The 71,502-nt window shown below is 48.3% G+C and overlaps 1 protein-coding gene across 1 annotated transcript; it reads left to right on the top strand.

Annotated features, from left to right (window-relative positions):
• The first annotated feature begins 23,091 nt into the window (after positions 1 to 23,091).
• On the top strand, positions 23,092 to 57,653 carry CD9 (CD9 molecule). The gene is made up of 8 exons (XM_043564655.1): positions 23,092 to 23,324; positions 44,666 to 44,768; positions 52,238 to 52,335; positions 53,053 to 53,127; positions 54,678 to 54,776; positions 54,930 to 55,019; positions 55,680 to 55,763; positions 57,105 to 57,653. Exons 1-8 carry the CDS (start codon positions 23,259 to 23,261, stop codon positions 57,168 to 57,170), a joined length of 681 nt encoding a protein of 226 aa, XP_043420590.1. The 5' UTR covers positions 23,092 to 23,258; the 3' UTR covers positions 57,171 to 57,653.
• The last annotated feature ends 13,849 nt before the right edge of the window (positions 57,654 to 71,502 follow it).

Raw genomic sequence — 71,502 nt, forward strand, 5'->3', positions numbered from 1 at the left:
GTGTGGTGGGAAAATGAGGGAAAGGGTCCCATCCTGACCACGGGACCATTACAGAGATGTTCCAGAGAAGTCGGGAAAACTGAAGCAATGGGGGAGTGACTCAGATATCTGAGGTCAAACAGATATAAATAGGATGTCACAGAGACAGCTTTCCACAGACTCATGAGTGTCCTTGGAGCCTCCCTTCACTGCCCCAGTCTGTGTCTCCTCACCCCCTGCCCCTTGCGGCTTTGCCTGTCACCCTTCTCCAGACTTCTGTCTTGGGCCTCCTCTCTCATAGGACTTGGCTGTTTTCAGGAAGCTGGTTAACCTCCTCTGCCATATTTGTTGCCAACAGCCACAGGGATTTCATATCCTAGGAGCATTTTCATTTAACGAGTAACTCCTAGACCCCCAAATATCCACGGATCTTTATCTCTAATTATGTAATGTCCGCACAGCGACAGGCTTTTGGAGCTATTCTGGAAATCATAGATGGCCACTTCCATGCAAAGCATCCTTTTATTTTCCCACATTCCTTCCAACACTGGGACCAAAATCTGGCTTGCCAGGGCCTTGCCTCTCAGATCAACTAAATGTCAAATTCAATGTCACACGTTTAGCTCAGACAGACAAATGTAACTCGTCAGACAGACTAATGTAAGCACATGACTTGGCCACAGAGTTCTGTGTAGCTCTGGTCCAGCTGTCCCTCTGAGTCTGCTAGGCTTGGGGTTCACCTCTCACTAGCCCTTGGTGCTTGAAGGAGGCAGCATCTCTCAGGGGTCCCAGGAGGGGGCCCAGACCACTGCCGTATTTTTAGATTGCCAGTACATATATTTTATAAAATGAGGAAGTACCCAAACAAGGTTATAAAACTTGAGATCTGTTTCAAATATTTACAATGCAAAATTTACACCCTCAGCCTGAAAGTATAATACAATCTTATGGTGTAAATCTACAAAATCATTTCAGGATTTATAACAAATATTGATCCTGAACTCTTACCCAAAATGGCCCAATGGTAAGATAGATGCGAGTTTAGAGTTGAACAGCATGTATCTTTTTTGTGTGCTGTCACTGTGTGTCTTTGTGTCTGATTATCACTTATTGAGAGAGGAGGTCCGTGAAAATGAGACCCAAGCTGAGTGGCGAGGCCTGTCTGTTCTGATTCTCCAGGGAATGGCCAGGTACCTCTCCTAACCCTGGGCTGTGCTAAGTGTCTGCTCTGGCTCTAACCCCAGATCTGACTCTTACATCAAGGCTGCCTCAGAGTTGGCCAGCTTCTCCTCCTGGGCAAGTACAAATTCTTTAATTCTGATGCAGAAGAACAGCCATCACCCTGCTCTGCCCTCCCTCCCCTGTCCCTGCTTCTAAGAAAGTCACCAGCTTCATCTCCTCCTAGAGCTCAAAAAATACCTCTTAAGTACAGTACTGGAAAGGGAGAGTAAGTTTACAATGGACAAATGCTACCCCTGCCACGTGGTCAACGTCAACACCAACAGTCACAGGTCATGTTGATAGTATATACCCTTGATATGTAATAAATCAACAGTCACAGGTCATGTTGATAGTATGTACTCTTGATATATAATGAAAACGGCACGTTACCTCTGTGATCTTCCTCCCCAAAAGCCCTAACCTCAACCTAATCATGAGAAAATATCAGACAAATTCTAACTGAGGAACATTCTAAATTTTTTTAATGTTTATTTATTTTTGAGATAGAGGGACAGGCAGAGAGAGAGAGCGGCACAAAGAATCTGAAGCAGGTTCCAGTCTCTGAGCTGTCAGCACAGAGCCTGACGTGGGGTTCGAACTCACGAACCGTGAGATCATGACCTGAGCCAAAGTTGAACATGTAACCAACTGAGGCACCCAGACGCCCCTATTTGAGGAACACTCTACAAAATTCCTGACCGTACTCCTCAAAATTGTCAAGGTCATCAAAGTCTAAGAAATTGTCTAAGAAAGTCTAAGAAATTGTCATAGCCAAAATGAGCCTAAGGAGACATGACAACTGAATGTAATGTGGCATCCTGGAACAGAAAAGGAACATTAGGTAAAAAAATAAAGAAAGAAAGAAATCTAAATAAACTATGTACTTTACTTAATGATAATGTATCTATATTGGTTCATTAATAGTGATGTATGTGCCATACTAATGCAGGAGGTCTATAATAGGAGAAACTGGACACAGGTTAACAGGAATTCTCTGTACTATATCTGCACAACAGTTCTATAAATCTAAAAATATTCTAATATTTAATTTTTTTAATGTTCATTTATTTTTTTTAATTTTTTTTAACATTTATTTATTTTTGAGACAGAGAGAGACAGAGCATGAATGGGGGAGGGTCAGAGAGAGAGGGAGACACAGACTCCGAAACAGGCTCCAGGCTCTGAACTGTCAGCACAGAGCCTGACGCGGGGCTCGAACTCATGGACCGCGAGATCATGACCTGAGTCGAAGTCAGACGCTCAACCGACTGAGCCACCCAGGGGCCCCAATGTTCATTTATTTTTGAAAGAGAGAGACAGAGTGCGAGCAGAGGAGGGACAGAGAGAGGAGGACACAGAATCTGAAGCAGGTTCTGTAATGCCCGAGGTCGCAAAACCCCCCACAAGAGACCACCAGAGTCAAAGCAGCAAGGGTCGTTTATTGCAGGTTGGAACCTGGACCTCCGCGGACTCCTTGCAGGTGACGCTAAGAGGCCCCGATCAGGATTGGTACAGCGTTTTTATAGACAGAGACAAAGAGCATAGGGGAGGTTTCAGATTATGAGGGGCCTGATTAGTTGATTTTAAAGTAAGGACATTTGTTGTTCTCTGGGCGTCCTTTGTCTGTCCTTTGGCGGGAAGGCTTTGTCTGTTACTTGTGGCGGGAGAAAAAGGGGGAAGGGGGAAGTGGGAAGGGAAGGAATGTGTTAAGCAAGCAAGATTACAGAAGCGAGAAAATGCTGGTTAGTAAGTATTTTTATAATCTTAGGGTATAGCAAACTAAGTCTAGAAAAATTTAACGGTACTCACATCGAACAATAGGCAAGACATACAAAATTTTAAATTCATTCTCTACAGTTCCAGGCTGCGAACTGTCAGCAAAGAGGCCGACACAGGGCTCACACCCACAAACTGTGAGATCATTACCTGAGCTGAAGTTGAACACTTAACCGACTGAGCCACCCAGGTGCCCCAATCTAAAAATATTGTAAAATAAAAACTTATAAAATAAAAAGATTCATGAGTGAATGTCTCTGTTTCATCCTTACCCATTTCCAAAGTACAAACTACCAGGCTAACACAGAGGGTAATGCGGCAAGGTGGTTAAGAACATAGGCTGCGGCCTCAGATGCATGAGGTCTGAGGCCTGGCTCTGCCACTCACTGTTGATGTGTCTTTGGGGGAGTTACTGGAGCCCTCCATGCTTCAGTTGCCTTCATAACAACAGGCAGGGAGCGATAACAATAGCATTTATTTCATGGATTTGTTGACAAAATTAGTATGTAAAGCTCTTAAACAGAGCCTAAATCAGAAAATATTTGCTGTGACGTTAATATTTTGTGTAGCCAAGAGATAACGTCTGGAAGGAGGGCTGCCCAACATGGGGAGAGCCACGTTGTTACAGGCCCTCCCACAGCCCTCAGATCACACCATGAAGAGTTGTCGTTGGGTCCCGAAAAGGATGGCGTCCAGGAGAGGAAGAGGAAGGGGGTGTCTGGAAGACCTCCCATAAGTGACCAAACTCAGGAGCCTCCTTGGAATGCGGGGGGAAGTACAGGGTGTTGCTGTGACTTCTACAAAGGCATCCTGGCCTCTGTGTTCATGACCCGGGGCACTGGTGAGCACAATGGCCGGAAGAGCTATTCACGGCCCGGCGTTTGAGCCAGGCCTCCCTTGGTGCCTGAGAGAGGCTGTTCACCAAGTCCTGCTGAAGCAACCCCACCTCCGTCAGGAACACAGCACCCACCTCCCAAATAAACCACTGGGTAACCTGGGCCTCCAGCGCCCCCACCAGCCAGGCCTCAGCAAGGCCATCTGCAGAGTGGCCAGACCAGCACCGGTCTTGGCCTTGGGACAAGCTGGCTTCCTCTGAGCCTACCCCTCAGCATTTATGGAGCACCATCTGTGAGCAAGTCCCTAGGGGCACTGGCTTTCCCAACAGGTGGCACAGAGGCCTGTGCCAGGCCTGAACTGAAAGTCACAATAGTGGGTGTGAATTCTGCCGTGTCTCTGATTAGCTGAATGGCCTTCAGCAGGACACTCAACTTCTCAGTGCCTCAGCTTTCTCCCTGTGAGAAATCTCTCACAGCCTGGGGAAAAGCACAGGAAATCATGTGGACAAGGGTGCTTGGAGGGCACCCCAGCACACGGCTTTCTTCCTCATACAGCACCTGCTGAAAAAGACCTCTGTGATGAGGTTTTGGGGTGACAGTGGGGTTCGCAGGGTCCGGAGCCGATGGCCAAGAAAGGATTCTTGAAGACATCTTTGGTGCAAAAAGGTGATTTTATTAAAGCACGGGGACAGTACCCGCGGGCAGAAAGAGCTGCCCAGGGGACCATGAGGAGAGACTGGTTTTATACTACGGGGTTAGGGGTTAGGAGGCATAAAGTCCAGGGGTAGTTTCCAGGGAGATTTTCATATGCTAAAGAAGATTCCCAGGATAGTGGAGGCCTAGCTATTGTCAGGCTAACGTTGTTTTTCCCTCTAGCAAAGCATTAGCATTCAGACCGTAGGGAGTTCCTGGAGAAACTTTTTACTCTGCCAGCCTCAAGTATTTGTCAATGGGCTGCAGGTTATAAGGACATTTAGTTCTGCCATTTCCTTCTGCCTTCGTTTTCCACATCACTATGGAGGGGTGATGGTGGGGCTCCAGGAGAAGGAGTCTATAGGTTTCTGGAGATTAAGCTATTGAGATTGCCTTTTTCTTGTGATTTACTAAGATATTTGTCAATAGATGGAGACTCAGGTCCTGTGGGACTATGGTCTTGATCAGTTAACCATTTGTTTTTCCCCTTTCCTTTGTCCTTGGGCAGCCAGGAATATCACACTTATCTCACCTTGGGGAGCCAGGGGGGTGTGGCCTGTCAATTTGCCCACTGAGGCTTACAGGTGAGGACTAACCCCATTCAAATGATGAGGAACCTGGGCCCAGAGGGCTGAAAGGGATTCCTCCAAAGTTACCCCACAGGCTAGTGACAGAGGCCATGGTGTTATGACCAGAATTCGTGATCCCCAAATACCGCCAGGGAGCCGAGTCCGATGTAAAAGCAAAAGAGCCTTTATTCGAGCTAGCTCGAGCTCAATTCCCTACCTGCATCGACGCAGCGGTGAGATACCGGGGAGAGTATCAAAAGGACAAAGGTTGTATTGGGGCCTAGGGGCAGTTGGTGAGGTAATGGCTGTGGCCTCAGCCGATTGGCTGGGTAAGGGTCCGAGTCCTGTTGGGGGGGGGTTACTCAAGGGGAGGAGGCGTGGTGAAGGTGAAGCACACAGAACAAGATGGAGTTGGCCGGCGTAGGCCCGCCCTTTCAATGGGACCGGACGACTCAAGTGTCACCTCATCATCTCAAAGCGATGGAGCTTCACTGAGATTTCTGACCTCAGCTGAGTTCAGCAACAGGATTCCCAAGTTTGCTCCTGGCGTATGGCTTGATCATTCGTCTCTCTGGGACTCCATTTTCCTCCTCTGTAGTTTGGACAGAATAAGCAGGAAGAACATTCAATTTGATTCAAACAGAGCTCTAGTTTTATTGACCACCTGCTTTGTGTGAGGCACTTTAGCGGTCTCTGTGGTATACAAAAACAAAAAACACTCTAGTTCCTACCCGCAAGGAGCGCATAAAAATAACAGTAATGAAAATCTGAAAACACCTTACAGTTTTTCTTTTTCTTACTTTTCCTTCAAAATAGGCAGGCGTTCCTGGCACTGTTTCACAAACACAGACCTGAGATGGAAGGAGCTAGCGTAAGTGGGGAACTGTGATGTTCTCACCAAATCCCATTACACTTTCCACGAAGCACTGTCTCTAAAAAACTAGAATCTAAGACACAATTTGATGACATCTGCTGTTTCGTCTAGGACTCTCTCAGCTGCAAGTGACCAAAGAAAAAAAGAAAAAGGCAGAAACCAAATACAAGCTCACAGAACTGAAAAGTCCAGCAGAAGGGCTGAGCCGCTTCTGGTGTTGCCTGACTGAGGTTTATGCTACCACAAAACCCTGGTTTCTTTCCACGTCTCAGCTCGTCTTTGATCTGCTCCCTGAACTGGTGTCTTCTCAGGCCACCTCAGATGGCAAAAATGGAGACAGTGGTTCCCATGTCCACGCTTCCAGATTCAAGCCTGTGGGGGAGGAGCCCCCACCTCTCTTCCAGAAAGTCTCATTGGCTCTGGTTGGAGCCCAGGCCCCTCCCAAGCCTGGAAGACAAACTGGTTTTGGCCAGTCGGGCTGACTCATAGAGTGGGATCAATCCCACCCAAAGTATAAGTGCCAGAATGGGGAGCAGGGGTGGGGGGAAGGAAGGGGAGGTTCTTAAAGGTCATGTGAGGTGCTTTTTTACCCAAAGGGTGAATGGATGCTCAGTGGCCTGAGATGCGCACGTGTGAAAATGAAAATGAATTAAACTCCATCATCCACCTTGTCTTTGTCTCTGATTCAGTGGCTTTGTCTCTGGTTCTTTGAACAGCCTCCTGTTGGATAACAATTTTGCCCTATTGGTATCTAAACCACAGCCTCCAAGGGTACTTAAGTGTTTTCAAGATAGGAGAGGTTAAGCAAAAACTAAACAGTCCCAAATTTGGATTGGAAATAGATTTAACGGCTTATTGGGCAGCAACTGTGAACCGATATTTTCTGTCTTCCAAGCAGATCCTGGGGGTCCATCTTTCGCTTCCGCTCACCTCCCCCATCTACCCAGTAAGTCACCAAAACGTGACAGTTCTAATTCAGAAATGCCTCCCAGCTCTGGTCCCTCCTGTCCATCCCATTGTCACTGGGTCAATGCCAGCCCATCGTCTCTCACCTGGACTTTATTTAAGTTTTTAAGTTTATTTTTATTCATTTTGAGAGAGAGAGAGAGCACCAACAGGGGAGGGGCAGAGAGCGAGGGAGGCAGAGGATTTGAAGCGGGCTCTGCCAGAGCAAAGAGCCCGCTGTGGGGCTTGAACCCGCGAACCCAAGATCATGACCTGAGCCAGTCAGATGCTTAACTGACTGAGCCACCCAGGTTCCCCCACTTACCTGGACTTTAAAAGTGTCTTAACCAGCATTCCTGGCTCCGTCCCTCCCCACCTGTCTACCTCCTCACCAGGGCTATTTTGCCCACCAAATGCTAACTAAGCCACACCCCTACTGCATCAGACAGGCTGCTGGGGGGAAGCAGAGGAACTCTCAGAGGGGTTTTCTAAAGAGTTTAATGCAGGATTAAGTGAATGGACAGGGGTGGGGATGCCTCTGGGGACTAGCTGTGGGCAGCAGAAAGCCTCCCCCTCCCTAGGCCTGAGAGGCAGAGAGAAACCATGCTACTGAAGCCAAGGAAAGCCAGAGCTATGGCCACAGAGGGACGCAGCCACTGCCTGGCGTGTGACAAGGGAACCGGGGGATAAATACCCCAACCTATCTCTCCTCCTGTCCTCCAACCAGGGGGCCAGGGAGCCTCGGTGAAGCAGTGTTTGGAGAAGGTGAGAAGTGAGTGGGTGGGCTAGCAGGAAGGAGAGCAAAGAGAAAATAACCAGCGCACACACGAGGCCTAGATTCACTCCCTCTCACTCTCAGGAGCACGCCCAAGTTGGTGAGTCCAGGCCAGCAGGCACTCTGGCCACACCATCTCCCTACAACCTCCCACCACCTCCATGCCCACGTCCGTCACCCCAGATCTACATAGCCCTTTTGTGACTTCCCACCTTGCCAGGTGCTATGCTCTCTGCTTATATTACGCTTTCCCCGTTCCCCACCGTCTCCTCTTCTTTATATGCCAAACTCCTATTCATCCATCAAGTCCTTTCTCTGAGGGCACCTCCTTGATGCAGCCTTCACTAAGTCCCACACTCAGAGTATCTCCTCTGCTCCCACAGCCACCTACATAGCCTCCATCAGAGCAGCTGTGACCTTATTCTGGGACAGTTTGCCTGTCTATCACCCTGTTCAGGCTGTGAGCTCCTTGAGGTTGGGGAACGAGTCTATTCACCTCTCCATCCTTGGCGTAAACAGAGTATCAGGCACATGGTCAGTCGATAAATAGTCATCGAATCTATGAATAAAAATAAAAGATGAGGAGAGGACTTTTATTTCTTTCTACTTCTCACCCCCACTCCTATTTTCTTGCTCCCACAACAGAGAAGCAGAGTGGGTCAGGAGTAAGAAAGAGGAAGAGGAATGCGTACTCCAATATCCACCCAGGACTCTTCTCCAATCCGGTTCCAGGCTCTGCCTGACATAATATGGGCCAGCTTCTTCCTTAGCCCTTCTTTTACTGGACAAGTGCTAGGTGTGAATTGGGCAGACCTAAGGAAACAGCTTTGTCCACCAGGCCCTTACCCTGCCCCTGGGACTTTCTGCAGTAGCAACTAACCCACCCAGGAGAGATCCCAATCAGCTGGCATGGTCAGGAGGGGGATTCTACTGCCTCTGCCATTATAAGCACATTTTATCAACACACGTCTGACTGAACCAGGGCGTAGGGGTAGAGGGCGGTCATGACAAGACTCATTCCTTCCCCTTCCTACAGTGCCCATTCATTTACAAAGTGTACCCAGTGCTCCAAAGGGCCAGGCACTGAGGGCACGGCAGTGAATGAGCACAAAAGGTCCCTGGCTTCCTGGACCCACAGTCTAGAGGGGGAGACAGACATTGAACAAGTAATTGTTCCTATGTTGTGATGGGACCGTAGAGAAGGGGGAGGAGGCAGTGGAGGGAAGGAGCAACCAAGAGAACAAATGGAATGAAAGAAAGGCAGAAGCAGAAGAATCCTCACAAACCAGCTCTTCTCTCTGTGAATCTGAATTCCAGAAATCAAGGGACCCTGGCAGGAAGCATTACCACCAGGAGAGGTATTATATCCATTTCCTGGGGCTGCCGGAACCTACTGCAGACTCGGGGGTAAACAATGAGAATGTATGGTCTCATGGCCCCAGGGACCAGAGGTCTGAGACAAGGGGGACAGGGTTGGTTCCTGCTGAGGCTGTGAGGGACAGCATTTCATGCCTCTCCCCTACCTCTGTGGGTTTGCAGTCCCCCTTGTGGGTGTTCCTTGGCTTGTCAATGGTGTTCTCCCTGTCTTCACAATGTCTTCCCTTTGTGTCTCTTTCTCTTCACAGGGCCTTTGTGAGTGTGTGTGTGTGTGTGTGTGTGTGTGTAAAATATACATAACGAAACAATTTACCATTTCAACCATTTTGAAGCCTAAGAGTTCAGTGGCATGAAGCACATTCACAACGTTGGGCAATCATCACCGCCATCCATCTCCAGAACTTCTGCATCTTCCCAAACTGAAACTCTGTCCCCATCCCCCATTACCCTAGCCCCTGGTAGCCACTGCTCTCTCTTCTGTCTTCAGGAGTTTGACTATTCTAGGTACCTCAGAAGGGGAACCGTACAATATTTGTCCTTTTGTGCCTGGCTAATTGCATTTAGCATCACGTCTCCAAAATCCATCCCTGTCTGCGTGGCATTCTTTTTATAAGGACAGAATCATATTGGATTAGGAGCCCACTCTAGCCCAGTGTAATCTTATTTTAACTTGACTGATTATATCTGCAGTGACGTGATTTCCAGTTGCAGTCATATTCTGAGGTACACGGCAGTGGGGACCTCAACATATGAATTCGGGAGTGGGGGGCACGATTCAACCCAGAAAGACACTGACCAAAACAGAGATGGGAGGTACAGAAAAGGCGCCTCTGATGGGCAGAGTGGGAGGGGTGCGAGTTCTTGTTTTGTTGACCCCTAACCCCGCTGTATTCCTGACTGGGGCCACTTTCCTGGCTCATTTCCCCAACCTGGCTTACTCACTGCACAGGAAGGGACGGGCAGGAACGGCTGGCTGCTGAGCCAGGGACACCTCACCTCTGACTAGGCCTAGTCCCACACACCAGCCCTCCCCACTCTGTGTTCTGCGTGGACAGTGGGTGGCCACTTAGCCCTCAGAGGGAGGCCAAGCGGGCCCCTTTCTCTCTTGACGAGGTCCTTATCCAGGGGCCCAGCTGTCCCGGCTGAGAAGCATCCACTGCAAGCCACCTCCATCCACATATATGAAGCACTCCCTTTTCAACAGCTATGTACTAACACCCACTGAAGGCCTGGTCTAGGCCCCAGAGATAGAGCAGCAAATAAAAGGACTGCCATTGTCCCTGTGAAGTTTACATTCAAGTGGAAGGAGACAGAGGCAAAACAAACCAATGTGCTTCAGGTGGTGATTAAGGGTGATGGAGGAACAAAGCAGGGGAGGAGGACAGGGAATGGGTGACTGAGCTGGGCTGGGCTGGGTTGTGTCACTGGTAAAGCTGAAAAGCTATCCAATAGGGGTGCTTCAGAGCAGAGGCCCAGAAGAAGGAGGGATTCTGGTGAAACACCGAGTGCCCAGGCCAGAGGGGAAGGGTGTCTGTTGATTTCAGGAACAGCCGAGAGTCCAGGGTGTATGTGTTGGGAGAGGTGCACCATATACTGCGGGCCCTAAGGAATTGGGCTTCACTCTGAGGACCTGGGGATACAAAAGGAAGGCGAACAAAATGTCCCATGCCCTCAGGGAACTTCCAGTCTCAGTTCGGAAGCAAGGCAAGCCCCAGAGGTGGAATTCATGCTAAATATGTGGAACCCAGCTTGCCTCAAGAGAGAGGAACGTGGACTGCCAGGCCTGGGGAAACACTGCATGTCTCAATTTAGAAGCCTGGTTTTCTGTGTCAATGTTAGTTTAAGACTCTTTGTTCCAACGGTGGTTGTTTGTTTGTTCATCTTAAATTTAAATTGGGAGGGAAAGCACAGTAATCTCTGGGTTAACCACTTTTCCTCAGAAAGCTGACTAATCCAGCCACAGCCATCCCCCCCACCCGCCACAGAAGGCAGGACACAGTGTGTGTGTGTGTGTGTGTGTGTGTGTGTGTGTGTACGCATGCTTGTGCATGCACAGGACGGTATATAACACCCTCCCCAGCTGGCCTCTTGGGGCCAGGAAGGAAATGATGTCTCCCTCTCACCATCTTCCCTTGACCCCTCCAGCTTCTGGTTTTCCTGGGACTGTTCCTCTCTGCTGGAGGGAGGGACAGGGCAGGTACAGGAATTGAGGAAGAAGCTGGGGAGACACTTTTGAGGATGTATATGGCAGAAACAGATATGTACAAGTAAACAAGGTGACTGGGAGAAGTGTGGGCACAGGCCCTGTAAGTGTTGTGACCAGAGTGCATTCTTGTGACTCTACAAATTTGGGAAAACAACTTGCAGATCTGGACAAGTTAACCAAGAGAGGGGTGCAGAGGGATGGACCAGGGCCAGAGCTAAAAATAAGGAAGTATTTCCATGCCGAGTAAAAGCATTAGCATCTGTGGGATTGTGTGGCAGGGAGAGGAGTTTTAGCCCATCATCAGGCACAGTGAGGCCAGAGAAGCAGGGAGAGCTGGGGGTGGGGGTGGGGGCTCCATCTTCAGCAGTGAGAGGACAGTGCTTCCCCAAACCCCAAAGAGGACAAGGCTGTTCCTGCCTGGAAGCCAAGCAGAGAGAAGGCCCAAGGTGGGGCGGGGAAGGGTTGACAGCAAAGACTATCCCATAGCAGAAGATTCCAAGTGGTTATGGATCCCTGGAGGCCGGCTCTAGGTCAGGGCCCTGTACTCCCCAGTAGCCAGAGGGGGTGGGGCAGACTTCAAACCTCCTCCCCAAGGAGCAGTTAAGGTGTGGCCTGGAGTGGGAGAGAACGGAAGCTGAATTTACTGTGTGGGGGATATTTTCCATAGGGTCCCACAAGGATGCTGAAACATAGATATTTTTGTTCCTTTTCTACAGATGATGGAAACAGAAAAGGCTCACATAATCCCAGGGCCATTCAGCAAGTAAGTGCCCCCATCCCTGCCCCCAGCCTAGGACACTCCTTCTCCCACTCCACACTCATCTAAAAAGCAGAAGGATTGCCGTGTGGAAGGGAAAGCAAACTCATTCCATGTGGTGGCCAGAAGGCAGAACATGGACAGGGGTCACAGGGAGGGTGAAAACCTTTCCAATAACCACAAAGACCCATAGGAGACTGCCAGCCCGAGCAGGAGGTGAGCTCGCACAGGTACGGAGAGGGATCCTGGAGGTCCCCATCACTCAGAGAAGCTAAGCCATGTGGGAGCAGCATGGGAGCCTGCCAGGATCCACTGGCCCTTGACACGCCCTTCGTGTGGGAAGGAGGGAGCCTCAACTTGGGAAAAAATAGGAGATCAGTGATGGCCACCCTCTCTCAGATGCTGCTTTGGAGCTATCCCTGGAGCACCCAGGGAAAGATCCTTGTTATGGTAATTATGTTAATAGTATTACTAACAGCTGGCCTTTTTGTTTAAATTAACTTATTATTATTATTATTATTTTTAATTTCCATCCAAGTTAGTTAGCATATAGTGCAATAATGATTTCAGGAGTAGATTCCAGTGGCTCATCCCCTATGTATAACACCCAGTGCTCATCCCAACAAGTGTCTTCCTTAATGCCCCTTACCCATTTAGCCCATCCCCCAACCCAACCTCTCCAGCAAGCCTGTTTGTTCTCTGTATTTAAAAGTCTCAGGGCGCCTGGGTGGCTCAGTCGGTTGAGCATCGGACTTCAGCTCAGGTCATGATCTCACGGTTTGTGGGTTTGAGTCCCGCATCAGGCTCTGTGCCGATGACTCAGGGCCTGGAGCCTGCTTTGGATTCTGTGTCTCCCTCTGTCTTTGCTCCTTCCCTGCTCATACTCTGTTTCTCTCTCAAAAATGAATAAAGATTAAAAATTTTAAAAAATAAATAAGGCTCTTATGTTTTGTCCCCCTCCTTATTCTTATATTACTTTTGCTTCCTTTCCCTTATGTTCATCTGTTTTGTATCTTAAAGTCCTCATATGAGTGAAGTCATATGATATTTGTCTTTCTCTGACTGACTAATCTTGGCATAATACCTTCTAGTTCCATCTACGTAGTTGCAAATGGCAAGATTTCATTCTTTTTGACTGCCAAGTAATATTCCATTGTACCCACTGTGTGAATATATATACATGTATATATATACATGTGTATATGTATATATACGTGTGTATATATGTGTATATACATATACGTATGTGATATATATACATATCACATATGTATGTCATATATATATATATATATATATATATATATATCACATCTTCTTTATCCATTCTTCCATCTCGATGGACATTATGGCTCTTTCCATACTTTGACAGCTGTCCTTTTATGTGCATTTACTATTGTCAGGCACTGTGCTCATTGTTTGCATGGGCTGTATGATTTAACCCTCCAAACAACCCTATGAGACAGGTGCTTTTATTACTCCCTTTTTTACAGATAAGCAGACAGTCTCAGAGACATGATGTAACTTGCCTGAAACAGCACAGCTTGTACGCGGCAGAGCTGAGACTCCAGCCCAGATCTGTCAGACTTCAGAGCCAGTGTATATAACCTGGGAAACCAGTGCTGCACAATCTCTATTCTGATACAGAAATATCTCCAAGATGGAAGGCAGCACCTTTCCATTGCTGCTGTAACAAATTACCATAAACTTAAACACACATTTATCATACTGCCTTTCTAGAGCTCAGAAGTCTGACACGTGGCTCTCATCGCGCTAAAACCAGGTGCCCGCAGGGCTGTGTTCCTAGTTCTGGGGGCTTTAGGGAAGAAAAATTTGTTTCTTGGCCTTTTCCAGCTGCTAGAGGCTGTCCTCATTCCTTGGCTTGTGGCTCCTTTCCTCTGGCTTTCAAGCCAGCACTGTCCTGTCTTTCTGACCTTTTATCACCTCTCCCTCTAACCATAGCCAGGACCACAACACTGATTTTAAGGATACATGTGCTGAGACTGGGTCCATCTGTATAATTCAGGATAATCGTCCGTATCTTAATCATATCTGCAAAGTCCCCTTTGCCATGTAAAGTAACATATGCACAGGTTCTAGGGACTAGAATGTGGACATTTGGGGGAGGCATTATTCTGCCCACTGCACATAATCAAGATGGGAAAAGGCAAATGCACCAGTAGCAAAAGGTGCTAAAAAATGGTGGGGAAAGGGAGTGAGGAATAATATGTATTAGTATTTGCATAAAGAACCATGCATAGAAACCAGCACTGGTTGCTGGGAGGGGGGGTAGACTGATAGGGGATAGGAGGTTGGATGAAGATTTGTCATTATGGAAGTGTTCAAATACACACAAAAGTACAGAGAGTAGTATAATGAATCCCATGTACCTTCACCGTGCATCAACAATGACCACCATTTTGCCATTCGTATTTCTTTTGCCTCCCCACTTTTTGGGAAGGGGCTGAGAAGTTTAAAGAAAGTCCCAGACACCAGATCATTCTAGGCTTAAAAACTTCAGGATGAATCTCTAAGAGATAGGGTGTTTCAAAAATATACCACAATACCATCATCCACTTAAAAAATTACAGTATTTCCTTAACATCATCTAATACATAGTCAATATTTAAATTTCCTTAATTGCCTAAAAAAATCTTTTAAATAATTGATCTGGTTCAATAAGGATCCCAACCAGGCCCATATGTTGCCTAAGGTTGATATGACTGCTAAATCCTAATCTAGAACAATTTCTAAGAGGGACACTTCTCCCTCTCCACTCTTATATCTTTCTTTTTCAATCATCTAAATGTTAAACTTCAGATGTTAAATCACCTCAAGTTAAATTTAGAGGAAAATACACCCCTCATGCTTCATGGAAAAGTTAGCCTCCCAAACATCCCCAAAAGGTGGTAGGTGAGAGACAGCACCCCACGCAATGGCATTGGGGGTGAGAGGATGGGGGGGCGGTGCCGAAAGTCCACAAAGCCTCAGGTGGTACACGGAGTCAGGGAACCCAGGGGTCTGGCATCCTGGAGGCTTTCCTGGACTGTTGGGCAGAGGTGGGTTGATGGGTGTTGGGGACACCAGCCACAACATAGCCTGGAGTAACCTGAGGAAAGTCCCCAAAGCCAAGGATGATACAATCACTTTAAATATGCACAGAGGTGAGAATCCACAGGATGCCCACCATCCACCACACTGTGCCAAGTGTTATACCGAGGCATACCCAGATTGGACAACCAAGGACAGCAGAGACAGGCCACGCATGAAGGATCCAGGCAGCCAGCCGATGAAACTGGAACTCAGAGACTTGGGTTCAGGTTCCCCCTCTGCCACCGGCCAACTATGAAAGTTGGTTCAGAGACTTGGGTTCAGGTTCCCCCTCTGCCACCGGCTGTCCTATGAAAGTCACCTGTGGACCTTGAGTAACCACGGCTGGGAGAAGGGGGAATGAGTAGTAATATGCGTTAGTATTTGTTTGCATTTGTGTAAAGAAGGATATATAAAACCCAAGTGAGAGTCAAATGAGATCCTGGGCGTGGAAAGGGGAGTGGCATTTTCCCCCACTCAGTACTGTGAAGGGCCAGATACCCAAATCCCACTCCTACCAAGTTCCCCACATTATTTTTGACTCAAAAAAAGGGTTACTGCAGGATGAATAAGAATTTGCTGTGAGCAGGAAAGTTACTGTGAGAAAGAAAATGGCAGGCTCCAAGGCAAACAGGCCGGCATGAGCCCAGTGAATTCAGAGAATTAAAAGAAATGCAAGATACTAAATCACTGTGAGATCTTGGATTGGATACTGGAACAGGAAATGGACATGAGTGGAAAAACTGATGAAATCCGAATAAAATCTGTTCAGTTAATAGTACTGTACCAGTGTTAACTTCTTAGTTTGGACAAACATCCCATGGTAACATAAGATGTTAACATTAGGGGGAAGCTGTACTATTTTTACAACTTTTCTGTAACCCTAGAGTTATTCCAGACTTTAAAAGGCTATCAAGAAAGAGAGTAAGAAAAAAAGAAAAGTAGAGCAAAATGTCTAGAGCACATCAGGTTCTAGAAGTGGGGAAATGAGTGACAGACATCAGTATAGGCCAGATAACCTCCTGCATTGTGCAGGGGGGTCCAGACTTTATCAATCTTCAGGCAATGACCCTGTGGCAATATTCTCCCTCTCGCAACCCTTCTCACAGGCCCCAGGCAGACAGTAGTGACAGCTTCTTACCCCTAGGCTTACCTTAAGTGTATTACACTTGCCCATATCTGCCCGAACCCACACACACTAGGGTCCCAGGTCTTACACACACACACACACACACACACACACACACACACACACACCTCCTCTGGGAGGAGCCTGTGTCCAGCCTCTGACCCTTCTCCTGAATCCGGAACTACCACCCAGAACAGAAGTCAGCAGTCATCTTCACTCCGCATGGCAGAGGAAAAGCAGTAAATCGCCCAGCTCCACACCTGTGGAAAGGGAGGCTCAGAAAGACAGACGCTAGCAGAGGCCAGCCAAGGTGCAAATTTCACCTGTGGTCAGCCCCTAAGACTCAGGGAGTCAGCTTGCTCAGAGGCACCTTCGGGATGGCCCAGCCCTTGGGGCGTCACCTGCACCCCCTTCACCCTCTGCCACGATCAAAGGCAAAAAGTGTTAACACATCCACTGGTCTCTGGAGCTGGTCCATGGGAGTTCAAATCCTGGCTTTGCTGCTTCCTAACAAGTTAATTAACCTCCTCGTACCTCAGTTTACCCATTTGTAAAGGGGAGGTAATAAGACTATTGACCCAGAGGGCTATTTGTGGGCTTAATGAGTTTCTATAGCAGGTAGAACAGCACCTAGCACATCACATGTGCCCATCTAAGAGTTATTCTTTGGACTGTTTTTCACTGAGTATCTGTAGAGCACCTACAGTGGGTACCACAGGAGCTGATAATCTGGTTGGGAGATTTTTCTTAAAGACTCATGAAATGTGATATTACCATCTGGGACAATGTCTGAACAAGTCTAGTGGGTGATTCAGAAGAAAACTGCTACAAGCGTACTGAGGTGTGGCGGGGGGGGGGGGGGCGGTGGTCAGAGCAGCCTGCGGTGACCAAGGGTACTGAGGCCCCATTGGCCTCAAGCCATGTCAGCTGCACACAAGGGAAGAGAGGAGGATGTCCCAGCTGAGGACAGAGGAGGTGGGAGCTCGGGCATAGATGCAGGAGTGAGCACGGATCCTAAGAGAATTATAAATATCAGAATTGTAAGTTTCAGTTAAGAGGGCCCAGGGCCTTAGTGATGATTTCAGAATTGGAACATTAGCTTTTCATACGTTCAATAAATAAATATTTCCCAAGTACCTGCTGTGTGTCAGGCACTGTTCAAGGCACTTGGGACACATCTGCGAACAGGACAGTCCAAACACCCCACTCTGCTGGAGCTTATATTCCTTCCAGCAGGTGGAGGCAGACAGTGACAGTACACACACTAAGAAAAGTCCCCATTCTGTTAGAAAGTGACAGTGCCGAGGAAAACAGTGTAGACGCAGGGGCAGTTGGGAGGTTTTCAAGCAGGAAAAATGAGTAGGGAAGAGCAAAGCAAAGCTTTAGGAGTATGACAAAAGTTGATTAAATATCCATTACTTACAACCCCTCCCCACCTCCCAGTCTTTTAAAGAGGACAGATCCTGAGAAATATGACTTGCTTTGCCAAGCTGGGGTAGTAGTGGGAGTGGAGGCTACAAACTGGAAATGCCAAGTGAGTGCTCCATTGCTCCAAATGGAGAGAAGGCTGGCAGGGCTGTGCCAGGGGCAGGGGACAAGGCAGGAGTGCCTGCCACAGAATGCAAGCTTGAAGAAAGAGACATCCTGAAAGGGATTTTAGAATGGTGTTCTCTCTGGGGCGAATGGGTGGCTCAGTCAGTTAAGCATCTGCCTCTTCATTTCGGCTCAAGTGATCCCACAGTTCATGGAATCGAGACCCAGGTAGCTCTCTCTCTCTCTCTCTCTGACCTTCCCTCCCTTGCATTCTCTAAAAGTAAACATTTTTAAAAAATAAAAGAAGGTGTTCTCTGGCCTGTGAGCTCTCATTCCTCATCCAACTCTTCACAGCCAACTCTCCATGGCATCTTCATGGGTGGTCTCCCGTTGACCGTGTGTGTGTTTAATGCAATGGAAAGAAGGTGGGCATAGGCGTGGAGCAGCCCAAGCCCAATGACAGCACAAGGCCAGTCAAGCAATGTGTGCAGACTGGATAGGCGAAGACAAGGGGTTGGAGGAGGGTGGGACGGTTGTTGGGTTGAGGAAGAGTTTTGAGGGCATGGCCCACAGGAGGCAGGAGGAATGAAGGCTGAGAAACCCCCTCGGAGCTGGAGGCAGAAGGCCTGAGGCCTGATCTTTGCCACAAATCACTGTCTCCTGCCTTACCCTTGCTTCCGTATCTCTAAATTGGACAGCCTCTGTGGTAACTGCCAGCAGTGGCATGAGAGACACCCAGAAGCAAGCACCACATTCTTGAAGCAGGTGTGGGACTGGAGGGACAAGCAGTCACAGGTGACATGAACTTCCGGGCTGACAGATGAGAGGGTGAGGAGAAAGGCTTCCGGTGCAGGGAGGCCCTCGAGGTCATGAATTCTGATCTGGATGTTAATTTTGAGATTCCTCTTGCTTCTGTAACACATTAAGGCCTGAAATCTAAAGTGAGCTGTTCCTTCTGGCCGCTATATGGGAGAATTGGCTTCCTTGCTGTTGTCAGCTACCTGTGTCCCTTGGCGCGTGGCCCCACGCCACTCGGACCTCTGCTTCCACCTTCACATCTCCTTTTGTGACTCTGACCCTCCTGTCTTTTCTCGTAAGGACTCTCATGATCACACCTGACTCACCAGCGTAATCCAACTCAAGATCCCTAAGTTAATCATGTGTGCAAAATGCCCTCTGACGTGTAAGGTGACATCTTCACAGATTTGGGGGATTAGGATGTGAGGGGCCATTAAAGTAGAAATGCCCAACAGGCCCTTGGATATCATGACGAGTTTAGGGAGAGGTCAGCTCAAAAGAGACATGGTGAGGGAGGTGAGTATTCAGAGAGAGTCTAGAGGGGAGCAGAGGGCAGAGGACTAAAGCCTGAGAAAAACCAGTCCTCTGCAGTTTTTCCACACACGTATCCAGAGGACCTGGATGGGCCACCAAGGGACTGGGAGCTATGGAGAACCCAGAAATTAATCAAGTGAAGGATCCTTTAGAGAAGCTCACCACCAAAATGTGTACCCACAAGAGAACATGATAAAGGTCAAAGAGTCACACGTGAGGAAGATTCAAACAAGGTAATCCACGGAGGGAAAGACTGGGATGTTCAAGGAAGACTTCATGAAACGGTGGTATTTGAGCTTAGTAAGAGGAGCAGGAAAGAAGTTTCTAGAAGTGAAGGGAGTGAACCAAGATGGTACAGCACCAGGAACACCAAGGGAGAAATGTCCAGAAAGAAGGGATGGTCAGCAGCGTGAAATGCTACAGCAGCATCTGGGAGAAAACAAGCCACAGAATGATCACTGGTGTGATCCTGGCGGCCAGGAGGGCGTTAGTGGACAGAGATTGTGGGTCCTGCCTGTTGCGACCCACAGCTGGAGATGGGTGTGGCGGGTTCATTAACTCGCCTCGCCCCTGAGGCTTCCAATCTTAACACCAGGGGGCGCACAAAAGCCAAAGCGGACCTTCAGCCTGAATCTGGGTTTTTCCAGAAACAGGATGCCCTGAGGGAAGGGAGGAAAAGTTTCCCACTCCCAGCGCCACAAAGGCTGGAAGCCCTCTCTGCCTCCATGTGATCTCTGACTCAGGGGCTTACCCAGATTTTCCCCTTTCAGCTAAAGCAAACCATATTTTTTCCATCTCTGCTTTTCCTGGTTGCCTGCAGAACTAACTGTGTGTAATAAACACACTTTGGCCCAGAGGCTTGTTGCATCATAGCATGTCACAATGCAGGAGCCCCGCCATCTCCTAATCCAAAATGTTCCTACAGGTGCGGAACTTGAGGCCCAGAGAGAGGAAGGGACTTGTCCAAAATAAACCAAAAGTTCAGATGAAGAATTCAGATCTATCTCCACACTCACATGATAAGGACCCCCTTGATTGTAATTGGGAGCTTAACTATGCCCCCCTCCGTTGTTTCTTGAGTATAAATAATAATAGTAATAGTAACAATAGATAACATTTCTTGAGCACTTGTGTGGCAGGCACTGTACCAGGCCCTCCTAGTGGATTACCTCATTCAATATGCACATTACCCTAGGAAGTAGTTTCTACTATAAGCTTAAATATTTACTGAACTCCTCCCACCTTTGCTTGTGAACAGGTTGGGGTGAGGGGAGGCCAGGAGAGAAGAATATAAAAAGATAAAATCTTCTTTCATTAGACCAGTTCTCCCTAGATAGGTAGCCTCTGCCTGAGAGCAACACAATGGGACATTGTTTTCTTCACCACCCCCACATACTGCCCTGCCCCAATCATCCTCAGTGGACACTAGATTACGGTGAGTGACTGAGGTAGAGCATTACCAAAATTCCTCCACTTGACTGCTCTCGGTCCTGTGTAAACTGTAGGGAGCCCTGTTTTCCTGGCTCTTCCTTCCTGTTCATCCTTCCTTCTCCTTCTCATCCACTAGTGGCAGTTTCCCCAGAGTGGCCAGCCGCCTGTAGTTTCCTGCTCTGTGCCTTTGCATATACAGTTCCTTAGGCCTGGAATTCTCTCCACCCCGCCTCCCAAAGTCAGCTGCTGCTGTGTTCCCTGCACTGAGAAGCCTCTCCTGACTCTAGCAGGCTTGGGGATGCACCCTGTGTCGCCCCTTGTTCCTAGACCACATCTCCCCTGAGCCAAGATTCCCTGAGCTCACACTTACCTGCCCTGCATGGAGATTCTTCTGTGAGGATCAGAGCTCCCTCCATCTCAGTATACAGTGTAGTCCAAGGCATAGTGGGCTCCTGAGAAGCACTAGAACCCATGCATGGATCATCCATAATCTGTCTCTTGCTGTTCTGGCTGGGATCTCTCCTCACCACGCACCACCCCCCCCCCCCATGCTCACACACACACACACACACACACACACACACACATACTGTCCCCTCTTCTGGTTTTGCTTGCACTCTCCAGCCCCTCCCCGCCGCCCCCCCGCCCCCCCCCATCCATTTCATTTCTCTTTGTCTCTCACCTGAACTATTCTAGACCCTCCTAACTGCTCTCCATATGTTCTCACCTCACCTCACCTTTTGTGTCCCATGCTCCCCTCACACTACCCAGTTGCAGGGCCCCCCCACCCCATACAACAACTTGTCACCTGTCACCTTCCACATAATCCCCCAAAGCTCTGAGCCAAGGTCTGCACAAACAATAGCCCTTAACTTCAAGGGGCCAAATGCCTGTACCTCCTGCCCTCCCCCACCCAGCTGCCTAAAATACAGGTAGCCATCAACCTAAATCACACAACAGATGGAACCCATTCCCTGCCTGAACCCTTCAGTGGGCGACCCCTTACCTGAGGGTGCAAAGTGCGGAGGGGAGGCTCCCTTTCACCTCACCCCAGCTGGGTCTCCACCTTCACCTCCCACGTACCTTCCCCAACCGTGAGCTCCAGCCCAGACCCCAGACAGCCCCAGCCCCAGGCTTTGCCCAATGTTCTCCAGTGATTACAACTTTCCCTGTGGTTCTGCAGCATTACTTACCAATCTGTTCAGAGCTATGACACCCAAATAGCACTCTCCCTCATTGTCTGGATGCCTGAATCCCTCCACCAGTGGACACCCAGCCCCTGCCCCTAATGAGCCCCCTTATAAGTAGACACTGAAGAATGTTTTTGAATGAATGAATCAATGAGCCAAATATGACAGTGATAATAAACAGCAAGATAAGAGCTACAAAGTGCTGACCCCCTCTGTTTCTAGTGGGTGAAATTGAGTTATATTCTTTTTTTGCTTGTTGGTATTTTCTGATGTTTCTTGCTTTTCCAAACGATAATTCGTTTTGAAAAACTTAAATAAAGGGGTTCTTGGGACTTGAAAAGACTCTCCTCATCCTTTAGTGAGAAACAGGAAAGGAATGTTAGAGGAGCCTCAGAGTGTCTACATCTGAAGAGGGCAGGGCCAGCCAACCAGAGGGCACACACCACATGCAAGGCCAGGCAGAGGTGAGGAGTGAATGGGGCAGTGTGTTCCAGGTAGAGCAGTGTTCAGCACAAGGAGCTGAATGCAGTATGGGGAATTTCAACTTGGGTCATTGAATGGGGAGAAGTTTTTGAAAGTTTTTGGGTGGAGGAGAGACAGGCTCAGAACTCAGCATCCCGAGGCCAAAGGGCAAGACAGAGGGTGATATGGAGTAGAGGCAAGTACAGAAGCCTGGCTACAAACTCTCCTCCTCTCAGGGCATTTAAACCTCAAGGCCAGGAAGCACTCCAAGACCACCCGATTCTCAGCCATATTACCATTCGGTGATTATATTTGAAAATTACTCCCATAAGCCTCCAACCTCTCTTCCCACCTGGATTGCCAGCTTCTAATTCCTCCTACTCCGCATGATGTGCCAAGTAAGTGTACTCCAAATGAAAGTTTGCAAGGAGCCACCTCAAGGAGAAATAAAGCCAGGCAGCTTCTCTTCAAGGGGAGCCCTGAGCAAGAAGAGCCCTCATTCTGCGGGCAAGGGGACTCTACCCCAACGACCCGAGGAAAATCTCCCCAAAGAGGACTCAGGCAGGAAGCCCAGAATCAACAAAGCGAGAACCAAAGGGCGAAGGGCGAGGCCTCCATAGAACTCCTAGGTAAAAGCGGCGGGGGTGGGGGGGGTGGGGGGGGGGAGGGGGGACGGTGTCAGTCTGGAGTGATCCCTGGACGGTTGAGAGGAAAGCGGGAGGTCTGTGGCGGGAAGGAGGGTATGGCCGATTAGGGGGAAAGAGGGCTGTGCGGGAGGCGGGAGGAGAAATGAGAGTGCGGGCTCCGGGACTGCGAGCCGGAGTCCCCGGAACCTGGGCAGTAGCCGGCCGGCCGGCATTGGCGGGGCAGGTGGGGCCAGGGGCGGGGTCGGCCGGGGGCGGGGTCCACGGCACATGCGCACCGCAGCCCTCGCGCGCAGTAAGGAGTGGCACTTTTTAAAAGTGCAGCCCGGAGGCCAGCCCGCAGCCGCCGACACCTCGGTCTTATCCTGGTGCCGCTCGTTCCGGCCGCGCGTCCCCCCAGTCCCTCACCAGTCCGGCCCAGGCCCGTCTAGCCCGCACGATGCCGGTCAAAGGAGGCACCAAGTGTATCAAATACCTGCTCTTCGGATTTAATTTCATCTTCTGGGTAAGTGAGTGCGACTGCCGCGCGCTCCTCTGCGGGGCCACCTGTTCGTCCCGGGAACCCCGTCCGCGGTCGAAAGTGCCGGTAACTGGCGCTGTCCGCGCCGGGTGGACTCCGGGCGGGAAGAGAAAAGGCACTGCGGTCGCCAGCTGGCTCCTCGACGGGGTCCGGGGACGAGCTGGGTGGGCACGATCGTAGAAGACTCCTCCGAAGCCGAGCTGGCAGGGGGACGCGGGGGGCCCTAGCGAGCTGGGGCGCGGAGACTGGCCCCAGCCCTTTCTTTCGCCAAGGGTTTGGGGTGGGGTTTGTGTCTGTTCCCACCCCAAACTCCTCCGAGTGCAGGAGGGGGGAAGACGGCAGAGAGAAACGGAGCACCCCTCTTCTGGGAACTTGGGGCCATGGCCAAGGAGGACTGTGGAGGGCAGTACAGTTCGTGATCTGGGTGGGGTCTCACAAGTGGCAGGGGCCTCGAGGAGGGGGGATGAAGGCGCACTGAGGACTTCAGCGGCGCCGGGAGAGCTCAGCCTGGAGCTGTTGACACTTTTACACTGGAAAGGGAGAGGGAGGGAGGACTAGGACCCCGTCCACCCTCGAGGAGGTACCTGCGGGCTTGATTCTGAGCCGCCACCGTGAGAAAGTCCAAACTGTCTCGAAACTACCTGAAAGACTAGCTTGTCTTGATTTTTTTTTTTTTTTTTCCAAAGGCGATAAGTATCTGAACTGGAGAGAACTCTGGGAGAGTTGGGGAGAGGAGGGGCAGATGCCTGTTGGCGCTTTTAGTCCAGGTTTCTCCATTTCCGGGGGAAGATCAGGTGCCTGCCGCCCACTGCCAGCCCAGGGCCTCCCGCCTCGCCTACGCCCCCATGCCAGCCCACCCAGTGGCAAGGCGGGGCCACGGAGAGTGGAAGTTCACCTGGAGAGGACACCAGGCCAGGAAGCTACCTGACTCCCACTGCTGGCCACACTCAGCCTTTCTGCAAATGGAATGCCAGAGGGAAGCAGCAGAAAAGGGGATGTCCCCTCCACACTTTCTCTTGGAGGATTAAGGGACCACCCAGAGACAGAAAAGAAGCAAGGAATAGTCTGAGGACTACATCCCTTGCACACAGATGGGCAATATTTGCTCCTTTGCAGTCAGAAAGGGATTTGGAAAGGCAGCCCTTATGCCACTCGAGAGATGGCTGTAGAAACAGGCATGCCACCAGAGCCTTGTAACAAAAAATATACTGTACTTATTCCCCTGGAGCTGGTCACTGGGGTCCCCAGGAACCTTGGGACAAACCTCTTGAGATTTTAATCCTCTCTCTGGAGCTGACTCTTGCCCTTGCAAGAGTTACCATACCTAACACATGTTCTAGTGAGGATGGCACATAGATGTGCCCCTGCCCAACACTTGGCCTGTTTTAGGGAGACCTCCTGGTGGTGGGCATTACTTCCTCCTGGTGTTCCCACCAGCCCCCAGCAGCCAGGCTGCCAGCTAGCTCCCAGGCTTGGCTTCCTCCTCTCCCTAACCGCTGGCACCAGAAAAGAATGTGAGAAGGCGGGTTAGCCCCGCCCCACCCCACCCTTGTCCTTTGGGGAGTTTTCCTCTCCCCTCCCCAGCACAACCTCCACCACACACACACACACACCCCTCCCGCCCCGCCCGTCTGTTGGTTAGTCCTCAGCTATCTGCCTAGGCTGCATCAGGGTTTCAGGCTGGGAAGGAACCACAGACTACCATGGGCCTTCATACCCCACGTCTGCCCTGTAGCACATGCAGGAGCCTGATGGGAGGCTCCAGGGCTCCTCTGGGATCTGCTGTCTCTTATTGTCTCCAGCCTACCACCCCACCCACATTCAGAGCTGCCCTGGCCTGGGCTAGGTGCTGCTGATCAGCTATGTCATCTGAAACAGAAATGACTCACTCTGGGAATGTTTGGGTCCAGAATTAGGAAGGGCTCTAGTGATCATCCAGTCTGGCCCTAGTATTCATAATGAAGAAGCAGAGAACCAGAGAGGGATGACTGGCCCAGGATCACAGAGACCGAACCAATACCACAACCCTTGTGTCCCTTACTTGAGTCCCATCCTCTTCTGTCTCCATCATGAAACCAACAAGGGGACCTGGCAAAAGAGCTGGTGTAGGGGGGTTAGCTACGTTCTCCTGAATTAACTATTGTTCAGTAGTGTTGTATCAAGGGCCCTGTAGAGATGATGGAATAAAGGGATATCAGGATCCACTTGTGCAGCCTGCAAAGGCCCTTTCCAAGTCTCATGATCTAGTCAGAGCAGGAAGCATCATCCCCATTGTACTGATGACCAGGAAAAGAGTCCCCAGAGAAGTTAAATGACTTATCCAGGGTCATGTGGCAGGATAGCACGAGAAGTAAGTTTGAAGGCAGGTCTGGTTGGCCTAAAGTCCAATGTACTTTTCATCCCAGTTTCCTGGGATGAAAGGTACCAGGTACCTTTTTTTGAGACCAGAGATTTATAAACTTAGCATTTGGGATCTGATATGGGCCTTGAAAAATAGGAGTTGTGAGGCCAGGAGCCACCAGCGCCTCCTGAACAAAGGATGCTGAGAGGGGTAGCTTCGCAGGGACCCAGAGAAAAGCCCACCTCAGTGGCGGTGGGCTTAGGAGGGTGGGGAGAGGGTACACCTCTTCTCTGGCCCTGTCTTCAGCCCTGGGGAACCCTCAGTGACAGCTGACCCTGCACCCCTGCCCTCCCCAAGTGGGGCCTCCAGTGCTTACTGCCAGACCAAGCACCCTGTTCATCCAGCACCCTCACAACGCTAACTTCTTGGCTCTGTTTCAGTGTTTCTGTATTTCCTCCAGACCGCCCTACTACCCACCCACACCCCCCCCCCCCAAAAAAAAAACAGTGGGAACCTGGACAGGGACCTGGGTCTCAGTCTAGCTTTGTCCTCATGTCACTTTGAAACCTTGGGGAGGTTGCTTTTGTGCTCCAGACCTCAGTTTCCTCATCTGAGGAAATGATGATGGGTTGAAACAAATGGTCACAGAAATCCCTTCAGCTCAGTCTATGAGCCTGGCCCCACCCCGAGTACCTACAGCAATAGGACTTCCCCACACAACCCAAAATCAAAATCAGAGTTGGGGGATGGACATGTGCAGTGGCTATGAAGGCTTGTCCTCGGAGCCTGGCTTCATTTGGGTCTTTACCTCTGGAGCCTGATTCTTGGTCTCTTTCCTGTTAACCTCACATTTTCCCCTCTCTTGCCCTGGATGGGGTCCCTATGTTTGGGGGCTCCTGTTTTCCCTGCCCTCAGCCATTTGTGGTAGTCCTGCCCACTGACCAGCGTGCCACCCTGGGTTCAGTCTCCCCATCACCGGATGGAGCCAGCGTCTACCCCATGGCGTTGTTGTAGGCAAAATGAGAGAATGTATGTGCTGCACTTGGCATAGTAGCCTTAACTTTCTGTTTACTCCAGCTGTGGTTGCTCCTCTGTTGGAGGTAGATGGAAGCAGTGGGGAGGGTGGGAGCACTTCCCTAAGCAAGAAGTGTGGAAATTGAAACCAGGGACATAGGCAGGAATCCACATTCAGAATCCACACACATTCCGCCCCCCCCCCCACCTTCCTTTCCTTCTCTTCTTGCATCACTGCCAGCCTCATGATCCACCCCGCCTCAATGATTCCCGCTTTGGGACACCCACTCCATTTTATGTGTGGCTACACGTTTGATTATGGGGCGGCACCCCACTTCTGAAAATAAACTACACAGCACAGGAACCCTAAGACATCAGGCTTCGGGGTCAGGGAGGGGTATGGACCTAGGCGGGTGGCGGTGGCAGAAGCCCTTCCCACCCAACTTGCCAATTCCCCCAGAATCTGTTGACCTTCAGCGTGGGGCCGAGCAAGCAGCTAGGACTGTTCCCTAAAATGGCTCCCCAACTTTGGCACGCAGACAGCCAGAGCTCTGGGAAAGCTGGCTGTGTTTGTACTGAGGCTGGCAGGTTTGGGGAGAGGTGAGTTGAGGCCAGGTGTCTGCATCTGCTAAGGAAAATAGGACTTCTCCCTTTGTCCCCTGCCCAGAATCTTGATGGCTTTCCCCGCACTTTTCCCTGCATTGGTTGTCAACAACAAAGACCTGACTCCTGATTTGGGGGGAAGGGGATTCCTCTACACACACACACACACACACACACACACACATGCTCACTCTCTCTCTTTGTCTGTCTCTCTCTCCCCCTTCTCTTTCAAAGTGCCCCATGGCACCGTTCCAGACCTTACTCTTTTGTACTCCAAGGAAGAGGTTGCTGATTAAGACCTGAATTTGGATCCACTTTGATAAGCAGCCCCACGGAGGGCCATCCCTGCCAGAGCACTTAACTCTGCCAAATGAGGCATCTGTGGTTTCAAACCTCACAAGTCAGTGCTCTCACACCCTTTGGTATTACACGTGAATCTTCCCTGTTAGACGCAGAGCTGTGTGTACCGTGTTTGTTTTCCGGTTCGATTCAATTTTATAAGGAGGTGTGGCTTTTGGCCACACAGTCTGCAACTTAATAATACACCTTGAACTTGCCAAAGCACCTTTTCTTCTAAAGAACACAGCCTTGACAGTTCTTTCCTGGGTGTGCCCGGCTGCAAGGATAAGGGACCGCAGGTCATGGGTCATCGTGGCTCCTGTAACCTGTTGTCTCCTTGGTAGCTGGATATTCTCAATAGAACTGTGTCCAGCTGGGGAGAAGACAGTGAAGTTTGAGGAGCTGCGTGTTTATTTTCTGTGATCCCCCTCCCCAGGTGGGAGTCAGTGGGACTTCCTTCCACAGGTCTTTTCAACCAAAGCCCTTCAGAAACCACCTTTCCATCTCTTCCATACAGGAGGGTGATGACTTCATTGTTTTAGGGTTCTGAAAACCTGGGGAAGGGCCTGTTGGCCCCGTGCTCTCAACTACGGGGAATTCAGGAGACCAGAAGAGCTGATCTCAATAATACATTTTTAAAATTTATGTTTTTGAAGTCTGACTGCAGATCACTTGCCTGTTTCATTCTGTGGAAAAAGTCGTGCTGGTCCAGGGACATTTTCATTTTCCATCAAGTGATGGCATCCAGCTGTGGAAAGCAGCATCCTGCCTCCAGATGAGATAATTTTATAACAATTACATCCACCCGTAATTCCAACTCCCCCGACCCCCAACCACCACCCCAAAAAAGTACTTGGTTCTAGATAGTTTGTAAGTACTGTGTGCTATCGTCCTAGATTCATGGAGCTTAACCAGATTTTTAGGGAATCCCACAAAATCAGTAGGACCGGCCTCCAGAAAAATGTTAGGCCTTTTTGTTGTTGTTTGGTTTGGTTTGGTTTGGTTTGGTTTGGTTTCTGTTTTTGCTTTTTTTTCTGGAGGCCAATGGACCTTAGGTAATGAACACCTCATTTTAGTTTTTCTCTCTTATTTTCCAAGCAACCTCTTCTCTATTCTGAATCCCTTGTTTCAGCCATGAGTAGTGGGTTGCCCAAGGACTATGTGGGGGAATTGGGGGTGATTTGAGAAAGGCTAAGTTCCCTGATGATCAACAACAGTGTAGACTGAAGAGCTAGCCTCCCCACCCATACTTGCTCTGACTCTCAGCTTAATCATTGCCCAGGGAGTGGCTTTGACTCTCGATTAATTTAATGAGTGTTCTGTATTTCTAGTCCACATGAAGAATCCAACTTTATGAGCTTCTAGCCAAGTTTTGCTTCTTGGGTTAGGTTTCCCATAGCTTGGGTGATTTGTATTTGTTTAGGAAGTACTGAGTTCTGTCTTTCCCCCCTCCTCCTTCCCACCCAATGGAGACTAAAATCAGCCAACCTTCCCTGGCCTTGCCCTTGAGGACTTTGGAAAGGGAAGGGTATCTCTGGGGGATCATTTGGGGATTTGGACTCCTGAGGAGATGATACTCAGTCTGGCTGAATAGCAGAGGAGGGTGAAGCCCTCTGACTTGGAGAGGGGACTGGATTCATTTGATTGTAGCAAAGATCCCTGGGTAGAGAGGTTTGGGGACTGTTGACTTGGAGAAAAATCAGAAATCTGTGTTTTAAAGATCCTGCGTGTTCAATCCTCTTGGCAGGCATTGTGCAGGGGAGCTGAAACAGTGACTCTTGCTGGTGCTGTTACAAAAGAAACCCTCCAAAGCTTAATCCTGTTTCTCTTATGTTCAACGTAGATTCCAGGTTCCACTGAACACCTCTCAGGCCGGGCAGGCCAATGGCCCGTGACTTCTACCAAGCCCTCGCCTCCTGCGCTCAGGACACAGTCCCTTGCTTCTGTTCCCAGCATGAGCTACATGTCAGTGTCCAAGTGTAAAAACAGCACAACACATGGATCGTAGCAGCAAATCCTTGACCAGGGCTTCAAAAATACAATCAAGTAAATCAGACAGTTTCACTGAATTCAAAACAAATTTCTATATAACACTCCGGTTTTATCTTTAAACCTACGTTGATCAAATCAATAGCATTATAAATGATAAAATTGATTTATTAAAACTTTAAATGAGGGGCGCCTGGGTGGCGCAGTCGGTTAAGCGTCCGACTTCAGCCAGGTCACGATCTCGCGGTCTGTGAGTTCGAGCCCCGCGTCGGGCTCTGGGCTGATGGCTCAGAGCCTGGAACCTGTTTCCGATTCTGTGTCTCCCTCTCTCTCTGCCCCTCCCCCGTTCATGCTCTGTCTCTCTCTGTCCCAAAAATAAATAAACGTTGAAAAAAAAAATTTAAAAAAAAAAAAAAAAAAACTTTAAATGAAAAGATCAGCAAACCCCTACTTAATTGTGAACGCATTGCTTTCCAAGTCAACAGAAGTTTGGTGTTTTTAAAAGATAGTTTGCTATACACTGGAAGGTGTTCCCCCCCGCCCCAAAATGTATATGTTAAGTTCTAAAACCCAGCATGATGGTATTTGGAGGTAGGGGCTTTCAGGGTGATTGACTCAGTATCATGAATAGGATTGGTGCTCTTATAAAAGAAGAGGCCCCAGAGAGCATCCTCCTTCCTTCTACCATGTGAGATTATAGCAAGAAGACAGCCCTCTGTGAACCAGGAAGCAACTCCTCACCAGACCCCAAGTCTGTTGGTACCTTGATCTCAGAGTTCCCAGCCTCCAGAACTGTGAGCAATAATTTCTTGTTAAGACACCCCGTCGATGGTATTTGGTCATAGCAGCCCAAATGGACTCAGACATAGCTATTTATATGTTCAAATCAAAATCACCTCTTCCCGCCTAGGTGAGTGATTGTACACACAGCTCACATTGGTGTCCCCCTCCGGTGGGTGGCAGGCCTCCTCACCCCCCACAGCAGCTCTGCTCCTGGAGCAGAATGCACAGTCCAGACACAAGAAACCCTTCGCACTAAGACGGTCTCCCGCTCTCCCCCACGCAGTATGAATGCTTCACTTTGCTTCTTGCAGTAGGGGGCTGCACATTTAAATCTGTTACTATTATGCTCGGGCTTTCTAAAGCCTCCTTTCTGCAAGCCTGGGAACATCTCCACATCCCCTACTTTCCCTTGCCCCCCTCCCCTATATTATAGCTCTGAGTCCCTAAGACACATAACCCTTAAGAGACCCAGAAAGCTTATTTCAGATAGGAATTAGATTCTCATCCGGTGCTGGGGAGGGACCATCAGTGTGGGAAGCTGGCATTATCCTCATGTGGCTGGTGCCTCTCAGGACCCCATGGCTGGGGCTGCAACACAGGCCTGCGGTCATGCCCTCTCGTGCCCTTTGCTGGCAGGATGGTGCTGTGGGGAAAGGGCAGAGGTTCTGGGCCTCACCTTGGTGCCATTCCTATAGGGGATGCAAGGACGGTGGCCACTGGGCAGATCTAACTGTCTGCACTTGCCAGGTTTGTGACAGTAGCGAAGTTGGGATAAGAAGAAAACATGCCAAGTTACTGCGGGGAATCTGTTTCCCAGAGCAGTGCTTGTGTCCACACAGATTTTCTGGCCAGTGCAGCAAGGGTGTGGACGCCACTCTTGGGCCAGAGGCCAGCAGGAGGAAGTGCATTCTCTCTCTAGACTGTCCATCAGGCAGCTGGCCTCGGAGAGAGGCCAGGTTCACGGGGCACCTGCGGCCAGGTGGCTGTTGCAGGTGTTGGTCTGTCCTGAGAAGGTAAAGCCCTTTGGTGGGCTCTCGTGGGACCTTTAAGGATAGAAGGTACCCTTTTGAAATGGGATCAGATGTGGCTAGGAGGGAGACAGCACAAAAGTGAAAAATTCTGGCTCTGAAATCAATGAAACTGATCTAAAAGACAGTTTAGCAAAATGATTGAGAATATGGGCTTTGTAGTCAGACCGTCCACGGTTCAAGTTCTAACCCAGCCACTTATTTGCTATGTGATCTCAGACAAGCTGCTTCTGTGCCCAAGTTTTCTCATCTAAAAAATGAAAGTAAATAGTACCTACTTGGTGGGTCTACCGTGAAAATGAAATACTACAGGTGAAGTGCTGTGTTGTCGTGCTAGCTGTCCAGTGACATACAGTTGACCCCTGAACAATGCGGGGGTTAGGGGCACCAACCCCCATGCAGTCAAAAATCTCTTTATAACTTTTGACTTCCCCAAAACTTAACTACTAATAGCCTCCTGTTGACCAGAAGCCTAACTGATAAGTCAATTAGCACATGCTCTGTATGTTATATGTATTATATATACTGTGTTCTTACAATAAGATAATCAAGAGAAATGAAAATGTTATTAAGAAGATCATAAGGAAGAGAAGATACATTCACAAGACTGTACTGTATTTATCAAAAAAATCTGCGTATGGTTGGACTTGTGTATGAGTTGAAACCCATGTTATGCAAATGGGAGCTATAATTAAGAGACCTAAAATGTAGGCAGGGATCATGGCAAAGGGATGGGATAGATGATAGGTCAGACACAACAGTTGGGGACCTTGGCTCTTGCTTGCTTCCTGGCTCTGTGCTCAGAATGCACCATGTTGGGGAAGGAGGGCCATTTAACTGAGCGGTGCTGGGCATGCCTTTTGCCAACACTGCTAATCCACATGCCACATGGCATTGTTTCAAAGGTATAAAAAAAAGGGGCATCTCCCACCATTCAGGGCCATGCAAGCAAGTGGCAACTGTTCCCACAGATGGAATGAAAGCTAACTGGTCCACATGGCTAAAATAAGAGAGAGAGAGAGAGAGAGAGAGAGAGAGAGAGAGAGAGTGTGTGTAATCGCCAAGTGTCTTAGGCATACACAATGGAAAACAAATGTGTGGTATTCTGGAATTTAAAGCAAAACATCCCCCAAACAATCCCCCACATCAGATGATTTTGGTTAAGATCAGAATGCCTGCTTTCAGCAGAAAACAGATTTATGGGCTGGCTGATGTATGCTGCATGTCTGGCAAGCAGGCAGTGGAAACTTGAAATGAGGTTTCTTGTTTAGAAAGAGGTTATCTTGGGCAGAGGCCCTCCCTTTCTATCCTTCATCCCCTTACTACTAACCCATCATATCAGCTGAAATTTTTCTCCTCTCTTGGGCAGAATAAGAGCTCTGGTTTTTAACTGATGGTGATGTCCTTGGAAGGGAGGATTTCTCAACTCTTGAGCTTGTTCCAAGCAGGTCACTGCCTAATTATCATTAAGGTGTGCTGAGAAAAAGCTTACAAGGCCCTTCACCTTCTGCCACACCCCAGAGAGGGGACCACGCTAGCTCCCTTCCACCAGGGATGAGACAGGCAGTCGAGTAATTAACCTCTACATGGCACGTGCTGTGCATGTGACAGAGGGAGAGAGTTGATGGTTGACTTGCTCTATACCTGCTCTGTGACTTTGGGGAAGTAACTACCTCTCTGAGCCTGTTTCCTCATCTCAAACTGGGATGATCAGAACTACCTCTAAGTGTATAAGGCAGTCCTACCAGTCCTCTTAGATTCACAAGGGGCAGCAGGACCTTACTGTAGAAATCTAGCTCCCTCACATTCCTCGTCTCCCTGGGAAATCCCACTGTCACTCCTATAGGGCACGTTCCCATTAGCCTGAAGTCACACTGGAACACACACTGGCCCAACAGAGCCACTCTTAGCAAACTGATGGCACCCATAGGCTATAGCTATTGAACCACTTTCACCCTTCCACCCAAGAGACCCCCACCCCCTCCAAGTGCACTGGAATCCCCAGAAAGTGAACCCCTGCAAGCTCAGCGAGCAGGCCAAACAGGTGCTTAGGATGTCAGCAATGCAGGTAAGCCCAAGGAATCATGGAGAAAATAAGAACTTTTCTGACCTTCTTTATATTTATTTTATAATACTGATTTTTTAAAATATTGAATTATATGGGGTAGGTGCCATAATTTCCTCGGTATTTAGGGCTGTAAATGGTCACAAGAGGCAGCAGTGTGCCTCCCCAAGGACCTGGCTTCTCAGGGACCATTGGGCTTGTTGTTGACTTTCTGATGTGCCCTGGTGTGGTGTTAAAGAAGAGCACATGGTAGCAGGGCCCTTTATGACACAGCGATTGTTGGGTGTGGGAGGAGTTGACTTTCAGAAATGCAGATTCCTGGGGGAAATCAGTGACTCTCCTTAAGCCACACTTTCCTTGTTTGAGTAATGAAGGTAACACCCCCAAAGTCTTAGGGTTGTTAGAAATGATGGCATATTTAATGTAAAAAGCTTCTCGCAGTGCCTGGCTCCAAGCAAGAACTCGGGTGTTAGTTCCGGCAGCTACTGCTATAGTTACTGTTAGTACTGCCTCTCGGAATGTTTCAGAGATTGAAGCTGTCCTAAAGAGTCACATTCATCCATGTCTTCTCGCCTCAGTTCTGTAAAGCCACATCACGCTGGATTGTTCAAGGCTGAACCTTTACCCCTAGGTTTTATCCCTTTTAGAAGGTGAATTAGAGGACTTGTCTTTCCATCTGTCCACAAAATGCTCATTTTAGAGATTTCCCCAGTATGGGAAAGGTGGGTGAGGAGAGGGACCAGTTTTGCACATAGATGGGAGTGGCCCCAGCATCAGGGCCATTTGGCAGAGGGCCCCCCTCCACTTGTGGAGTCGAACTGGGAATTCAACAATAGCCATAAGAGGAAGAAATCTGCCCTTCCTCCAAACCAGGAAGGATAGCCTCGACACCTCTCCTGTTCACTTCTTGTGCTTCCCAGGAAGAGGTAGATTCCTCTTATCTAGAACTTTCTTGACACCTTGAAGCCAGGTCTCAGAGTGGGGCAGAGCCAAAGTCACCATTGCTTCTATGTGGACCCCACAGGAAGGGGAAAGAAGGCAGAGCTGGCCCCAAAGGGTGCGTTTTCCCTGGCACCCAGTGATGGTGGATTGAAACCACCACCTCTCCCAGCCTCAACAGAGGGGAAGGGAAAGGAGAGAGAGAGAACAAACCCCAAGGAGAAGTTAGTGGTCAGTGAGCTCCGTCCCTCTTGGCTTTCCCCTAGGCTGGGGTTGGCACCCTGAGTCTGAATCACTTCACCACAGCAGACAAATTAAGGTTTAGGTCAGAGCATTTTGCTAAATTCAGCATGTCCAGATGACCTTCTCATTCCCCGAGAAAAGTTCCTAGGGGTTCCTAGTCTTCCCATTCACCAGCTGGCCAGGGAGAGAGCACGGTGTCAGGAAGAGGCAGCTTTGAGTTGTCTGTGTGGATCTGGTTCAGTGTGAATGTTGCCTCTTGCTGCCATGTCCTCTCAAGTGAGTTGTTACTTAACCTCTTGGAACTTGTTTTATCTCTAAAGGTGATGAGAGGATTAAATGAGATGATGTATGTCATTCACCTCCTATAACGTGAGACGTGCATGGACGCCCATAGAGAGTAACTATTCCTATTATTGTTTATTGATTTTCCCTTCTGTAGCCTCTGGAGGAGTTGCTCATGGACAGAAAAGCCTGCCAGAAGTCAACTCAACACTAACCTATGACATCGTTGACCATCAGCCTCTGCCTCTGTAAAGAATATATTCTTTACAAAAAAAAATAAAGTTTTGCCCCCTAAAATTTATAATTAGTTGAGGAAAAGAATCCACTCGTACCTAATGGCTGTCCAGCCTAGGGAGATCTCAGGCTGCAGAAATCAGGAGGAGGAGGAACTTTTTACCAAGACCGCCCTGCTGCGGAGGCTGTGGGAGTCATTTTGGCTTCTTGGAGAGGAGAGTTCACAGGGCTGAGCTTGTGTGATGAATACTTATTTGGAAGCCAAATGCAGGTTCTAACTTGAACCATTTACTATGAGTGCCTAGGCTCCGTGGGTTCAAGATAGAGTTGTCCAGCCATTATCTTTTTCTTACCTCTTGCTTCCTTCCCACTTACCTGACCTGTGTCCTCCCTTTGACTATCACCATGCAGCATGAGGCCCAGTCGCATGGCTCTACAGCACTAGGTGGAAGAGTTGAGCCCATACTCTCCAGATTACAGTGTAAAGTAAAATGGCGAAACACTGTTCCACGTAAGGGCTGACCCCAGAGAAAGCTCCTACCCCCCCCCCCCCCCCACTCCATGGCTTCCTGACCTTCACCACTGGCATTTAGAAAGCTAGTCTCTGGGCGTGCCTGGGTGGCTCATGGGGGAGCCTGGGTGGCTCAGTTGGTTAAGCGTCTGACTTCGGCTCAGGTCATGATCTCAAGGTTCATGAGTTCAAGCCCCGCGTTGGGCTCTGTGCTGACAGCTTGGAGCCTGGAGCCTGCTTCAGATTCTGTATCTCCCTCTCTCTCTGTGCCTCCCCCGCTTGCCACTCTGTCTCTATTTAACAAAATAAATAAATGTTAAAAAAATTTTTTTTTAATTAAAAGAAGAAAGAAAGAAAAAGGAAGCTAGTCTCTGTGCCCAGAGGAAAGCTTCTCCATGTCATCCGATTGTTTGGTGTTTACATAAAGGTCCAGAACAGTGGTTCTCAAACTTGAGCAAGCATCAGAATCATCTGGGGGGATTGCTGGGCCCCACCGCACCCATTTCTAATTCAGTAAGTCTAGGATGGATGGGGGCAGTGATTTTCATGTCTAACAAATTCCCAGGTGCTGCTGCTGGTCTGGTGACCACACATGGCGACCCGCTGGCCTAGAGATAAGTTTCCCAGTGGCCCAGCTTCTGTCAATCTGAGCACTGCCCCCAGATCAGTGGCTTGGTCAAAGCCTCAGAGCAGAAGTTGTCCAGAGGGACGAGATGACCCCCCAGGACGATCATACTCACAGAGGGACTTATTCTCCAGGACTGTCACCTCTGCAGCTTTTCAACTCCTCTCTAATAAAACTAAAGTTAATAACAGGTCCCTTGTTGCTATCTTTAAATTCTGCCAGGAAGTAACATTTTACTTGTGATCCTTAATTGAAGGCAAGTCATGGTAGTTTTTTCTCCACTCAGGAGAGTGGAGTTTGGTTTTTGTCATTGTTTTCCTGCGTGGTAGGACTGGGTACAGGAGGACTCCAGCCTCCGCTCCTGCCAGGCGTCTTTGTCCTTCCAAAGATGACAGCCTCAGCCTTCATCTGGAGGTGGGAGCGGAGGGTGCCAGGAGAGGATCAGAAGAGGTGGTGAGGACTAGACTCCTGTTGGTGCATGCTGCCAGCGCCGGGCCCAGCCTCCTGACGGGTGAATCAGCCCATCCGAGGCTTGGCAGTCAGCGGTGAGCCAGGGTTGCCATGGAGACGGGTGAGGCTCGAGCCCACAGGTCTGGGTGGCCTGACTTGTTTTTAAATGTTGAGGCCTGTGTGAACATAGAGGCCCTTATCTCTGCTTCTGAGGCTTTCTTAAAGCGTGACTGGTATTCGGGGGCCCAGAAACGGCCGGTAGGGGAAACACATCCTTGGTATTCAGTTTGTTACCGACTTCCCAGGTGCCATGGGGAACTATGCCTACAGGTCTCCCATGCTTAGTCCTTTAAAAAAAAATAAGTAAATAACGAGGGTTGATGTGTATCTTACTGAAGGAGGAAAGTAAAGAGATAAAATCCCCTCCTTCTCTGATCTGCTTTTTTAATTCACCCAGGGAAGTAGCCTGTGATCCCGGGACAGAGCTGACTGTCCCCTTCAACCTTCCTTCCCCACTTTCCTTTGGCCATTCCTGTCTGCGGGTGGCCAGTGTGGGTGTGGAGGAGGTAAATTTATCCATCATCCTCCACCGCACCGCAACTCGCACAGACCCACAGAAACCAGAACCCCAGTGTCCTAGATTGCCCTGTTCCCTCCTGCCCAACCACCCTCTCCAATTGTAGAGGGACACAACTGATAGCCACCGACTGCCATGAATTGCCCCCCTGTCGTGTTGTGTCTTTCTCAAGGTTTATTATTCTTACTACCGTCCTTATTTTCCCTACGGAATCTGGCTGGCTATGCCACATTGTGGTCATTTGTGGTCTGCAGAGTGTAGTACATGGGTTACATCATTTATCCTCCCCTTCAAGCTAGATTAAAGGCAGGACAGGCGTCCTGCAATCTTGTGCCCAAATGAGAACTCTAAGGGTTGGAGAAGCTAAGGAAAGTGCTTAGTATGAAACAGCATCTAGGTGGCAGACCAGAGTTACACCCAGAGTCCATGGCTGTCTGCTAATCTGGGGCTTCTCAGCAGAGGTGTGCCAGAAAACACCCTGGAGGAGGGGGGTGCTGAGACAGATGCACATGTAGAATTCCCCAGGTGATTCTGACATCCACCCCATGTAGACCAGGTCTGGTTGGCACATGCATGCAAATGACAGGTGACAGAACCAGGGCCTCCTACTCCTTTGCTTTGTCATTCTTTCTGCCCCGCACTGAAGAATGTTATAGCATCTTACTGACCACCGGCTCACCAAAGTAACCGCATGGCCATTGCTTTTCCAGAAGGACAGCGAGAAGCAGGAAGGCCAGCACCCCTCCTTACCCTACCCCTGTCCTCTTACTACGGCCTACCTGCAACCCCCCAAAAGTGCAGATGTGACCACTTAAAATCTGAGGTCAGCCTTAGAGAGAAACTGCTGGTGGAGAATGATCCACCCTCCCCCTTCCGGGCTTTCTAAGGCAGTTGGATAGAGAAAGCATGATGAATGTTTTGTCCTTTAACAAAATGTGTGACTGGTCAGGTCATATTACAAAAGAAGGGGACCTGGAGGAAAGGGGGGTCTAGCCAAGACCACCCAGTTTGTTTGCCATGAGATTTTTCTTTGAAGTGGGATTTGTCCAAGGCAAACAGGGCTGTTTCCTGTAGAGGGGTAGGACACAGCACCACATGCACATGCACACACATGCACGCACACACACACACACACACACACACGCAGCTGCCCTTCTTGTCACATCTTTCTGCAGGCGTCATTCAAATGTTTCCGTCAGTGGGGCTGCCTGCATGTAAATAGTTCCCCAGGTCCTAACTGGAACCAGTTTTGCAAACTTGGCACCGGGTCCAGAACAACCAGGTGCCCCTAAGTGGCATTATGCTTTGATTTGTTTTCAATCTTCCTTTGGAATTAAAGACACTTCCTTTAACTCTAGGTGTGTTTTAGTGTAGGATCCCTGGGCCTGGCCCTCTAGTGAGATTCATGGCGTGACTCGTTGAAGCACTCGGCTTCGCGTGGCTGCCTTTTTCCTGAGTGGTGCTTTCCGTGGCGGCAGAGGGGTGACCAGAAAATGGTTCTCTGTGAGCCTGAGCTTGGGCCCTGCTGGGTTTTCATGGCCCCTGGAATTGGCATAAGCCCCGGGTGACGGGGTTACCTGTGTGCTCACCAAAGATTGGAGTGTCGAACTGGACTTATTCATGGGGTGAGGACAGTGACTCATGGACTTTTCATAAACTCTCGTTTTCAAAAGACTTTCTATGGATTTGTCCCTGAATCTCACTGCAATACTCATCACATGCCATGGTGGGTCTTTCTCAGGTTATTGTTCTTGGCAGTTTCTGACTTGGCAGTTTCTAGCGAGAAACTAGAAGCTGAATCTGAAGGAAAGGCCAGAAGGGAGAGGAAGCTTATTGAAGAGAAGAGGAGTGGGGCGCCTGGGTGGCGCAGTCGGTTAAACGTCCGACTTCAGCCAGGTCACAATCTCGCGGTCCGTGAGTTCGAGCCCCGCGTCAGGCTCTGGGCTGATGGCTCAGAGCCTGGAGCTTGTTTCAGATTCTGTGTCTCCCTGTCTCTCTGCCCCTCCCCCGTTCATGCTCTGTCTCTCTCTGTCCCAAAAATAAATAAATGTTGAAAAAAAAAATTTAAAAAAAAAAAAAAGAAGAAGAGAAGAGGAGCAGAGAGAGCGGATTCTGGTGGATTTCAGAGACTCTCTCCCATTCAGCAATCCTCTCATTTGTCGGATGATTATTTGTTGGTCAACTGATCATTTATTCATGAATTTAGAATTTATTCACTGTTGTGTCCAAGGTATGGATGGGGTGGGTGAGCTGCCAGAATGACTGAGAAGCAGCCCTGCCCTGAAGGAACTTGAACTCTAGTGAGACCCTAGCCCAGAACACCCGCGAGAAAAAGGGCGTGTGTGATGATGCTGCAGCTGGTGGGATTTCGTTTCCTCCAGAGACTGAGGACGTCTTGGTGGGGAAGCAGCAGGCCCGGGTGGCCAGGACGGCATTCCAGAAGGAAGGGCTGGCATGAGCCGAGGCGAGGATGCAGGGGACTTATTTGGGAACCTGAGTGATTCCATCTAAGGGGCGGGTAAGGAGAAGGTGGGATCAGGGTTCCTTGGTGTCCTGCTGCAGAGAGATCAGAAAACATGAAGACACAGCTAACACCTGAAATCTTAAAACTGAGCGACTGACCTAAGCCTTTCAGGGACATGGCTGCTGTCCACATGGAGGGCTGGGTGCATTATACCGTGACCACTTTGTGGGGACCTGGAGAGGGGTAAGCCACCAGCTCAGGGGTGAGTGCACAGGGCAACCAGAAGGAGCAGTGAGCCTGGAAGAAGAGAGGGTTCATTTCTGTTGGGAATTTTAGGATAGAGAGACCTAGAAGCTTTGGAAGAGAAGCCCCGGCTTGATAAATATGTATATACATGTGCACACACATGTATATACGTTCTTAGTTTTAGAACAGTTTCAGATCTGCAGAAAGTTTGCAAAGACAGTATAGCAAACCCCCTATGTCCCAAGAATTTCCCCCGTGGTTAGCACCTCTAATTACCACATCACATTTGTCACAGCTAAGAAACCAACACTGATAATGTTGCTGTCAACTAAACTAAACTCACTCAGATTTCACTTGTTTTACCAGTCATGTCCTCTTTCTGTGCCAGGGTCCCATCCGTGGTACCACATGATGGTTGTCATACTTCTCCATCTATGATTTGTGACCGTTTCTGTCTTCCTTGGTTTCTCATAACCTTAGCAGTTCTGAGAAGTGCTGACGAGCAAGTATTTTGTAGAATGTCCTCAGTTTAGGTTTTTCTCATGGCTGTCTTCTAAAAACAAAAGGAACATGCGCGAAGAATTTAAGAATTTCCAATAAAACAATGGGGAAAGGCTATCCTTTTTTTCCCTGCACTGTCAGATAGATGGGACCATTTTTGGCCTGAAGGCAAAGGACCTTTTCTCAGCCAAACCGGAAGGTTTTCCTTTGGCTTCCTTTGAGAATGAGGTAAGCAGGCAGACTGGGCAGTGCCTCAGGCTAGGAGTAGAGGCTCTGGACTTTTCACATCCATCCCCACCACCCAGCTGGTGGTCTGAGGCTGATTGCTGTCCTTTACATGGTGGGGGAGGGGGGCCTGTGATCAGGAATCGGCTAACTGAACGTCTACATCAGACCTGCTCAGATCCTGCACTGTTACAAAGCAAGGCGGCCACCATGACGACTGTGTGGCCAACGTTCCTGCCACACATCAGCTAACTAACCTGGGAGGAAACCAGCAACTTCTTGGCCTCCCAGATCCCCGATTTCTTACTTCATGGAGTCCCTTCATAAGCGACTCAGTGTGACAGTTTTGTCACAGGTAAAGTTCTCCCTGGTTCTTGCCATTTGTTTTCTCCTAGTATTCCACATAGCTAGGGGTGAGAGCCAGGTGGGGGCTTGGGACCCCCCTCAGTGCCACACCAAAAAGTGAACTCTTCTAGAAAGTAACTCTCGAGCTCCTTAGATAATACTGCCTGCACAACCATGAGCCATTATTAGGTGACACCCATTATATGTGGCCCTGTAACCCTGAACCATCCATCGGTTACCCGGCTGATAAAGCCATTTCTCCAATAGCATTACAGAAAATGGGGCAGCTAATGGCTTACATATCTTCCCCTCAGGCCAATTAACTGAGTAATTCAATCCAAAAGAGCAGCAGGGCTCATTCCTCTGATTTTTGTGAACTATGTGCTCCCGGTTCTGCCCCTGACCCTCTCCTCCACCTGGGTTTCTTAGACCTTCCTCCTTGTCTCTTTTGGTGAGTTTATAGGCATAAGAAACTGAGATCATTACTGCTTTTTCCATTTCTCCAGAGCCAGCTGCTTTTTCTTTCTCCTTTTAGTAAAGTGTTGTGGCTTTGACAACCAAGCAGTGTGAGGCCAGGTTTTGGGTGGGGTCCAAACATGGACTCCCGACTCTGTCTGGCCTTGTCCTTAGCCAGGGTGAGACCTAAAGTCCTTTCTCTCCTGGTTCCAATTCTCCAGTACAGTGTCCTTTTTGACACATGTGTGTATAGACCAGATAAATGACTGGACTTTTACAGATTGGCTCAGGCTCCTTGAAATTATAAAATGGAAGAGGCCTCACCATTTCAGGCTTTAGGTGGGTACCCTCTTGTTATCCATGGAATCATACCCAAAGAGAAATAATTGAGGCTAACTTGTTTTTGTTTTTTTTAAAAAAAAATTAATGTTTATTTTTGAGAGAGAGAGAGACAGACAGACAGAGTGCAAGTCGGGGAGAGGCAGAGAGAGAGGGAGACACAGAATCTGAAGCAGGCTCCAGCCTCTGAGCTGTCAGCATAGAGCCCGATGTGGGGCTCGAACTCATGAACCACAAGATTGTGACCTGAGCCAAAGTTGGTGGCTTAACTGCCTGAGCCACCCAGGCACCCCTGTTTCTGCTTTTTTAAGTAGGCTTCACACCCAGCATGAAGCCCAACACAGGGCTTGAACTCACAACCCTGAGATCATGACCTAAACTGAGAACAAGAGTCAGACACTTAACCGATTGAACTACCCAGGCATCCCAAGGCTAATTCTTTGATAAGCACAAGCGTAGAGCAGAAATGACAGTAAGGGACACGGACCTCTCTTAGGTCCCAGGTGTTGTCAACAAGAGGGAGGACTGAGGACAAGGTTTGTGGCAAGTGCTGTCTGTACCTCCAGTGCATGTTTAGTCCCTGCCCACAGCATTCTCAGATTAACACTGTCATGTCCATAGGGAAGCCAGCAGCCTCAGTCTCCCATTGTCCAGGGGCCTCACTGGGCCTTCATATGTTGTGGGGAGAGGAGGAAGTATTGCCTTCTTTCTTTTAACTCTCCAGGAGCCCAGGGGGGAGCTAGGCCAGAGCCTGCCCACCAGAGTCAAGACCCACTTAGTGTGTGCTTGTCCTGTACTCAGTTTACAGGGAGGTCCCAGCCTGGCCCCACTGTGTCCCTGCCCCAACAGTGGCACTCATGAGTCAGGAGAACCCAGTCTGTGCCAGAGCATCCAGGCTAGAAATGGGGAGGGAGACTCCTACTTTTCCCCACGGAGCCATGTCTGCTGTCTTGGAATTAGGCCAGGAGACCCTCACTCACCTGCAAGTGTCCTGTGAATAAGAAGGAAAGCCTGGCAACCATGAGTTTTTCTTTCCTGCACTGTCTGCCATGGGGCACCTGGGGGTATGTACTTCCTACCGATGTTTGGTGGTTGCCTTCTGTCACATGAAGCCTAAGAGATCTGGGGAGATGCGGAATGACTCTCCTCCGCGGGGAGGAGTGTGATGCTGGTGACCGGGGTGCTGATAAAGTTCTTCTCACAGAGCCCGTTGGGTTCCTCTTTCGGAAGTACTTCTAATATGATCTCCTTTACTGTTAGCCATACTTAAAAAGCAAGGAAGGGCCACATCTCGCCATTCCTGTTCTACAGATGGGAAAACTGAGGCAATAGAGCTCTGAGCCAGGAAATCCAAAGCCTCGCTGTGGAAATACACCACTGGAGGCATGGGCACAGTTTTGACCCTATGGCAGGCTGAGGCCCTAGGTCATCCTTTCCACCGTCGCCGCCTCCACCTCCACCTCCACCCGACACGTCTACACCCACCACCAAGTCCTGGGGAAAAGAAGTGGAACAAACAATTAAAGAAAGAGAGGCCTGGCCACACGGTGGGCTGTCCCAGCTCTCAGGGCAGAGAACCCAGCTCTCTCAGGAGCAGGGCTCTGACATAGGGCGCCTCTGTTGAGGAGGCATCCATGGGAATCACTCTCATGCAAACCCTGGTCCGAGCGAGAGTGTGGGGAGACCAGCTGGCCCTGGGGGTCAAGGACAACTTGGCAGGGGGTGCCGCCTGCACAGGCCTCTAGTTCAACAGTGCCAAGCTGGGATTTGGCACCTCGGTTCTGTCCCTTGGTAGGAAGGGCTGCCCTTTAGGGTCCAGTATCTCAACTTGCCCACCTACAAAATGGGATTTTCAGAAGATTGGGAGATTACTCAGAAGTGTCTTATCTGATGTTTATGTAAGGATCACTCGTAAGGAAGCAGGCGTCTAAAACCTGGAATGGGAGGGGGTCAGCCTGTGAGGTTTCCCAGGGTGAAAGGGAAGGGACAAATGTCGGCCACTTAGGGAAGACGCTGCTCTATGTCACTTAATGAGCCGTGTGATTTTGTAAGGAATCGACCTCATTGGTGCATGGCTGTGCCCCTTGAGCAACCTGCTTCTTTTTTATCATATGGTACATATACAGAGTACATCTGAAACATCAACAGATTAAAGAATAATCAGGAAGGGAATATCCGCGTCACCACCACCCAAGTTAAGAGCTAGAATATTGCCAGTGCCCTAGACCCTGCTCTCACAAGTGCTATTCCCTTATCAGAAATCCCTTCCTTCCCCTACAGGGCACACTTGACTCTATGTTAATTCTTTTCTTTATCTTGGTCATTTATATGTACCTCTGAAAAGCAGAGCAGTTCTTAACTATAAGGCATCACATTGTATGTTTTTTTTGGTGTGTCTTGCTGCTGTTTTTTGGCATCATGAGATGCACTCATAGTATTGCACGTAGCTACAGTGGCTCATTTTTCACTGCTGTGGAGTATTCTAGTGTCCATGAAGTATCCATTCTACCGGCTGGACTGCTAGTAAGTAATTGTTCCCAGCTTGCTGATATTTTTAGCAAATGGACTGATTCCCACACTGGGCCCCTGTTACTACCAGGTGCACGGTGAGAGGCAGGGACCACCAAGGGTGGTCACAGAACCCTTTGCAAGTGTCCCCTTTAGTGTTGTGGGGCTGTGCTCCTACCAGCAGCCAGGACTGATGTCCACATCCTGTATATCCTGCAGCTTGCTGGGATTGCGGTCCTTGCTGTTGGACTATGGCTCCGATTCGACTCTCAAACCAAGAGCATCTTCGAGCAAGACAGTCAACCTTCCAGCTTCTACACAGGTGAGCAGGGGGAGACAGTACTTCCTCCAACCGTGGAGATTCTGTGTTGATCCAGGAATGGGCCTGGGGAAAGACTTTTGCTCTGGCCACACTGGCCTGTCACGTCCCTTTCCAGCCATGCTTGGTATTGCATGTGCCGCAAATTTGCATCGGACTGATGTGGTTGGTTTCTTCATGCTGACTAAGTCTGGCATTCTGACCATTCCCCCAATAGGAAATGGGCTTTGCCAAAGTTACTGCCACTCTTGAGGGTTTAAGAACCTCTGTTCTTGTCCCTGACCCTCTCTTAATGTCATGTCTCCTTAGGCTTGATCATTTCTTTAATTCAAAAAACTTTGTCCTGGGGATCCAGAGTCCCAGGAGTAGGAGGGGTGAGTCCTCCCCACTGTACAGATAGGGGCTCTGAGACCCAAAACACCTGTCTCCTACATAGTACAGTCAGGATTAATAAGAGAGTCAGACCCTTAGTGCTGGTAAATGCCACAGGGTATTTGGTTTTATTTGTTTTCTTTTTTAATGTTTAAAAATTTTTTTTTCAACGTTTATTTATTTTGGGGACAGAGAGAGACAGAGCATGAACGGGGGAGGGGCAGAGAGAGAGGGAGACACAGAATCGGAAACAGGCTCCAGGCTCTGAGCCATCAGCTCAGAGCCCGACGCGGGGCTCGAACTCCCGGACCGCGAGATCGTGACCTGGCTGAAGTCGGACGCTTAACCGACTGCGCCACCCAGGCGCCCCTTTTAATGTTTATTTTTGAGACAAAGACAGAGACAGAGCATGAGTGGGGGAGGAGCAGAGAGAGAGGGAGACACAGAATCCAAAACAGGCTCCACGCTCCGAGCTGTCAGCACAAGAGCTGGCAGGGCTCGAACTCACGAACAGCGAGATCATGACCTCATGACCTGAGCCAAAATCGGCCACTTAACCAACTGAGCCACCCAGGCGCCCCTATTTGTGTGTTTTCTAAAGTGCTTTTGCTTTAGGGCAAAAGTTTCCAGTTTAAACACTGGAAAGCAGGTTACACATGGCTCCTGGGCATTCTTTTGTCTTTTCTACCATTAGTCTGTCCTTTTCACCTGCTGGGTCACCACCAAGGCTCACCCCCAGTTTCTAGTCGACACAAAATCCATAGCCCTTCTTTCTGTGTTGGAGGTAGGAAACACTTCATTTACGAGAAACGGAGGAGCCCCCTATTTTTAGGATTACACTGTCATGTCATCAGGCTCAAAGTGTAAGTTTGGTCACTTCCTTCCCACCCACCAAAGGAGTTATTTTTAAAAAAAGATGGAAAACACAGGCTGAAGAGAGTTATTCCCCAGGCCTTCTGGAAGGACAAGGTGGCTGGCGGACACATGCACCCCCTTCCCACCTCCCAGAGGCCACCTGGGCCGGGCCTGCCCAGCCTGCTTAGCCACACGCACCCAGGCCCTCTGGATGTTTCCCTGCTTGTATTGCTTGTTGCTGTTGTTTTTTAGGGTGTGTGTCCCTATTTCCAGAAAGAAAGTGAAGGAAAGAAAAGCACAAGTATGTTTTTTGAAAAAAAAAAAAAAAAAAAAAACAACAAAACCAAAAATCTACACACACACACACACACACACACACACGCACGCACACAAGGTTTTAGGAAGCAGGTTTCCATAGTGCCCTGACTTGTTTTTAGCAACAGCATTTTTGCAGGTCTGCGGCTGGGAGCCTGGAATGCGGCCCTGTGGAGAGAGAGCAGCACAAGGGTACTGTGCTGAGGGGGGGACCTGGAGCACCCCCTCGCCGCACCAGGGAGCTGTGAACCCTCTAGGGGAGAGGGGAGAGCATATCTGCACACATGTGGAAGCGAGTGGCATCCTGTTGGGACCAGTTGTCCTGAGGACAGCCTGGCCTCCTGCTCTGTCTGCACCGTTCTGGGCAGGGTGCCTGGCTGCACCTTTCCCAGTGGCCCCACCTCTCCCAGCGGCCCCACAGCCCTGGTTCTATCTTTCGGTCTCTAGGACTCTGACTAATTCTAAGTGTTTTTTAGATGTGGGCAGCAAAAATCTCACTGGCAAGTGGACATATTAGGAGGGAGACAACTCCTCCTTTCTGTGTCGCTCACACTCTCATGTATATTGTTATGTGATTTAATCCTCATAATTCCGTAGGGTACATGGAATGATTAGCATCTTCTCAATGAAGAAAGCAAGGCCTAGAGAGGTTAAAGAACTTGCCCAAGCTCGTACCCCTTAAGAGGCAGGGCTGGGATTCGAACCCAGGCCTACCAAAGCTGCTGCTTTTTTTTTTTTTAATAATATTTTTTATTTTTATTTTTATTTATTTTTTAATCTTTATTTATTTTTGAGAGAGAGTGTGTGTGTGTGAGCAGGGGAGAGGCAGAGAGAGAGGGAGACACAGAATCTGAAGCAGGCTCCAGGCCCTGAGCTGTCAGCATAGAGCCCGATGTGGGGCTCAAACTCATGGACCATGAGATCATGACCTGAGCCGAACTCTGATGTTTAACTGACTGAGCCACCCAGGTGCCCCCCCCCCTTTTTTTTAACGTTTATTTATTTTTGAGAGACAGAATATGAGCAGGGGAAGAGCAGAGAGAGAGAGGGAGACACAGAATCCGAAACAGCCTCCAGGCTTTGAGCTGTCAGCACAGAGCCCAGCGCAGGGCTCAAACTCATGAACCTGACCTGATATCAGAGGCTTAACTGACTGAGCCACCCAGGTGCCCCCAAAAGCTGCTTCTTGTATTACCCATGCTAGATTGTGGGGAGGATGCCCCATGTGGGAATAGAAGTGATCTCCACCGACTAGATGTTCCCTGTTGGGGGAACCTTGGCCTTTGACCTCACCCAAACTGTAGTTGGGAGAGAGAGGTCACCAACGCTGGTGGCCCTAGCCAGCCGATGACAGATGGGGTGGAGAAGGTGCACAGGGTGGCAGAAGAGTGATGAGCACACGGGTGGAGGAGGCACAGCCTGCCTCTGGGAATCTCACAAGATGCAGGAGGCCAGTGTTCCTACCTGAAGTGACCAGGAAGGTGACTTGAAGGCACAGTCCCAAAGACACTCAGGGATTTCTAGTTGGAGGCCAGTGGCCATCACCCCCTCGGATCTAACAGAGGACTGTTGACGCTTTGCTTCCCTAGGAAAGGGCTCCACTTTGGTGATTGTATTCTGCTTGCAGAAGCCCAAGCAAAGGAGGGTAATTCAGGTGACACTAGAACATCAGTCAGACGAGTGACCGCCTGGGTTTGGCTAGGTCTTGCAATTCACCAAGTGCTCTGGGAAACTGAGTCATTGTCATCCATGGGCAAAGGGCCAAGGAGGCTTCATTCTGTGTGTCCCCTTCCCCCTTGAGCTGTGACACCAGCCTTTGTATTGGCCCATGGCCCCTCTTCCAGCAGAGTGTCAGCTCCACCCCTGCCGATATTCCCAGCATCGTGGGGTGACCGTACCTGGCACTGGGGCACTAACCATCTGCGGGGCAGCCCCCAGGCCAGCCTGACCACACAACTGGCCCTTCAGAAAACCTGAAGGACCCAGGGGTGTCTTTTCTCCAGGGGGGCAACAGCTTCTAAAATAAAGAAAGAACACGTAACCAGGCAGAGAAGCAAGTTAAAAATGAAACTTTCCAACATTCAGAACAGTCAGTAGTGAATCCAGAACAGCTGACAGCCTTATATGGGCCTTCTCTCCAATTCAGGCCCTGGGAGATTCAGCCCGTCAGCAGTATCTGTAATCCCAGGCCGCAAACGTGTTGGGGAACTTCATTTTCTTGGTCCGGGGCCAGCAGCCCTTCTTAACTCCTTGGTGTCCTTCCAGAACCATCACCACTAAATGAGGACACCTGGGGGCTCCAGCCAGAGGCCACAGATGGCCACCCCTCCCCAGGATCATTCCTTTCTTTATGACAAGGCACCTGATAATTTCCAGAATACATGGCTTTTGCCCTCTGTGAGCTAGGGCAGTTAGCGGCCTCGGACAGTTTGTTTTGTTGCCCTGTGCCTGGTTCTCCCCATCCTGAAACTGGCAGAGCTTACACACCCACACCTCTCTGAGACAGAGAACTACCTACTGGGCTTGGCTTGTTAGTGTGAACTGCCATCAGTGGAAGGAAGCAGGACCGAGAGAGAGAGCCAGTGGGGAGCCGCGTAGGGTTCCTTTGAACCCCCGACTGAATCTTTGGAGACAATAAACTGTTCTAAGTTGCGAGATGGGCTTGGGGTGATGCCAAGAGTCTGATGTGTCACTCTGTCGCTGAAGCCCAGAGTCCTGATACACAGGGGAAAAGAATGCTCAGTTTCGTGTATAAAAGGACACCCGGGCATTTGCTTCTGCTGCACCAAAGGCTTTTTCTCTCTGGCTAGGCCTGCACTGTCAGCCTGAAAAAGGAAGAATAAACAGCCCTTAAGCAAATTAATACAGTAATCCTGGAGAAGGCTCCGTGACAAATAATTTTTTCCATGAGTCAGACAGAAAGCTAACATTCACTTGTTTTATAAAGGGGAACACGTTGTCATTTATCATTGCCGGCCTTTGCTAACAAGCTCAGGATGCAGGCGAGGAGGAGCCTTCCCAAAGGGAAGCCCTGCGTGGCCCTGTAAGAGGCCGCCAAGCCTTCCAGTGGTTTTGTGGCTTCTGGCGGGGGGGGGGGGGGAGGGGGGCGGGGGGGGGAAGGTGTGGCTTGCAGATGAGCCCCCCGCTCCAGTTTGATGGCCGGTGCTAAAATCCCCATGGACAGCCACCAGGGGGTTGCTTGTCTTCATCCCTGGCTGAAGAGGGTAAGCCAAGACACCCCAGATTGGCAGCTACCTGAGCAAGATTTAAACCCAACAAGACCCTTTGTCCTACAAGCTTCATCTGCTGAGCCCAAGAAATGGATGTTTATAATTAACCAAGAAGCCCATTAGGAGGAGAATGTCCTCTCTCTCTCTCTCTCTCCCTCCCTCCATCTCCCTCTCCCCCTCTCTCCCTCTCTCTCTCTCTGTGCATGGGAAAGCTTTTTCCTTTAGTGTAGCTCCCTACTGCTGCTTATCCAACTCTCCTGACTTCTGCCAGGGCTGTCCCGGCTTATGAACTGGGGTCTGGACTTAGAGAAAACATGTCTGTTCATTCCCACTGACTCTATTCCATGTGCTTGTAAATCCTTTTGATCTCTTAATACGCCCTATTTATTCAGCCCCTGCCGCAGAGCTCAAAGGAGTGACCCTCATCCTTCGTTGTCTTGCCCCAGTGAGATGGGGAGAAAGCAGGGCCATCTGACTGACTGCTGCAGCTCACTGGTGGCCCCATGGCAGAGCCCGAAGCTGAGGGAGGCCGCCCCTCCCACAGCACCCATGCAGTGCACCCGTGGCCCCACAGTATCAAACGGCCCAGGAGGATAGGACTTGACTCCAGGACAGGCTGCATTTGTCCCCTTGCCCAGTCTGGGCCAGGCATGCATGGGAACAATACCCATATTCATACAACATAGGGGTTTGCCAGTAAACCCACGTGACCTGACATCACGACAGATGTGGGGGGAAAAGGCAGAGACACAAATGCTCCCTTGTGTGTGCTCTGCTGGGTGCTGCCCGTGAACCTCAGCTGCAGGCAGACTGCACGGTTTGTTGCCTGCAAAGCCTCGGCCCCGGGACTAGGGGTGCAGATGTGGGACAGTGAGGTCACTGTGACACCTGCCAAGGTTCTCACTGCAGTACCCTGTTGTGTATTGTGTGGAAACATCGCAGACACTCTCTCTCAGCTTCAGTCCTGCACTTCAAGGAAGTCTGCCTAGTCCCAGTTCGTAGGGAGGGTTCCGCGAGTATGTAAAAATTCATCACTGTGGTTATTAATAATTGTCATTCATCCTCCGTATTACTAAGACTAACAGTAGCTAGCATTTGTTGTGCACATTTGGGTTAGATCACTTAATCTTTACAACTATCCTTGAGGCAGGCATTAGTACCATCCCCGTTTTGCAGATAGAAAGTTATTGCACAGAGAGATTAAGCAGCTTCCCCAGGGTCACAGAGCTGGCTTTCACATCCAGACATGCTCTCACCATGCGACAGGAGTCCTTCCCAATGTTGGACAGAATATGCCTGCAAGACAGGGAGGCACACGGGATTGCTCTGCCAGTGTCCCCATGGGTCCTGCATGTTGGGGAGCTGGGAAAGGGTGTGGTCCCTGCAGGACAGCTGCGGCTTTTCAAGAATATAACTGCAAGATGGGTCCATCTGGGCATCCCCTGGGGGGTTATAGGATGACGAAGGCCAGGCTCCAGTGTGTTCCCCTCCCAGGGGTTTGCTTCATGTTGGGCCTAGGCAGAAGTCACTCCCTTCTCACCGCCTCCCTCTCCCCCCATCAGTTACTCAAACTGACGACTTAGAAACAGGGTCATTCACTCACCCTCCCTTTAAAGGAGGATCCTTTTCAGCCTTCACCTGGGGTAAATGAATTGCAACTGTAAGATCTCTTTAGGGCACTCTAAGGGATGTTTTGAAATGTTCTAGCCACCAACCTCTCATTCTAATGATAAAGAAACCGAGGCCCAGAGAGGGAGAGCGTCTTCCCCATGATCACACAGCAGTTAGTAGCAATGTTGAGATCAAAACAAGGGTCTTCTGACACCAGGGCTGTGTTCTTTGCACTAGAGCAAGTACCCCTACCTTTGCCAACCTGTGCACCTGGGTGTTACTAACTGCACATGCCTCACCGCCACCTGGAAGCAGGGCAGAGAGGCATCCCTTCTGGGAATGAGGCAGAGCTGGTCCACCTGAGCATGGATGTCTAAGTGTACACAACCCCTTTCCTTTGGAAAACTTGCTCTGACAGACTCTTCTGTCAGGTAGAGGCCAGCAGAAGTCTCATCAGAGTCCCAGTCCCAGTCCCTAAGAAGTTAGCCCCAGTTTGGAGGGTCTATATCAGTTAGTGTGAATGGATTCATCTTGCTGGAAACAGCTGACAAACTGGATCAGTTCACATCCTGAGTCAAACCTAGGGATTCCCATGGGTATCTTTGTCCTGGTTATAGAAGGTAATGAGCACCTTCCAGGAAGGTGAGGGTAAGAGAGGGGTGAGGGCTTAATGGGGTGGGGTCCTAGAAAAGAGATTGGTGGGGAGGAGACTTAAAAGCAGAGGTGGAAGAGGCTGTTTTTTGTTGTTGTTGTTGTTGTTTTATTTTTTAATGTTTATTTTTGAGAGAGAGAGACAGAACATGAGTGGGGAAGGGGCAGAGAGAGAGGGAGACACAGAATCTGAAGCAGGCCGCAGGCTCTGAGCTGTCAGCACAGAGCCCGATGTGGGGCTCAAACTCAGGAACTGCGAGATCATGACCTGAGCCAAAGTCGGGTGCTTAACTGACTGAGCCACCCAGGAGCCCCAAGGAGGCTGTTTTTAAGGATGGGGGCAGCACAGATTCTTAGAGGGGGGAAAAAGAATTGCAGCATATGTCTGGGTCTCAACAATAATGACCCCATGCCTTGCCCTCTGCTCTCTGTCCTCAGGAGTTTATATTCTGATTGGAGCTGGTGCCCTCATGATGCTGGTGGGTTTCCTGGGCTGCTGTGGGGCCGTGCAAGAGTCCCAGTGCATGCTGGGATTGGTGAGTACCCCTTCTGCTCCCCACAGCCACTCTGACCCAAGGGCCCCGCCCCCAAGATCTCATAGAACAGATGGGGTGGGATGGGGTCCAGAGGGTACCTTAAAGGCATGAGCTATCCTCAGCCCCCACAGTGTTGCTCCATTCCAGGCCCCACCCCAGCCTCCTAGCCAGGTAGCCATCTTGCCCTCCTCCCCTGTAGTGATGCCTTGCTTCTCTTCTGTTCTGGAGCCTCTCTGTCTTATCACTTCCTTTAGGCGACTAAATGCCAGGACTTTGTTTTCCCCCTTTTCGAGGACCACGTTTGCTTTTTTTCCCTGAATCCACAGGTACCTTCGCCTTCTCTTATTTTAAAATTTGTTAACAATTTTCTTCAAATTCCAGAGTGCATTCACTTTCTTTATTTCCTCAAATAAAGAGCGTGAGTGAGCGATCGTATCTTATCACTGACTCTTAATTAACACCTTAGGAATATCAATTCTGGGGTCAGCTGTGCCCCATTCTTTCCTCCTGAATGGGAATCTCTTCCTACTACTGCTTTCGCTCCTCCCTTGGCTCCATGCTCACAGTTCCATAAATTTCTTCCATCCCTTCCAGGCTGTTCATTTGCACCCCCAGATGCCCAACTCCCAGGGAGTTATTCCTCCTTATCCTCCGGAATACCCTTTGTGGTTGGCTGGCTGGGATTTCCCCTCATCTTACCCCTTCTTTGCCTTCTAGTTCTTTGGCTTCCTCTTGGTGATATTTGCCATTGAAATAGCTGCGGCCATCTGGGGCTATTCCCACAAAGATGAGGTAGGTGTCTCCCATAAGATCTCTCGGGAGTGATACAGGTTTCGGAATTCGGGGGTGGGAATGATGAGAGTGACAGGTGTCTCAGCTGGCCACTTTGGTCAGCTTTCAGCCATCAAACATGCTCCTATTTCACCACGCTCCCACATGCCCAGCAGAGTGTGAGCTCCCCCAGGGCAGGCGATGTGGGTGTGGTGCCAGCCACAGCTTCCAGTTCCCTGAATGGTGCTGGCACGCAGCAGATATTCAAGAAATACTCATCAGGTCTGTGTGTGTATGTGTCTCGCACCTCAGCAGCCCTGTCCCCGACTCCTCTGGAAGGATGGCTTAGGAAAACGAGCCTCTGCGAGGGCTGGAGCCCCCTGCTCCTTCACCTAGTCTATGAATATGTGCCACCATGAGCCAAGTGCTGGCCAGACCCAGTGTGGGTCCAGTGATACACAAGCTGTGGTCCCCGCACTTTCCACCCAAATATGCATTTGGAGAATGCATATATGCAAATATGCACTAGGAGAAGTGTCCTAGAAGTCATTTATATCCAGAAGTTCCATGGGGTTTGAGAAGGCGGCATGCCAACAGGAAATCTCTTCTGGCTTCATGGAGAAGGGGACACTCACCTAAATCTTGGATGAGAGAAAGGATTTCAGGAGGAAAGTTGGTGGGAGACCCAGTACTTTCCGGCAGAGACAGCTGAATGTGGGTTCCGATGGGGAGCCACTGAGGGAGGAGTTGTGGGCCAGGATGGGCCATATCAGAACCGTGTATTAGGAAAGGCAGTCTTGGCATGTTTAGCAAGAGAGAGAAGAGACGAGAGACTGGATGCAGGAACCCTGTTTAAAAAAAAAAAAAAGATTTAATTATCCAGATATAAATGCTACAACTGAAGAAAGAGGGTGGGATGATCACGACAGCTGCTGGAGAAATTCTGGATGTTGGTCAGTTAATTAATTGATTGGGGCGGGGGGGCGAGGGACAGGCGTTTGTTAAACTAGGGTGTACTGAGGTACCCAGTACTCTGTGCCAGACACTGCACTAAGGGCTTATCATGCAGCATCTCATTTAAGTCCTCACAATAACCACTGAGGCACAGACTCTTATAATCTCCATCCTACATATGCAGAAACTGAAGTACAGAGAGGTTTAGTAACTTGCCAAAAGTCACACAGCCTCTAAGTGAAAAAGAAAAGCTGCAAGCCTGAGGAACTAGCCCGGTCAGGAGTAGAATTTTTTTTATTATTATTGTTGTTCTTTAGATTGAGGAGAGTGCATTCGGTGCACAAGTAGAGGAGAAGTTGCCAACTGGGGCGGGAGGGACCTGCCAAAGGTGCAAGAGAAGAAGGGAAAACTGGATTGGGTTCCTAGGGACGTGGGAGGAGACGAGAAGGGCGCCGGAGGTGCTGGGAGAGGCAGGACCAGTCTGGTGGCTTCAGTCTGCTCAGTGACGTTTTCCAAGCACAAGAATTTGTTGGCTGAGCGTGAACAAGATGGAACAGGTGACGTTTATATGTTCTTGAAAAAGCCATATCTGCCCCGCTCTCGTCCGCCCGTCGTAGGTGATTCAGGAAGTCCAGGAGTTTTACAAGGACACCTACAACAAGCTGAAATCCAAGGACGAGCCCCAGCGGGACACCCTGAAAGCCATCCACTATGCGGTATGTCACCTGTGCCAACACCGCGACCCTCGCTGACCTTCCGTCAGAACGCACGTGCACACGGGGTACTGGTTGCACCAGCCTGTGCATCTCCATTCCAATCATCCTTTTTTGTTTGTTTCTCTCGCCCCATCCCTGCACTTCCCCCTGCAGCTGGACTGCTGTGGTTTGGCTGGTGGAGTAGAACAGTTTATCTCCGACATCTGCCCCCAAAAGGATATACTGTCATCCATCACAGTGAAGGTAAACTTAAAAACCCAATGAAGGTAAACTGTTGCGCCCTGGCCCCGCTGCTCTGGACAAATCCCACAAGGGTTGAAGTGAAACCTTGCCCTCTCGTTCTGGGAAGACAGGCATCTAAGTGCTTCAGAACTACGCCTTCCACCTGCGGAAGAGCTCCGTGGCAGCCATGTCTTTCTTCCCCTCCCTGGGGCCTCTGTTTCCTCCAGGGCAGCAAAACAAAGGCCAGACCAGGGAAACAGCAAAGTGTTCTAGTGGCACCTGGATCTGCCAGCTGCTGGCTTCTATCCCACCTCCCCCAGCTGTGCTCTGAATTCTGCACTCCCGCTTCTTAGACGTACAAACAGCTCACGACTGTAAGCTAGAGCTCATGTCCACACTTCAGAATAATAGGAAGTAGCCTGATGGCCTGATAAGAAATAGGCCCCAAAGCAGGTGTTTCCCCTTCTTCCTTCCCTTATTTCTTACCCAGACTTTAAGGACCCACCTCCATATCTCTTGGTTCTCCTTTCCATCCGCCAGTGAGGACACCTGAGCACTCCTGTCCTCGGCCCTTTCTCCCGGATCCCCAATGTCCTGGTGTGACACAGGCGCTGTGGGAGGGGGGAGGTGTGCCTGGAGCAGGGATTGTGTGTGACCCGAGTCTTGGTTTACCCCCCTAAGCCCTGCCCTGAGGCCATCAAAGAAGTCTTTCACAACAAATTCCACATCATCGGCGCAGTGGGCATTGGGATTGCCGTGGTGATGGTGAGTATTGAGGACGTGGGGAGGGAATGATGTCACAGCGATTAACATCTGTGAAGCACATAGTCTGCCCAGGCACTGTTTTAATGAATCAATTTATTCATCAACTAATTTAATCCTCACCGTACTTATGAGATGGGAACTGTTAGTATTCCCATTTTACAGACCAGGGAGTGGAGGGACAGGTCGAGTTGATCAAAGCCTCTGAGCTCGTGAGTGAAGCATCTGGGATTTGAGCTCTGTGCGTCTCCAGAATGCATTCTTCTAACTCTTAGGGTTCAGGAGGCAAATGTGAGGGGATGCTGGTCCTGCTGGTCCATGAACCACGCTTTGAGTAGCAAGGGTGTAGATCACCCAGCCCTGTTAGTGATCCTGAGGTAATCTTTAGGACTTGTTTTTGTTATGTGCCTGCTTTTCTTTTCCCAGAGAAAGTAGTTCAGTGAAAGTTACATGGACAGGAATTACTTCACACACACACATCACACCCATAGTCTGAAAGGCATGCAAAGGTGGACAACCAGAGGGAGGATTCCAGGCTTCAAAAAATCTACTGTCTTGCTAATCAGCCCTAGAAACCATTAAGTGCAAACAAGGTTCCCTGGGGTTACTCCCTCATTCCCCAAGAGGGACCTTCCTCTGCCCCAGTAAGACTATCCCGAGAAAGTGAGATTTCTTTCCTTTCTTAGTGGTTATTTACACCTAAGAAAGGCTTTGAGGCAGCTTTCAGTAAAAGGCGTGTAATAATACCTTTTAAAATAGAATATAAAACAGACATTCACAAAGATGGGAAGTACAAGCCTATGTGGATTATCGGAACGTCTGGCATTTGAGCATTAAATTTAGCTCTGAATTGGGGCGCCTGGGTGGCTCAGTTGGCTGAGCGGCTGACTTCAACTCGGGTCATGATCTCACAGTTTGTAAGTTCAAGCCCCTCATCAACCCCTGCTGACAGCAAGTGAGCCCTCTTCCAATCGTCTGTCCCCCCCCCCCCCCCGCTGCCCCCCACCCCATTCACGCTCTCTCAAAACAAAATAAAACTTTTTTTTTTTTAATTCTAAATTTAGCTCTGAGCTTATTTGTCACACTCTGGAAGTTCTTCAGGGAAGTTGCTTGTGCAGTTTACATTGACAAGTGGCTGCAGACCCTCAGAATCCACCAGTCAGCGGCTCCCCCCATTAGAGCCAGCTAGCCTCCGTCTCTCCTGCTTTGGCACACTGTACATGCCTGACCATGCAGTCACCATTCTTCTCGTTTGTCTTGGCCCGAATGACTCCCGTCTTTCCTGTCCCTCAACCTTCCCTGAGCCATGCCACCCTGTTCCTCATGTTCCTTTCTGTCTTCTAGATATTTGGCATGATCTTCAGTATGATCCTGTGCTGTGCTATCCGCAGGAGCCGAGAGATGGTCTAGAGTCAGCTTGTACCCCTGAGCAGGAAAGCCCACCCCTAAAAATTGTTGCTTATTTTCCTGGGGTTTTGTTTTATTGTGTTTTGGGGGGGGGGTTGTTTGGGGGTTTTTTTTTGGTGTTGTATTGTTTTTGTTTTTTTTTTATTTTTTTGCCACTAACGTTAGTATTCATTCCGCATTGCTAAACAAAAGTTATTCCATGTTTGTGTTTTTAATGCTTTATTCAATATTGGTATTTGTAGTTGAGAGATTTGGGGATTTGGTTTGCTTTGGTTTACATTTTTTTGGTTGTTTGTTTTTGCTTATTATGTTAAGCAGAAATCCTGCAATGAAAGGTACTATATTTGCTAGACTCTAGACAAAAGATATTGTACATAAAGAGAATTTTTTTTGTCTTTAAATAGATAAAAAAATGTCTATCAAACTTAATCAGGTTGTAACTTATGTTGAAGACAATTTGATACATAATAAATGATGATGACAATATCCTTGACTCGTTTTTGGTTTTTGCTTCCTTTATTTTTTTTACAGCTATTTATTTTTCACATGTCTTTCAACTGCTGTTTTGTCTAACTGCATTTATATGAGAAATAGGTTGGGAGGTTGGTCTCCCTATGTGACTAATGAAGAAAGCAAGAGATGAAGGGATTTTGATCCAAGATCACACAATTATTAACATTTATTTAGCTCTGAATTGGGGCGCCTGGTGTGGAGTCCACACCAGAACCTAGCCCACGACTCCTCCTTGTAGCATTAGGTTGTTCTTGGGGGGGGCAACAGTAAACGCGACTCCCTGATGGGAGGGACTTTGTTTTATTCACTGCTGTGCCCCAAGCACCTAGAACCTATTGTCTAGTGCATAGTAGGTGCTCAGTAAGTATTTGTTATCCATTAATATTCATTGGTTGAATAAATGAGAGCATACACATCGGGGTTTGATCAGGGAAGCAAAATACTGATGTTAAATATTATATATAATTTCCATCCTATATATCCATTATATATAATACATATAATATATAATACATATTTATAATGTGTGTGTGTCTGTGTGTATAATTTGCTACAGGGATTTGACCTTGGACAATCATTGGAGTTGCTTACACAGTTTCTTTAAGACCATAGGGGCGCCTGGGTGGCACAGTCGGTTAAGCGTCCGACTTCAGCCAGGTCACAATCTCGCGATCCTGGAGTTCGAGCCCCGCGTCAGGCTCTGGGCTGATGGCTCAGAGCCTGGAGCCTGTTTCCGATTCTGTGTCTCCCTCTCTCTCTGCCCCTCCCCCGTTCATGCTCTGTCTCTCTCTGTCCCAAAAATAAATAAACATTGAAAAAAAAATTTAAAAAAAAAAAAAAAAAAAGACCATTGTCTTTGCGGGTTCCTCGGTGCTTCAGTCAGTTAAGCTTCTGACTCTTGATCTCATCTCAGGTCTTGATCTCAGGGTGGTGAGTTCCAGCCTGGAGTTTAATAAATAAATAAATAAATAAATAAATAAAATCCATTGTTTTTGCATTTGACACTGGATCTTGAAGCCCACAGGGCAGACAGTCGGGAAGGCAAGAAGATGGATGTAGTTGGGGAGAGCAAGAACAGGCCAGAAGTCGAACATGAGTTAGCACCCATGAGGACAGACAAATCTATATCAATTCTTATTCCTCTGATGGTGGTGTGGGTCCTACAGAGGCCAGGACCCTATGTAGTGGAGCTAAACACACACTGGCCAGGAGCTCAAGAAGCAGACATGAGCCCTCATAAAAGCAACCGTTTTGTGTGAACTTGAAAATGCCGCCTCATTTCCATCCAGGCCTCCCCTGTGAGGAGGGGGAGAAATCAGCGTAGCAGGCTTGCATCTCCTTGCTGTTCTGTGGCCCCAGGAGCCCTATTAATCTGAGCATTTGAGAGCTAACTGTACCGTTTCAATGTGGAAATAACAGGCCAACTGTTCTTTTTATGACAGTGTGAATGAGACTGTCTTCACTCAGGCATCACAATCCCCGATTAGCTCTAATTCCTGCCCTGTTTGTGACTGCCAGCTCCCTCTAGGAAAAGCGGGTCCCATCCACACACTTTCCACTCTGCTGCCTCGCTGAAAAGTGGATGAATTCAAGAGTGTAACAGCTTGCTACTGCTTCAATCGAGGAACACTTCAGGGTTGTATCCTGTCTCTTCAGTTTGTCATAAATAAAGGACCAATTGGCTAGCTTAAGCGAAAGCCTGAGGTGGTGCCCACGGAACCCAAGAACGGAAACACAGTTGAGCCATAGGAGGTTCCTGGAACTGTGGACTAGGATTCCCTGCAGCTCTGCACTTCTGAGTGCTGTGTTTTGCTCTCCAAAGAGACAAGTATACTTGTCTCTGCTACTCAGTCCACATGGGTTGGAAAAAGCACTAGGCTTGAACCCCCAAGTTCACACAGACAACGTCCAGTGACCTCTCTCAACGTCTGGGAGAGAAAATCTGACCCAGTTTTCAGTGGATTATCTATCCCTGACTCCTCAGCGGGCAGCTCGGGGAAGGAGCGCGTGTAGTAAAGACTTGGCCACCCTTTGACCTATAGACGGAGCCTACAACCAGAATAGGAGGGATCGCTGAGAGCTGGCAGACACCCAGAAAGGAGCCAGCTGGTCCACAGAGCCCTTGATCCAGCCCAACAAGCTTGCTCTGACTCCTGGTGGGTGAGTCTAGTTGACGCTCTGCAATTAAGGCAAAACCAAGACGGTCCTGGCTCTCAGGGCCTGAAGGGCTTGTGGAACAAAGGCCTTTAGGAAGTTTTAGTCACAAAAGGGCAAGAGACTGCCAACAGCATTAATAGCTGTGGGTCCAGAAGGAACCTCCTTGAGCAAAAGAGGAATGAATACACAGCTGGGTGTATTGGCCTCTTGGTTCAGCTGTGAAAGGCAGTGCAGGGGCTACAAGTTTGAATATAAGGTGGGTAGTAAAGGTTATTAAAGGTTATTACTTTACCTGGTGCCCTTCAAGGACTGAAAGTGCTTTAAAATCCCCAAACTCTGTGCCTTCTAGGCTGGAGCTGAGCGTTGCAAGGGTGGAGGCAAGACCGCAGGCATCCTGGCACTCATTCCATGCTGCTGCCATTTCCCGTGGGAAGAGGTTTTAACCAGTGCATTAGGACACTCCGAAAGGACAGTGTATTTTTGTTCCACTGAAAATTAGGACACCTCATGAGCTGCTTGGGCCCAGGATAGAGCAGTAGTGGTGGACTTACAGCACCATGAGGCAGATCCATAGCTGGGTGAACACTCCCATGCAAGAGCAGAGATCTATTGGTAGGCTGGGGGCCCTGCTTTGCTCTATCCCCATCAATGTTTTAAATAACTTGGAATATTATCAAATATTATAGGTGTCCCAAAGCTCTGAGGAATACCCAGTAATGTGAGTAACAAAATTATAGTTCAAAGAGATGTTAGGATCTGGAATAATGGATTATGACACCCAAAGGTTATATCTTAACAGGAGTAATTAAGTAAATGAAATCAAGCAATCTACATAATGTATTTTAACACAGGTCCTCCTCCTTACACTTGTAGCTGAATAATACGTGAATTGCATGTTTGGCTGGCTAGATGATGGGGGTTTTTCCCCCTTATATATTAAGTCTTGAGGCAACCTCAGGTGTTGAGTTAGCAGTGAGGCACTATATCAAAGATGGCATTTCTGTGATTCTCCTGGCTTCTCCCACTCTGTCACAAGGTAGCTGCCACAGCTCCAAACATCTCTATATTCACAGAAGAAAGTAGGGGAGAAGGGCAAATACTTGCTACATCTACCCCTTTTATCTAAAATGCCAAGGCTTCCCCCAGAAGACTGGAAGCTGGCTTCCATGTGTGCATCATTGACCAAAATCTGTCACATGAGTACTCAGATACAAGGGAAGCAGAGAAAATGAGTATTTAATTGTTCCAATCTTAGATACAAAGAAGGTGGACAAGGGACGAATGAGTTACGGGTGTTTTTATTCCATTTTAAACTGGGAGGACATAAGGTTTGGAGAAGTTAAGTATTTGCCCCAGGATCATACAGTTAATATACTGAATACAGATTTGAATCCAGTTCTGTTTTTCTCCAGTCTTATTGCACATTTTACACAGTGGTGCCTCCAGGATTAACATCATAAGAGGGATTTTTTTAACAGAAACACACTGGAACCTCTTCTTTTTTAAAAAAAGTTTATTTATTTTTGAAAGAAAGAGAAAGAGAGACGGAGCACAAGCAGGGAGGGGCAGAGAGAGAGGGAGACACAGAATCCGAAGCAGGCTCCAGGCTCCGAGTTGTCAGCACGGAGCCGATGCGGGACTTGAACTCACAAGCTGCGAGATCATGACCTGAGCCAAAGTTGGACGCTTAACTGACTGAGCCATCCAGGCACCCCTTGGAACACACTGGAACCTCTTGATTAAAATAACTCGTTACATAAATTCAGGATGGAGAAAGAATCTCATTTGAAAAAAGACAAGGAAATGTAGCTTACCACAAACTTAACAGAAGCCAAAACTGTGAGGTGAGGCTATCTGGGGCTCCATCCGGAGAGATAGGTGTCCAGATGCAGGGAGATAATACAGCCACAACAAATGCAGCAGTCAGACCCTAAGGCAGTATGATGCTCCAGTCTGGGGGGGGCCTCTCCTCAAAAAGTAAGGCAGCTGGAGATGAGGGAGACCTTATTAGGGAGGGGCCTAAAACCATGTCATCCAAAAGGAGAGTGAAAGACCAAGGGATTCTAACCTGGGTGGGGTGGGGGGAACCAACAACACAACAATCTTGGTTTTCAAATATCTAAAGTGCTATAAGGTGGTCCAGCAGCATATGTTGTCCCAGAGGCCACAGTGAGAACTTGTGTGGAGTTCACAGGGAACAGATGTTGCCTCAATACAAAGAAAACTCCTTAGAACCTTGGACTATTCAACAGAGTAGTGGGCCCCAAAGTGTGAAGGAGGCTCCAGGAGAGGCTGGAGATGGGGTGTGCCAATTCCTGCACCAGTGGGGCCTTGAGGAACTCCTACATCCCTCCCATCTCTAAAATCTTATGAAGATGTAAGTCTCCAAGCAAATACTCAGTGTTGGGGTGGAAGAATTTACTCTGCCCTTCAAGATCCTTCCAGCTGGATTAAGAATCAAATTGGCATGTGACAGATTAATAGGAGACAATCAGATTTAATAGCATACATACAGGGAATTCACAGAGACATGGAAATTCCAAAGACAGCCAAGCAACATGATGCTTACATGAGCTAAGGAGAGGGGTAGGGGTTTGAGGATACAAAGGGGAGAAAAACCAAGAAGGTCAATCTCCAATGAGATTCTCTGAGTAATTACACTTGTTGAGGTTGTTCTCCTTCAGCAGGTGTGACCACACTCCAAGAGAGGTAGGATTATGCGTGTGGGTCTCTGAGAAAGGAAAGTTACAGAAAGAGTCTGTGACCCATGAAAAGTCAATGGCAGAGGCAGATACAGCTTCATCAGTCCCAGGCCAGGGATCATCAGCGGCTAAGGACTTTTCTACCACCAAGCTAAGTTCTCTTCTCTCCTCTCCTCTCCTCAGGCCACCCCACCCGCCCTCAGTTTTTATGCTAGCTTGGAGACGCCTAAGAAGCTAATGTAATAGTTTTTACTCAATCATTGGCCAGCAGACCCCTGGAGAGCTAATTCAATTTCTTTACTTTTAAATTGGATTTCCCCAAACCATCTGCTTCCCCTCTAGCTGTGCAGACAGAATCAGATCTTATCCCAATGTGGAATCTCTACTCCTCTCCAGGGCTCTAGGAGCCAGAGCTGACCTGGCCAAGCAAGGCAGTGAGGGACCCAGTGAGGTTGTTCCAACATACCCTGCAAGTACAGTCACAGAGTTTGGGCTGTCCAACTGACCCTCAGCACTGTCCCAGGAGTTAGGGAAACATGAGGATTATTCTCTATTCTTTTCTTTTTTAACGTTTATTTATTTTTGGGAGAGAGAGACAGCACAAGTAGGGGAGAGGAAGAGAGAGACAGAGACACAGAATCCAAAGCAGGCCCCAGGCTCTGAGCTGTCAGCACAGAGCCCAACACAGAGCTCAAATTCACAAGCTGTGACATCATGACCTGAGCCAAAGTCGGACGTGAGCCACCCAGGTGCCCCTCTCTATTTTTAATACATGGGGAAACTGAGGGCCAAAGAAAAGAGGCAGTGACTTGCCCAGGACCACAGAGCTCAACCAAACCTAGAGAAACCCATTGGCTAGGGAGGAAAGGTCAGAATGAGACCCTGAAACAGATCTATGTTCAAAGGACGTCCCTTAGCATTCAGCTAGCATCGTCATAGGCCTTGGTTTCTTCATGTGTAAGTATGAGCTGATAAAACCTATCTCACAGGGAAGTTTTGCATATCGAAAGTATTAGAAAGAAGTGAGCTACCAAGCTGTGGAAAAGACATGGAGAAACCTTAAATGCATATCCCTAAGTGAAAGAAGCCAATCTGAAAAAGCTACCAACTATATGACATTCTGGAAAAGGCAAAACTAAGGGGACAGTGAAAAGGTAATTTGCCAAGGGTTAGAAAGGGAGAGAGAATGAATAGGTGGAGCACAGGAGATTTTTAGGGCCGTCAAACTATTCTGTATGGTACCATATATAATAATGGGTACATGGCATTGTGCACTTGTCAAAACCCGTGGAATGTACAATGCCCAAGTAAACTATGGTACCCTCAGGTGAACTGCAGACTTGGAGTGATGACAATGTGTCAGCAATGGTTCATCAGTTGTAACAAATGTACCACATCGATGTCAATGTTGATGGTGTGTAAAGTTATATATGTAAGGAGCAGAGGGGAGGAAGAGGTAGTTGGGAACTCTCATTCAGTGTTGCTAAAATTGGTCTAAAAATAGAGTCTAAAATTTAAAAAACAATTTTAAAATTGGGGCACCTGGGTGGCTCAGTCGGTTGGGCGACCGACTTCGGCTCAGGTCATGATCTCACAGTTTATGGGTTCAAGCCCCGCGTTGGGCTGTGCTGACAGCTCAGAGCCTGGAGCCTGCTTCAGATTCTGTGTCTCCCCTCTCTCTATCCCTCCACTGCTCATTCTCTGTGTCTCTCTGTCTCTCAATAATTAATAAATGTTAAAAAAATTTTTTTAACAATTTTAAAATGTCAATGTGCATGTAACAGGATGATAACATGGACGTTTCAACTAAGACATCAAGATATATCTTATAAGATGTCAGAGTGGGGTGCCAGGTGCAAATTTTCTATGGATTCATTTAAACACCAGTTACATGACTCTTGAGCCTACTTACCATGGTGGTACTGGGTGGTGGCAGCTTCCCTGAACTTCCACATGAATTTGGGGGCTGTTCATTGGCATGCAGGCCAGAGCAATGATTTTTTTTTTCATTTTACTTTATTTTTCATGATGGTAAGTATACTCTTTAACCTCCATCCCTCATTTTCCTCATCCCTCAACCCACCTCCCCTCTGGTAACCATCAGTTTGTTCTCTATAGTTAAGAGTTTATTTCTTGGTTTCTCTCTCACTTCCCCCCACCCCGCTCATTTGTTTTGTTTTCTAAGTTCCACATATGAATGAGATAATGTGATATTTGTCTTTCTCTGACTGACTAGTTTCACTTAGCGTAATACTCTCTAGCCCTACCCATGTTGTTTGCAAATGGCAAGATTTCATTCTTTCAGATGGCTGACTAGTATTCCATTATATATATATGTATATATATATACATATATATATACACATATATACATATATATATGTATATATATATATATATATATATATATACCACATCTTCTTTATCCATTCATCAGTTGATGGATACTTGGGCTGCTTCCATAATTTGGCTATCATAAATAATGCTGCTATAAACACAGAGGCTCACGTATTCCTTTGAATTCGTGCTTTTGTATTTTGGGGGTAAATACCCAGTAGAGCAATTCCTGAACCATAGGGTAGTTCCTTTTTTAATCTTTTGAGGAACCTCCATACTGTTTTCCACAGTGACTGCATCAGTCTGTGTTCCCAACAGTGCATGAGGGTTCCTTTTTCTCCATATCCTCACCATCACTTGTTTCTTATGTTGTTGATTTTAGCCATTCTGACAGGTGTGAGGTTTGCATTTCCCTGAAGTTGTGTATCTTTTCATGTGTCTGTTGACCATCTGGATGTCTTCTTTGGAGAAATGTCTGTTCATGTCTTCTGCCCATTTTTTAGATGGATTATTTGTTTTTTGTGTGTTGAGTTGTATCAGTTCTTTATATATTTTATATATAGGTTATATATATGTATATGTATAAAACTCTGTATTGGAAATGTCATTTGCAAATATCTTCTCCCATTTCATTAGTTGCCTCTTAGTTTTGTCGATTCTTTCCCTCACTATGTAGAAGCTTTTTATTTTTATACGGTCTCAATAGTTTACTTGTGCTTTTATTTCCTTTGCCTCAGGAGACATATCTAGAAAAATGTTGCCACGGCCAATGTCAGAGAGAGCCTGTGTTCTCTTCAAGTATTTTTATGGTTTCAGGTCTTACATTTAGGTCTTTCATCCATTTTGAGTTTATTTTTGTATATGGTGAAAGTGGTCAAGTTTCATTCTTTTACATGTGGCTGTCCAGCTTTCTCAACACTGTTTGTCTTTTTCCCATTGTGTATTCATTCTTCTTTGGTCAAAGATTATTAATCATATAATTGTGGGTTTATTTCTGGGTTTTCTGTTCTATTCTATTGGTCTATGTGTCTATTTTTATGCCAGTACCATACCGGTTTCTTTTTCTTTTTCTTTTTTTAAATGTTTATTTATTTTACTGTTATAATTACTACTGCTTTGCAATATAACTTGAAATCTGGAATTGTGATAGCTCCAGTTTTGTCTTTCTTTTTTAAGATTGCTTTGGCTATTCGAGGTCTTTTGTGGTTTCATACAAATTTTAGGATTGTTTATTCTAGCTCTGCGAAAAATGTTGTTGGTCCTTTGATAGGGATTGCATTAAATCTGTAGATTGCTTTGCGTAGCATAGACATTTAACAATATTTGTTCTTCCAACCCATGAGCATGGAATGTCTTTCCCTCTCTTTGCATCATCTTAAATTTCTTTCATCAGTGTTTTATATTTTTCAGACTACAGATCTTTCACCTCTTTGGTTAAGTTTATTCCTAGACACTTTATTGGTTTTGGTGCAACTGTAAATGGGATTGATTTCTTAATTTCACTTTCTGCTTTATTATTATTAGTGTACAGAAATACAGATTTCTGTATATTGGTTTTGTGTCCTGCAACATTACTGAATTCATTTATCAGTTCTAGTAGTTTTTTGATGGAATCTTTAGGGTTTTCTATGTACAGTATCATATCATCTGCATATGGTGAGAGTTTTACTTCCTCCTTGCCAATTTGGATGCCTGCAGAGTAACAATTCTGATAGTTGGAATGCACAGCTTTGATCAAGATTGATAGTAAAGTTACAGCTTTAAGAGTGCACTGAAGGCAGTAACATTTTTTAACCTTCTGACCAAAACTGTGGAACACATAAAACAACGTCTGTTAAAAAAAAAAAAAAAAGGCATTAGAGAAATGAAGGTGAAGGAGAAGAAGGAGGAGAGGATGGGAGAAGAGGAAGTAAAGGGAGGAGGAGGAGAAGGGGAGGGAAGAAGAAGAAAAGGAAGAAGGTAAGGGGGGGAGGCAAGGAAAGGAGGAGGAAGGGAGAGAGAGTGGAGGGGGGATGGGAGGAGGAGGAAGGAGGAGAAGGAGGAGGAGCATACACCTCCAATGAGACAGTGAGGAGTGGGGGCCCCAACAGACAAGTGTTCTAGCATTTGGACAGAAGGCAGCGGGCTTTACCTAGCTACCTTGCCTTGGTGTGGAAATAAAGAAGGGCAAACTCTCCTTGGTCCACTTTTCTTCCTCTTCAAAGCAGTCATGGGTAATTAAATGAACCAGCTGAACCAGAGAATGAAGACAAAATGTAAAGATGATATTCAGCAAATTAAAGTTACGAATCCTCTGAATGACTTGAAAACAAACCCAACCCTGTGATGTCATGAGAGACCCAAGGGAACATTTTTTTTTTCTCTTCTGTCATGTCTCCTGCCCCCACCAGCCCTAGAAAGACCTAGACTCAAATTCAGTGGCCATCAGTCTGTATATCATTTCTTTCTGGATGAGAGTAGAGTCTGCTCCTCACTCCCATATCCTCCTGATGATGCTAATGTGATGGAAGGTGTATTCATAGTTTGGTCCATGAGTGACGTATCAGGCACCCTCTGGGTTTAGGGAAGAGTTAGAGAAGGAAGGTCATAGCACTTCAGTTAATACGAATCACTCCCAGGGAGAGCAGTACCTTATCAAACCCTGGCTGACATAAGCAAATGTGACATTTTCTCCATAAATAATTGACTGTTATATTTAATACAATTCACATCTTTTTTCAATTTTGGCTGGTTGGAAATCATTAACCAATGTACAACCAGAGTCTGACCAAGAAGACAGAATCTAAAATAGGTAATTCATCAAGAAGAACTGAATACAGGGAGTTGGTTAAACACACTTTAGAGGACTGAAAAAATCAGAAAAGAGAAGGAAGGAATGCAGAAAAAACCACAGGGTGGGGGAACAGAGGGAAGGGGTAAGGCCATCAGACCCTAGAAGCTCAGAGAAGGGGCCATGTACCCACTGCTGCTGGCACTGGGAGGGCTGGGGAGAGGCTGGCTCTATGCCTCTGATCATTGGCCTGGGATTCCCAAAGCCTTCCCCAAGTTGGACCTCAGAAAATGCTATTAGGTGAGCAGACCAAGCAAGGAAAGAAACGCTGGCCACATTCCTTCCCAAGCACAGGGAAAGCAGCCATATCTTTAACTATAATTGGAAGTTTTGACTATCACCTGTGACTAAACCTTGTAATTCTGGAATGAAGACTATGTTTTGCCAGCTCGAAGCCACTTTAGGACTTTACCTTAAAAGTCATCAGGACAGTCACAGGACTGCCACATATCCATCCTGGACAAAGATGAACTGCTCCCAATGAACACAATTTAGGAACAGGGAGAGACAAAAGAGAGTGGCTGTAAGGTTAAAACCCATGGGCCCTGCTTGTTCTGCCTACTAAGTGCAATTATAAAGCACCTAGCACATAGTCAACGCACAATAAATGGTCTTGTTATTGCTGAATCCCAGGGCGCTGACCCCTCTCGCAATGTTACGTAAGAATGTTAGATCTTCAACCAAAGATCACAAAATCCTCAGGTCCCAGCGGTGCTAGGACCAGGGTTGTTGGAAAATGGCCCTGGGAGCCCACTCTGGGTAGTGTGGGCAGAGAGCTCACGGGGATGGGGATTCCTCTTCTCCAAGTGGGAAGGGCTGCCCTAAACTCAGTTTCCTACAACCTAACATCCCAAGGACCCAAGGTCCATGGCCAACAGTGAGCACCCAGACCCAGACTAGCTGACCCCAAGCAGCCTGTGTGTTTTTTCATTGGCAAGGTTGTTTTCGTATTTGCCCTATGAAAAGGGCCAGGGTCTCTTTATTAGAATATGACAACTTAGTTTTGTTGACCATGGACTTGTAAATTTTCTTTTTTCCCCACCCCTCAATAAATAAGTAAAGCCTGTTTCTTTATCCATGCCATGGAATATTGTGGGATTCTTCCTGAATCCCAATGCTCACCAGGTAGGGACCCAGACAAAGCGCATCTGCATAACAAACAGTCCCAACTCAACTCTGGGGAACACAAAACAAAATAGATTGACACAGACATTCAGGGCCTTTTGCATTCTGGTTTCAGTCTCTCTACTCAAGTCTATATACCTCTCCACCCCAAATGCAGGGCTTACTCCAACCGGGTGCCCTTTGAATCAGCTTTTTACCTTAATACACACTGTGTCCACCATCCTCCGCTGAAAGCCCCTCTTTCCCTCCCTCACCAGGATCCTCCTCTCTGGAGGCCCAGCCACCACAGCTTCTGGCAGAGATGGCCTGCCGACTGTCAAATGTCCCTGCAGTTGTTACTGGAAGGGGCTGCCCAGCCAGTCTCCTTGCAACCACGAGGGGCTGCGTGACTACTTCTAGCCCGTGGAACAAAAGTAGAAGCAATGAGTGTAACTTCCGGCCTGCAGTGCTTAAGAAGCGAGCACACCTGCCTCATCCCTGCCTACAGGCTAAACGGAGAGAATCTCAAGAACAGAGAAGAAGGAAAAAAGGATCCTGGGTCCCAGAATGACCACATGAAAGGGTGACTTCATAAGACTGTGTACGGACAGTGACACAGGGAGAAAATAGTTTGTATTGCATTAAACACAGGTTTCCAGCAGCCAGCCTGGTGTTACAGCAGCCAGCCTACAGCTCTGGCTGCCACCGACTCCTGCTTTGCTTGACCTCCTCCAGTGCTCAGAACCAAGGCCACCTGATGCCACATTTTGCCTCGATTGGTTAAGATGCTTTGGGCTACAAGTATCAGGAGGCTGAACTCAAAAAATCTTAACCAATAAGGAACTTACTCCTGGGTAAAGAATTCAGAGGGAGGGCACCTCCATGGTTGACCATCCTCAGTACACTGGTTTTTGCCCTAGTGTTTGTCCCCTTCATGGTCACAAGGTGGCTGTAACAACTCAAGGCTTCATCTCCTCCCATAGCATCTATATTTAAATAATAGAAGGGAAAATATTTCTTCTGTGTGTCTTTTTTTAAGAACATGAAAATTATTCCCCAGATTCCCTCAGAAGACATCCCCTCACATCTCATTGGTCAAAGTTGACTACAGACTCATTGTTTTCTATCCAATGCTCCTACTTTTTTTTTTAAGTTTATTTATGTTTCAGAGAGAAAGAGACACACATAGAGTGCAAGTGGGGGAGGGGCAGAGAGAGAAGGAGACACAGAATCTGAAGCAGACTCCAGGCTCTGAGCTGTCAGCACAGAGCCCGATACAGGGCTTCAAACCCATGGACTGCAAGATCATGACCTGAGCCAAAGCTGGACGCTCAACCCACTGAGCCACCCAGGTGCCCCTCCAATGCTCCTACTTTTTAACAATTAAAAACTTTTTTTAAAAAAATTAAAGTATAGTTGACACACAGTGTTACATTAGTTTCAGGTGTACAACATAGTGATTCAACATCTCTATACTTTATGCTACACTCACCACAAGCATAGCTAGCACCATACAAGGCTATTACCATACAATTGACTATATGGCCAATGCTGAGCCTTTCATCCCCATGACTTATTCATTCCATAACTGGAAGCCTGTACCTCCCATTCTCCTTCACCAATTTTGATCCTCTTCCCAGCCGCCTCCTCGTTTGCTCATTCTTAAATCAAGGCAAGTGGAGTGGAATTACCATAAGTGGGTCAGACTAAATAAGACTCATTCCCCAGGGCCCAGGCCCAGGGCTAGGAAGGGTCACAGTCTCACTCGGGGCACCTGGCCTCTGGACACCCAGAATGGGGCAGGACCTGGTGATTAGGTAGGCCCTAACACTGTAAGCCAGATTCATATATGCCCCATACTGTCCTTTTGTCATCTCAACCTGTGGAAAGTATAAACTACTGGACAGGAGACCTGGATTCTGGAAGCCAACAAGATTTTATAGCAATAGTGTTGGAGAGACTTTTTACCAAGTATGAAAAACTTTTGAGAAATGATAAAGCATGACCCGGGAGTTTATAAATTCTTTGTCCTCACTCCAAGGCTTCTAATTCTTTCCTGGATTATGACTCATGTTGTTAAATGTGGAAAATCTCCAAGGTCTCAAGTCCCCTGATTGTAACCTCCTGAGGCTAGGGCCCGGCCTTCACTTTTTCCCTATATCCCCATCACAGCTCTGGGTGCAAGGTTAGCATTCATAAGACACAATAGCCATTCAAGAATTTTGATGTTTGTACTTCAGCTCTTAAAAGAACCTGTGATATTGTGAGTTGTAATAAGAAATATAAAGGGGCACCTGGGTGACTCGGTTAAGATGCCAACTCTTGGATTCAGCTCAGGTCATGATCTCTTGATTCATGGGATCAAGCCCCACATCAGGCTCTGCACTGGCTGCTCAGAGCCTGCTTGGGATTCTCTCTCCTTCTCTCTCTCTCTCTCTCTTAGTCCCTCTCCCACTTATGCATGCAGCACTCTCTCTCTCTCTCTTTCTCTCTCAAAATAAATAAATAAACATTTTAAAAAAAGAAATATATATCTAATATTACTCCCATTTCTGGCATAGAGCTCCTTTAGGAATTTCCTTAGTGATAAGAACAATAAAGGTGTCTTGATACTCATAACAACCCCCTTTCAACCACACCTACGGTTAAATTAATGAGGTTGACTTTTGGAACAGCACCAAAGGATGGGGGT

The sequence above is a fragment of the Prionailurus bengalensis genome, chromosome B4 (genome assembly GCF_016509475.1).
Source record: "Prionailurus bengalensis isolate Pbe53 chromosome B4, Fcat_Pben_1.1_paternal_pri, whole genome shotgun sequence".
Classification (NCBI taxonomy): Eukaryota; Metazoa; Chordata; class Mammalia; order Carnivora; family Felidae; genus Prionailurus; species Prionailurus bengalensis.

Bases quoted from the DNA above. Each gene is read 5' to 3' on its own strand.
- CD9 (XM_043564655.1), top strand. From the start codon at position 23,259: ATGCCGGTCAAAGGAGGCACCAAGTGTATCAAATACCTGCTCTTCGGA. The intron at 23,325-44,665 runs GTAAGTGAGTGC...TATATCCTGCAG, and splicing joins GATTTAATTTCATCTTCTGG to CTTGCTGGGATTGCGGTCCT. The intron at 44,769-52,237 runs GTGAGCAGGGGG...CTCTGTCCTCAG, and splicing joins ACCTTCCAGCTTCTACACAG to GAGTTTATATTCTGATTGGA.